At 43.0% G+C, this 70,096-nt stretch overlaps 7 protein-coding genes across 11 annotated transcripts in view; 5 read left to right on the top strand and 2 right to left on the bottom strand.

Moving 5' to 3' along the window:
• The first annotated feature begins 11,366 nt into the window (after positions 1-11,366).
• Positions 11,367-13,019, top strand: LOC146634860 (E3 ubiquitin-protein ligase TRIM21-like). Of its 5 annotated transcripts, XM_085342636.1 has the most exons (3): positions 11,367-11,611; positions 11,783-11,792; positions 11,970-13,019. In XM_085342636.1, exons 1-3 carry the CDS (start codon positions 11,367-11,369, stop codon positions 13,017-13,019), a joined length of 1,305 nt encoding a protein of 434 aa, XP_085198762.1. The 5 variants fall into 5 exon arrangements, with proteins under 5 accessions (XP_085198762.1, XP_085198754.1, XP_085198746.1 ...); XM_085342628.1 differs by lacking the exon at positions 11,783-11,792 and having other exon boundaries at positions 11,367-11,648; positions 11,979-13,019; XM_085342620.1 differs by lacking the exon at positions 11,783-11,792 and having other exon boundaries at positions 11,367-11,625; positions 11,818-13,019.
• A 6,678-nt stretch (positions 13,020-19,697) lies between these two features.
• Positions 19,698-23,356, bottom strand: LOC146634861 (CST complex subunit CTC1-like). Its single transcript, XM_085349980.1, has 8 exons — positions 23,230-23,356; positions 21,777-21,912; positions 21,431-21,499; positions 21,199-21,361; positions 20,941-20,996; positions 20,678-20,834; positions 19,858-19,978; positions 19,698-19,794 (listed from the first exon to the last, which is right to left on the bottom strand). Exons 1-8 carry the CDS (start codon positions 23,354-23,356, stop codon positions 19,703-19,705), a joined length of 921 nt encoding a protein of 306 aa, XP_085206106.1. The 3' UTR covers positions 19,698-19,702.
• Positions 23,357-23,365: 9 nt separating this feature from the next.
• Positions 23,366-28,803, top strand: LOC146634862 (uncharacterized). Its single transcript, XM_085349982.1, has 6 exons — positions 23,366-23,396; positions 24,930-24,971; positions 25,051-25,317; positions 25,398-25,469; positions 26,469-26,657; positions 28,790-28,803. Exons 1-6 carry the CDS (start codon positions 23,366-23,368, stop codon positions 28,801-28,803), a joined length of 615 nt encoding a protein of 204 aa, XP_085206108.1.
• A 6,705-nt stretch (positions 28,804-35,508) lies between these two features.
• On the top strand, positions 35,509-37,179 carry LOC146634863 (E3 ubiquitin-protein ligase TRIM21-like). The gene has a single exon (XM_085342447.1). It carries the CDS (start codon positions 35,509-35,511, stop codon positions 37,177-37,179), a length of 1,671 nt encoding a protein of 556 aa, XP_085198573.1.
• An 11,313-nt stretch (positions 37,180-48,492) lies between these two features.
• LOC146634864 (E3 ubiquitin-protein ligase TRIM21-like) lies at positions 48,493-50,829 on the top strand. The gene has a single exon (XM_085342524.1). It carries the CDS (start codon positions 48,493-48,495, stop codon positions 50,149-50,151), a length of 1,659 nt encoding a protein of 552 aa, XP_085198650.1. The 3' UTR covers positions 50,152-50,829.
• Positions 50,559-59,588, top strand: LOC146634865 (uncharacterized). The gene is made up of 8 exons (XM_085349983.1): positions 50,559-50,598; positions 51,993-52,031; positions 56,410-56,451; positions 56,531-56,797; positions 56,878-57,117; positions 57,196-57,369; positions 57,495-57,617; positions 59,545-59,588. Exons 1-8 carry the CDS (start codon positions 50,559-50,561, stop codon positions 59,586-59,588), a joined length of 969 nt encoding a protein of 322 aa, XP_085206109.1.
• A 10,150-nt stretch (positions 59,589-69,738) lies between these two features.
• The window catches only part of LOC146634866 (uncharacterized), a 1,149-nt gene continuing 791 nt past the window's right edge, over positions 69,739-70,096 (bottom strand). Inside the window, exon 2 of the mRNA XM_085343438.1 lies at positions 69,739-70,096. This exon is cut by the window's right edge and continues 157 nt beyond it. Coding sequence (XP_085199564.1) covers positions 69,739-70,096 — 358 coding nt within the window.

Raw genomic sequence — 70,096 nt, forward strand, 5'->3', positions numbered from 1 at the left:
AAAATTAACTTTCTTTATTTCTGTTCCCTTTATGTGTCTCCTTTCATCTTGCCTCCTTGTCTCCTCCCTCCTTCCACCATGTCTTCCCCACTCTCACATTCTTGCTTCTCCAGTCTCATTGTTCCTTCCTCCTCTATGTATGTCTCCTTCATCGCTTCTTTACTCTTTTTACCCTTCTCTTCTTTCACTTTATCTCCTGCCTCCTCCTATGTTGCCTCTATCTTCTTGTCTCAAAGTTTCCTTCATCCTTCACTCCTCCTTCGTTGCCTACTCTCTCCTTGTCTCATTTATTTCACTCTTCTTTATTTTCTTCTTTTCAGTTTCCTCCTTGTCTCTCATTGGTTCCTGCCTCCCTGTCTCCTCCTCCCTTGACTGTGAGGATTCGTGAAGGTGAAACATGTTCAACACAAACTGATTCTCCACACACATCTATGGGCTCAAATTGTGGTCATAAATATTTTGTACTTGTAAATCTGACCGACTAGTTGTGAACTGAGTTTTGTAACCTTGTAAACCAAAATATCTAAAACATTTGTGTTTGTGCATCTATAGATGCAAATTGGTGTGTGTGCAAAAAAGATTTGGGTTTTTTTGTTTGTTTGTTTTTAAAAGAAAGAAAAGAAAAATAATAATAACAATAATTATTATTGTTACCAGTCTAATAATAATTAGGCTGAAGAACCAACAATTTTAGCCCATAAGAACCATAAGAATGAACTACCTCCAGGACCTGAAGCTCAGTAAAGCACCCCTCCAACAGCCAAACCTATCTGTTCTCTCATTGGATTGTGATTGACATGACGTTAACCAATCAGCTGAAAGGAAGAAAAATTCGGTCAAAATTTGTACTTTGAGGTTGTGTGATCCCCTTACAGTCTGAGCACACCCTTCACTCCCCAATATTTAAATACGGGGACCACTACCCGAGTCTGAGAGTCAAGGGCCCCAGATATGCAACGTTGCAAAGGCCTGTCAACCAAGTGAGCCCTACAACATCGAGAGCCTTCAGGAACTCAGAGTGAATCCCATCCACACTACAGGCTCTGCCACCAACCAGGTGTTTAATTGCCTCATTGATTCCAGACTCACTTCCCTTACAGAAGATCATCTGTGGGATTAGGACGGCTTGAAAAAGTCTTCATACCCCTTGAAAATTTACACATTTTTTCACCTTAAAACCACAAACTTAAATGTTTTTATTTATGTTTTTAGTAATAGGCAGAGGCTAGCCTGTTTGGCACCCTGGGCAACCACTCCATTAAAAAAAGATGATCTGATGTCTTCTCTGCTTAATAAGGTAATTAAAGAAGCACTGACACATTTTTCTGTATGTTTTTACATAATTCCACCATTTCTGGTTATAGATGCAGAAACTTCATGAAATGAAAAATCTTCCTGATCACAACCTCAGTCTTTTTCTAAATGACTTCTGCATACTATTGTGAATAAAAAATGAAATCTGAGATTTGCGAAACAGTTCTTTCTGTTGTTATTTACATTTTACGAAGGCCCCCAGATCTTGTGTAACTGGGTTTGTAAAGGCAGTTGTTCAAGCTCAGCAGCCTTGCAGTGACAGTCGGTCACGGGACTTTCATAGCGATCTGAAACTGCAGCTTCCCAGTGAGAAGCTTACAGGTAAAGTCACAGGGGTCATAATTTAATAAAAAGATTTACTCAATCTAGCCTTCCCTAGTTATTGTCTGTATCCTGTAAATGTTCTTTTATGTAGTTTTAATTATTTTATTTTATTGTTGAATAATCTCCTAGTCGAGTTGTGTTTGTATTTTCTTTACATATTTTCACTGCACTGCAGCTAATTAGTGCGCTCCACCTGTTGGTGTATTTATTGGCTTTTAATGTTTCCCTCCTATAAATGATCGTATTACTGTAAAACACTTTGGGGTACTGCTGGTTTTAAATGTGCTATATAAATAAAGTTGTATTCTCTTTGTTATTTCCTGTTCTCAGAAGGAGCATTGAGCTGTTCATAGACTGCATAAACTGCAGTATTAGCAAACTGCACATATAATTTACAGTGGGGCAAAAAAGTATTTAGTCAGCCACCGATTGTGCAAGTTCCCCCACTTAAAATGATGACAGAGGTCAGTAATTTGCACCAGAGGTACACTTCAACTGTGAGAGACAGAATGTGAAAAAAAAATCCATGAATCCACATGGTAGGATTTGTAAAGAATTTATTCGTAAATTAGGGTGGAAAATAAGTATTTGGTCACCTCAAACAAGGAAAATCTCTGGCTCTCACAGACCTGTAACGTCTTCTGTAAGAAGCTTTTCTGTCCCCCACTCGTTACCTGTATGAATGGCACCTGTTTGAACTCATCATCTGTATAAAAGACACCTGTCCACAGCCTCAAACAGTCAGACTCCAAACTCCGCCATGGCCAAGACCAAAGAGCTTTCGAAGGACACCAGGAAAAGTATTGTAGACCTGCACCAGACTGGGAAGAGTGAATCTACAATAGGCAAGCAGCTTGGTGTGAAAAAAATCAACTGTGGGAGCAATCATCAGAAAATGGAAGACATACAAGACCACTGATAATCTCCCTCGATCTGGGGCTCCACGCAAGATCTCATCCCGTGGGGTCAAAATGATCATGAGAACGGTGAGCAAAGATCCCAGAACCACACGGGGGGACCTGGTGAATGACCTGCAGAGAGCTGGGACCAAAGTAACAAAGGTCACCATCAGTAACACACTACAACGGCAGGGAATCAAATCCCGCAGTGCCAGACGTGTTCCGCTGCTGAAGCCAGTGCATGTCCAGGCCCGTCTGAAGTTTGCCAGAGAGCACATGGATGATACAGCAGAGGATTGGGAGAATGTCATGTGGTCAGATGAAACCAAAGTAGAACTTTTTGGTATAAACTCAACTCGTCGTGTTTGGAGGAAGAAGAATACTGAGTTGCGTCCCAAGAACACCATACCTACTGTGAAGCATGGGGGTGGAAACATCATGCTATGGGGCTGTTTTTCTGCCAAGGGGACAGGACGACTGATCCGTGTTAAGGACAGAATGAATGGGGCCATGTATTGTGAGATTTTGAGCCAAAACCTCCTTCCATCAGTGAGAACTTTGAAGATGAAACAAGGCTGGGTCTTCCAACATGACAATGATCCAAAACACACCGCCCGGGCAACAAAGGAGTGGCTCCGTAAGAAGCATTTGAAAGTCCTGGAGTGGCCTAGCCAGTCTCCAGACCTCAACCCCATAGAAAATCTGTGGTGGGAGTTGAAAGTCCGTGTTGCTCGGCGACAGCCCCAAAACATCACTGCTCTCAAGAAGATCTGCATGGAGGAATGGGCCAAAATACCAGCTGCTGTGTGTGCAAACCTGGTAAAGACCTATAGTAAACGTTTGACCTCTGTTATTGCCAACAAAGGTTATGTTACAAAGTATTGAGTTGTATTTTTGTTATTGACCAAATACTTATTTTCCACCCTGATTTACGAATAAGTTCTTTACAAATCCTACCATGTGAATTCATGGATTTTTCTTTCACATTCTGTCTCTCACAGTTGAAGTGTACCTCTGGTGCAAATTACTGACCTCTGTCATCATTTTAAGTGGGGGAACTTGCACAATCGGTGGCTGACTAAATACTTTTTTGCCCCACTGTATGTCCACTCAGGACTGTATGCTTGTCTTTTCACGTTCATATGTATATTTATATTTAGTCCCATGTCTCTGTATTCATCTGTTTATCTTAATAGTTTTGTTATCATATCTCTGTTTCTACACTCATTTTATGTTGTTTCTTGTATATTTGCTGCTATGATAACTCAGTTTCCCTCTGAGATCAATAAAGTTTCTGTGATTCTGATGAAGACGAGTGTATTAGAAACAGCTCGTCCTTGTGGAGAAGCAGCAGCGTGACGAGCTGATGATGTTAACAGGGAAGTGGTGAAGCTGAAGGTATCACTCTGCTGTCGGTCTCCAACATGACAACATGCGGACTTCATCTGTCGCTCTGCTCCTCGGTGAGTCAAACCCTCCCTTCTTCAATTCTTTATCACAGCTCCAACACACACTAAAGGTCAAAGGTAAAGAGCCTATTTTCAGCAGCTGGAAGCTCTCGCTGATAGTTTCTCTCACATGAAATCTGTTCAGATCTGTTGGTTTTTTTTCCTTAGTGAGAAGAAGTGATCACTACTTCTTTTGTTTATCTAAGGCTGGTTGTATCTGATATTTGTTTGTGTGTTTGGACACAAATCAAGTGGTGTATTTCCTGTAAGCACCTCATATTTAACTCGAGTGTATGAAGATACAGCAAATGACAGAAAACTGTTTCAATTGCATAAACTCTTTAAAATTTAGAAGTTTAACTCTGCGTTTCTCTGTCCTGTAATCTGGACTGACTCACAGAGCTGAAGCTTCATGTCGTGTCTGTAAGAGAGGAAAGTGACCTGTTTTCATCAAACATTAACCTTTACTCAGGAAACCACGGCTCCTAGCTGCATGTACCACATGTTCTTCTTATCTGCCTGTTGTAATCATCACTTCCTCTGTTCAGACCAGATTGACTGAGTCTAACTAAATGACTGAAGATAGTTGGTTTTCCAGAATTAACGTCGGATTTTCCTCATTTTCTGTATGCTTTGTTAATTTTCTGATGGCGATTTAGACGAGCGGGACTCAAACGACTGTAATGTTTACTAAACAGATTTTTCAGGTCGCTCACTCAGCAGCTGATATTGCCAAAGTCGCCTAACTTTAATCCAGTGATCTCGGTGGTTTGATGGTTCATTAACTCTGATTGCTTTTTAAATGTCTCTGTTTTACTTAGCCAGTAAGAGCTGATTGGGCCTAACCTACCTTTGCCAGCACTGGCTATGGGAACCTGCTAATGTTGGGTTTAATGTTGTGATTAGTAGAATCTGTAGTTTTTTACTTACTGAACAACTACTTAGAAACCTGCAGACGTATCGATACAAAAGAATTAGGGCCCGCAAAACAAGCAGGTCAACCCCACCAGTTTTAACTGGTCCTGATATAAAACTGCTAGGACAGGTTACTCTCTCCTGGGAAGTTGGCTGCAGCCATGCGGATTTCTGAATGGAAGAGATCCATGTACATGCCGATTTTTTTTTTAATCATCCAATGCATTAAAAAACAATAGTCATAAATAAAGTGTTTTGGCTTGTGATTCCTAAATAAACACACTAACACTAGCTACACATTTTTAAAGGGTGCAAATCCAAGTCTCCTATTCAGTGACTCTGGTCTCCAGAGCTGAAAATAGGTTTGAGGTTCTTTTGAGAATTCTGAAGTTGGTTTAGTCTAAAATGCCTGAGTTGAGAGCAGGTTCGTGTAATTTCAGAGTTTCTACCTAAAAAGAAATTAAAAGGAAAAATAGTCCATTTGAATTCAGCTCGAGCATTTTACACCAAATCTGCTTGATCAGGTTTGAATGATGTTTCCAGAACCACACAGGAACAGATTACAATTTCCTGCCCTCTGACCTTCAGTGACCTCTGACCTCCTGTTGCAGGTGTGTGTGTGCTGCTGCTGTCTGATGAAGTCTGATGAAGGTCTCTACTGGTGTTCTACTGATGAGTTTGGATCATCTCCTCAGAGCTTTCTGAGGGTCAAAGGTCAGAACACTGACATCACTTCCTGTTTAAAGCCAATCTGCTAAGCTGATGATAAACTGACTTAACCAGCTTCCTCATCTCTCCTGCAGGTTCTGTGACACCAATCTCTGTTGCAACAACAGAAAGAGCAACAACAACAACCACCATCACCACTCATATCTCCCATCCTCCTCCTCCTTCCTCCTCCTCCTCCTCGCGTTCAGCAGGAGGCGTGGATGATGAGCGGCGATAAACTTGCGAGAAGCAAGTTATGCTCAACTCCACCGGTGGATTCTGACAGCGTGGAAAAGTGTGAAAACATCCATGATCACCAACGGATTTCGAAGGGCTGGACTGCTGCATGATGGAGAGGAGGACACCGCCACAGCCCTTCAGAGGGTGTTCGACTCTGACACTGACAACGAGGATTTCTTTGGTTTTGAAAGTGACAACGAAGGAAAGGAGCTGAGAGTGGATGAGGAAGCCATCCTGAGCCTGTTCGTATCCGACACTGGAGAAGAGGACTTTGGTGGTTTTAGTGGCAGGAAGAAGAGAAAGATGGTGAATGACTGACTTTTCTTCTTGTTAAAGCCGTGTCGCTGCACCTGAGCCTAAAAGGTAGTTGTTATATTTCCACTGTAGTGTCAATACACTATTAGAGCTTATGCCGAGTCAGACTGCACACACAATAGTTTGTTTACAAGTTGACTTCTTCTTTATTGGGATAACACAGAAGTAACACACACACATAACTGGGCGTGGTTCCCCCTACTGGCGATGGCTTGCATAGCACACAATAATTCTTGGTTCATACATAACAGTAGTCCGAAGCTATTTTTCTGGTGTGCTGTAGGTTATTGTTATGTACTACATTTGTTACTCATTTATGAAGCACAGTACATGTTTTGTACTTGTAATTACCGCTACTTGTACGTATACCTAAAAAGTTATGCAAATATGTACCCATAACTTGTTTTTCAAAATATTAATAAAAGGGGTGTGTCTCCAAACAGCCATCTCTTTCCTGACAATTCCCTTTGTGCATTTTCTCTTACATATGATAAGTCAACATTGAAACACCTGCGGCTTTTAGTCACGTGCGGTAATGTATGTACAAAACAGGATTTTCCCCTGATTTTAGCTTGTGCGGCTAATATTCAGGTGCTCTTTGTAGTCCAGGAAATACGGTAATTTTCTTGAATTCTTAAACATTTTTACATGATATTAGTAGGCGGCTCCTTTACTAAACAGCTCCAACTGTTTGATTTGTTTGAATTTTACAGGACAGCTTTTTCCCGTGTTACTCGTTCATTATGGAGCTACTGTAGTTAACATGTAATGCTTCTCTAAAACCCTGTGACACAATCTTCTTTAACATTATTGCGCATCAACCCCACATCTTCCCTGTTTTATTGCTGATGTTGGCCTGACAGTATTGGGGTAACAATGTCTCCTCTGTTTAGGAGAGGGCAGCAGGGTCACATCCTCACTGACATCACCTGTATTTGCACTACAGTCGTTCCCTTCACTGACCTTTGCTCTCCTTCTCTTTTCCATCAGGTTGTGTAAAACTGAAACAGGCATTAAATGTTTACTACAAATGATGCTTTACACAGAAATGCATTGTTAGCTGTTTTTACACACCAGCCTGTGTGAACCTTTAGTCTGAGCATGGGGTCAAAGGTCAGGACAGAAATGCAGCACTGTAACACATATACATATGTAGAACATCAGACATTTGACTGATTTGTGTTGTGACAGCTAGTTTTTTCTTTATACAAATAAATCATCATCACACACAGAAGAAATGTACAGACCGTACATTTATTAGCTAATATCAGTGGATACAAGAAAAATGGTATAAAGACAAACACTAGCAGCCTTAGCGTTTCTGTTCTGAATCTCTAATCTCTCACAGATATTCATCAAACCCTAAGAGCTGATTGAAGAACATTTCTAACACTTGTTCCATTGGCAGATTTTTTCACTTATTTCAAGCTAAAATATTTATTAGAATTCAAATTTAGACAGAAACAAAGTGAATAATATTATTTTATTATCACGTTGATGCAGCACATGGTTCAGTTAGCTTTGTATAAACACGTGTTAGAAATGTTCTTCAATCAGCTCTTTTTACTCTCATTTCACAGCCAGTACTTTTTACTTTTACTTGAGTAAAGAAGTTGAATTAGTACTTGGAGTATTTTTAACAGTAGTACTTCTACTTCAGTACACACTGTGTGTACTTTTACCACCTGTGTCTGAGACCTCCTTCAGGGTCCACCTGAAGCTCTCAGTCTGCTGTGGAAAAAGGAAATCCAGGTGAGTTTCTCCTGATCACCTGAGGTGATCACTGTGTGAACCCACACACCACTCCTCACTCCTCCCACCCGCTGCACACAGTCACTGAGTACAGACCGGCTGATTCCTGTAAAGGGAGAGGCAGGAAGAGGCGGAGCAACAGCTGAAAAACAAGAAGCTCAACGTCATTTTGCAGAAGTGAAAGTGTGAGAGAGCAGCAGCAGAGCTGCAGTCGAGTCCTGTTTGTCTCTAAAAGAAGATTCACTGGAGTCCATCAGGTTTCTCTCAGCAACAGTGGTGAGTGCAGCTGATCACACTTCCTGCTTCTACACAAATCTTCACTCTGTTCACTTCATCAGGGTCTAGAGCGCCACCTCATTTCTCCATGGTGCCACTTAGGCTACGTCCACACTCGCCCGGATAGATTTGAAAACAGCGCTCCGCGTCCACACTAGTGTTTTCAGTCGTTTTCACAGAGTTGTGCGTCCACATTAAGACGGCTGAAAACGCTTACGTTCCAGTCCTGCGCATGCGTGAAACGCAAGACGATTCGACCGGTCTCATTTCTGTCTGCTGCTTATTCACTTTCCGGCTGTTTGAAACGTCGCAGCAGAGGTGGAGGAAAAGCACCGAGTTTGAAAATGGACTAACAATGAGGTGGAGTTGTTGCTGCGAGTAACACAAAAGTACAAAGTTGCAAAAGCGAGAGAGAAATAAAGAACTTGAAGAAAAGCTCTGTGGAGCATGTGCAGACTGATATTCATCTTTAATAGGACTGTCAAAACTGCAGCTGTATAATGCTCTCCACTATCTTTGTTTAATTGGTCACATGACTGCATCACATGACTAACATGCATCATTGTTTTAGAAAGTCTCTGTTTTCACTGTTCACTGTGACACAAACGCACCGTCTCCAAATTATTTACTTTCCGGCTGTTTGAATCGTCGCAGCAGAGGTGAGCAGCGTGATAGGAGTGGATGTAGCTGTGGGTAATGAGAAAAGATGAAAAGAACGATTGATAACTTTTTCGTTAAGGCCGGTGCTCTGACACGGAGCCATCAACCTCTCAGTGTCTAACACTGGTCTGCAGACGGCATCAGATAATGAGCCACATTAGATGGACTCTGAGCCCACTGACAGTAAAAGGGTGAAGTGTAGACATTTGGAAGAGAGCGGCCTGACCAGTTTCTCTGACTATGATACTGTAAAGCTGACAACATGATGCATTTACTGTGGTGAGTGTGCAAAGACCATGGCAGGTGTTGTGCCAAGGTAGGGATCCCCAACAGGATCTGTTTCCCTGCGTCAGGAACATCGGCTGGGCAGGGAAAGCGGACCCAACGCACTCCGCCTCCATCACGACCAACTAGACGTGGAAGGAGTGATGTTTTAGTGACAACATGAAAGATGAGTGTGACCGTTCAGTTTGTGGGTTACAACAGAAAATGATACATTTATTGTTCTCGTGTGTTATCGGACGGGATCATTTTAACAAACCGAGGACATTTTCCTGATAATTATCTGTATCCTCCTGTAACTTTACTGTTTAAAGAGCTAAAACCTCCAACATTTCAGGATCAATAAGTCCTTATAAGACGTGTTTGTGAGCTAAAAATCAAGAATGTGGGATACTGTTTGTCTGTGTCAGCCAAACAACTTCACATCTTTGTAACGACTGTTAAAAAGATGTTCATCCTGTTGATCCTGTTCATCTGGACGCTGCACTGTACAGCAGACACGACGTTGTTCAGTTTGTGTTTCAGATGAACCAGTTTGTGTCTGAGTGTGTTGCTGGGTCTCCACCAGTTACTCTGACAACTGAAGGTTCAAGATTTTTATTTTGACATTTGCAGACAGGACCAACAGTCCATGCACAGTGGAATACTTGTGCAGAGCTTTCCAAGTCAAATCACACTTTAACAATATAAAGACAGAAAAAGCAGGAGGATAGAAATGAAGTCCGGAGTAGGGTAGTCGTACTATTTTCTATATACAAAGAAAAAGAAGAAAATGTACAGAGAGTGTGTAGTTCTCTACCTCTTATCGCACTCACAGTGTTGCACATTTGTTCCACAGATCTGTTTCACAAGTCTGTTGTGAGTGTATTGCCCGATGGTCAGTGAACCGATGATACATTCAAAGTGAGGTTAAGTAGTGCTGTGTTATTTTAAGTGTTCAGTGTGTTTTTGTTTGCCGTCAGTCTGACAGTTGTGGGGAAGAAGCTGTTGAAGAATCGTGTTCTGTGTGTGATGCTGCTGTCCGCTCTGTTGTGTCTGAGATTGTATGTGCAGCTTTGTATGTGCAGGTCCATGGATGCAAGTGTTGTTCCCATAATCCTCTCTGCAGACTTTCTGACTCTGCAGAGCCTTCCTCTGTGTCTGTGTAGTGTTTCCATACCAGACAGTGATGCCTGCGGTGAGGATGCTGTCTATCAGTCCTCTGCAGGCCTGGGTGAGAGGGTGGTGGTTCATGCCAGCTTTCCTGAGCAGCCGAATGAAATAAAGCCTTTGCTGGGCTTTTTTCACAGTTGCTGTAGTGTTGAGAGTCCAGCTCAGGTCTGATGTAACCTGCAGTCCCAGGAATCTGTGGCTGTTTGCCCTCTCCACCTCCGTCCCTTTGACGATAAGAGGCTGCAGGGGAGGGAGTTCTTCCAAAAGTGCAGTATTCATTCCTTGGTCCGTGTTGAGGATGAGGTGAAGAAGCTTCTGTGATGAGTAGAAACTTAAAGAAGTCCAGACGCTTTTCTCTCCAAGCTCCTCAGACTACTTACTGTCATGGACTGGCTGTGTGGGGGCAGAAGAGGACCCAAACGCAAAACTCACGGAGACTGGAACTGAATTTAAAAATGCTGCTTTATTGCAGAAGTGCAAAGTAACAGAACCAAAACCGGGAATATAAACTGAAGACCGAGGGAACAGAAAGCCACACAGATTCGGGGAAGAGACATTGACAACGCGACACTGGACTGGGGGAGACATGCGCATAAATACACAGAGGGTTAACGAGGGAAGTGGGAACACACGGGGACACAGCTGACACAGATAACCATAACGAGACAGGGCGGGGTGAACATAACATGACGTATACAGGCGCGAGAGTCACAAAGTAAAACAGGAAGTACACGGGGGTTCAGACAGGTGGAGAGAGAGAGAGCACAGGGAGAACATAGACATAACGGGCAGGGGAAACATTGAATAAACACAAAGAGAGACGAGGGCTCATAAATACACAGAGAGGCACACAGGGGGTAAGAGTCACGAAGGGAAAACACTTAGGGAACAACACAACAGGGCAACTCAGGAAACATGGCCTAAATAAGGAACAAAATACAAAAATACAAGAAACTAAGAATACTGGGCCAACATGGCCCAGGATCATGACAACTGACGCTTGTTTCTGTCTTTGTAAAAATGAAATTTAAAGTGAATTTTGAATCAAATGTTTCTCTTCTTTCTCCCTCAGAGTGCAGACATGTCTGCTGCCAGCAATCTGCGATCTGAAGATCAGTTTCTGTGCTCCATCTGTCTGGATGTGTTCACTGATCCAGTCTCTACACCATGTGGACACAACTTCTGCAAAACCTGCATCAGTCAGCACTGGGACATGAGTCAGAGCTGTCAGTGTCCCATGTGTAAAGAGACTTTCTACACTCGACCTCAGCTGAGGGTCAACACCTTCATCTCTGAGATGGTTGCTCAGTTCAGACGTGAAGCTCAGCAGAAAGCCAGCAGCAGCAGCTCAGAGCAACAAGCTGCCAAACCAGGAGAAGTTCCCTGTGACGTCTGCACTGGAACCAGACTGAAGGCCCTGAAGTCCTGCCTGGTGTGTCAGACCTCCTACTGTCAGACTCACCTGGAGCCTCATCTGACACTGAAACGTCTGAAAAGACATCAGCTGGTTGATGCTGTGGAGAACCTGGAAGGCATGATGTGCACGAAGCACGATAACCTTCTGCAGCTGTTCTGTAAGACCGACCAGACATGTGTCTGCATGCTCTGCCCTGTTTTAGAGCACAAGAACCACGAGTTTGTTCCTCTGAGAGAAGAATATGAAGGAAAGAAGGCAGAGCTGGAGAAGACAGAGGCTGAGATTCAGCAGATGATCCAGAAGAGACGACTGAAGATTCAGGAGATCACAGAGTCGGTGAAGATGAGTAAAGATGCTGCAGACAGACAGAAAGCAGAAGGTGTTCAGGTCCTCACGGCTCTGATGGAGTCTGTTGAGAGACGCCTGAAGGAGCTCATGAAGGAGATCGAAGACAAACAGGAAGCTACAGAGAAACAGGCTGAAGGTCTCATCAAAGATCTGGAACAGGAAATCTCTGAGCTGATGGAGAGAAGCTCTGAGGTGGAGCAGCTCTCACGCTCTGAAGACCACCTCCACCTCCTCCAAAGCTTCTCCTCCCTGAAAGCTGCTCCACCCAGCAAGGACTGGACAGAGGTCAGAGTTCATCCACCATCATATGAGGGGACTGTGGGGAGAGCTGTGGCTCAGCTGGAGGAGACAGTCTGGAAACCCATGAAGAAGAAGCTGTTAGAGGCTGCAGAGCTGCAGAGGGTGCAGCAGCATGAGGTGGATGTGACTCTGGATCCTGATACAGCTCATCCTAATCTCATCCTGTCTGATGATGGAAAACAAGTGTACTGTGGTGATGTGAGGAAGAAACTTCCAGACAACCCAGAGAGATTTTCTCTGTGTGTTTGTGTTTTAGGAGAGCAGAGTTTCTCTTCAGGCAGATTTTACTTTGAGGTTCAGGTTAAAGGAAAGACTAAATGGGATTTAGGAGTGGCCACAGAGTCGATCAACAGAAAGGGAGACATCCCACTGAGACCTCAGGATGGTTTCTGGACTGTGTGGCTGAGAAATGGAAATGAGTACAAAGCTGGTGCTTCCTCTCCAGTCCCCCTCTGTCTTCATCCTGGTCCTGAGAAGGTGGGGGTGTTTGTGGATTATGAGGAGGGTCTGGTCTCCTTTTATGATGTAGGTGCTGCAGCTCTGATCTACTCCTTTACTGGCTGCTCCTTCACTCACAGACTCCACCCATACTTCAGTCCCTGTATGAATGATGGAGGTAAAAACTCTGCACCTCTGATCATCTGTCCTGTCAATCAAACTGATCAATGACTGATTTAATTGGATGAATGATTGATTTTTCTTGAAGGGAACAAATGAACATATTGAGTGTAAATCCTCTACAGTCTCCATGTTTCTATAGAATCTGATCATCAGGACTCTGATTCACACTTTGATTCTCATGGAGTTTGATTTGAACAGAAGAAAAGTTGAATCAGGAAATGTTCCCACTGATGGAGACTCGAGCTGAAGAGCAAATATCAGAGAACAAATGTCCAAAAGCTTCATTTCCAATAAAGTTTGTTCAATGCTTTGAGTGAATCCAGACTCATGTGTGGCTGTTATACGGAGCATCAGAGTCCAGCTGAGTTATGTTGGATACAAACTGCTTATTTTGGCTCTGTGAGGAGTTTTGTTCACTGAAAACTGATGAGACGGATAATATTCAAAGAACTCTGTAGAGATTCATGCATCCATGTTCTCCACCTGCAGGTGTGGAGGAGAAAGGTGGAGCACAGACTGCTGCATCCTTCCAGTCACATCATTTTGATGATTATATTTGCATGTTGTGATGATTTGGGTTAAAGACAAACAGAGTTGAACGGCTGCAGTCACAGCATGAAGACGATGCTGAAGCTGAGCTGTCAGTGAACATGTTTCACTGTGATTTGATTTGAAGAATAGAAAGTGTGTGTGGCTGCTGACAGCTGCAGTCTCTGCTAGTCTGCATAACACACACACAACTTTCCCCCTGAGGCAGCGATGCAGCAACAACACAAAGAACAGCTGCAGACACACACACACTGTTAAAGAACACTTTACTGTTTAAGGCAGAATTCCTCAGTAACAATGATTTGAGGTCTCTACAAGTGTCTACTGTGGTTTTAGCTCAACATGTGTCCTTCATGTCACAAACAAGATGGCTGCTAGGGTGCAGACACACAGCTTGGCAGGTCCTGTGCGTTTGCCAAAAAACCCACCTAAAAAACCATCTAAAAACCCCTGGATCTTGACATCAACTTGTCTTTTTGTTTTTATACATTTTTATCTTCTGTGGAGTTCGACATGTCCAAGAAAGCTGGATAATTATACCACTTTCCCAGCCAAATGGAGCCAACATCTTTTGTTCACAAGATTCTTGGATTTTGGTCATGCTAGACCACCCCCAGGTAAACATGAACAATCAAATATACCACAACTGTCGCTGGAGATTCTGAAACTTGTTCTGATGCTACTTTTGGCTGGTGATATAGAACTAAATCCTGGACCAAATTCAAACATCAGTGATTTGGACTGGCTACAACTAATTAGCCTAGTTAGCCTAGGCCTGCCTCGGCCTCCATCTCAGCTGCCTGGGCCTCCATTTCAGCTGCCTGGGCCTCCATTTCAGCTGCCTGGGCCTCCACCTCAGCTGCCTGGGCCTCCATTTCAGCTGCCCGGGCCTCCATTGCAGCTAGCTGGGCTTTCACCTCAGTTGCTCGGGCCTCCACCTCGGCTGCCTGGGCCTCCACCTCAGCTAGCTGGGCTTCCACCTCGGCTGCCTGGGCCTCCACCTTGGCTGCCTGGGCTTCCACCTCAGCTGCTCGGACCTCGACCTAGGCTGTCTGGGCCTCCACCTCGGCTGTCAGGGCCTCCACCTCGGCTGCCTGGGCCCCCAACGGAGCTGCCTGGGCCCCCACCTGCTGTACCCAAACTACAGTCTCCGGTAAAGGGTTTCTCATCATTAAATGCTCATAGTATTGTCAACAAAAGGACAAGAAATCCTGCTATTAAAATTTACAGAGGAACAAAGATCTGCAAGACATTTAATCAGGCTAAAGTAATCTGGGACATTAAAAATAAACCAAAGGGGCTTCTATGTGGACACATTAACATTCGCAGTATGTTACCAAAGCATGAGCAACTGGAACATATTCTAAGCAATTCCAATATTTCTATTTTGGGTATCTCTGAATCTTGGCTCACAAGTTCTTCTCCGGAGTCTGCGGTTGTCTTTCCAGAGTACACAGTATTCAGAAGGGATAGAATTGGAACAAGAGGAGGAGGAATACTTGTGTATGTAAAAAAACACCTGGATTGCTCTTTACTTAGTTCACCAATAGATGTCGAAATAGAACATATTTCTGTTAAAATCACTCTTTCCCCAGAAATGTCATTTACGTTGATCTGTTTATATCGCCCTCCTTCAGCAAAGAATATTTTTTATGAACAACTACAGATATTACTTAAATATCATGCTATAAATAATAAGTCTAATGAAATAATTGTAATGGGAGATTTTAATGTCAACTGGGACTGTGAAAAGGGCAGAAAAACACTCAAGGACATAATGGAGACTTTGAACTTTACTCAACACATTGAACAACCCACAAGAATAACAAGACACTCTAAAACTAAAATAGATCTGGTTTTCAGTAATAAGCCCGAGCGAATTATTAAATCTTATAATTTTATCACTGGTATTTCAGACCACAATTTTATATTATTTTCTAGAAAACTTATAAAATCACGGGTTAAGAATGACTTTCAAAGTTCATCTAATAGGAGATCCTTTTATGAATTCATACCAAGAAGTCAGCGACAAAATGTAGCAGAAGCATTAGCATCAGTTAACTGGGAGCCTTTATTGTGTAGTGATGATCCACAATTCTGCAGCAGTCACTTCACTGACATTGTCAAGGATGTTATATCAACATACTCCATTAGAGGTCGACAAAAAATAAAGACAACATCTAATTTGCCCTGGTTAAACAAAGAGTGCAAGAATTTAATGAAAACAAGAGATCAATTACTAAAGCAGTTCCTGAAAACAGGTCTACCTCTGGATAGACAGAGATTTACTTCAATGCGGAATAAAGTAACAAGAAGTTTGAGACAGGCCAAAGCAACATTTTTTATAAATATAATTGAAAGAGCCAAAGGTAATGGTAAAATTATCTGGCAACACTTAAATAAATTACTTGGCCGTCATTCAAACAAAAGTAAAAACACAATTGAACTTTATGTAAATAACTCTATTGTTAGAGAGCCTCTATCTATTGCCAGTAACTTAAACACTTTCTTTATTTCATCTGTTAAGGAGATCAGTCAGAGCTTTGACTCAGTCGTATGCTCTGATAATGTGAATGATGTTGGTCAAAATTTGTTCACCATCACTCATATTTCAGACACTGAAGTTGCTAAACCAATTACAGGTTTAAAACAATCAAAAGCACTTGATGTATATGGTATTAACACAAACTTCCTAAAGGAACATATGGATTTGCTTGTACGTCCAACAACTCATGTTTTGAATATGTCTTTCAAACACTCCATTGTTCCAACAGATTGGAAAATTGCTGTAGTTACACCAATTTTCAAAGCAGGTGTGAAGACTGACATGGCTAATTATCGCCCCATAAGCATACTTCCGGTCGTATCTAAAATAGCTGAGAAGTGGGTGGTTAAACTCCTCACTGCTCACCTAGAAAACACCCAACCCTCATTACATCCATTGCAGTTTGGCTTTCGGGCACATCACTCCACAGATACTGCCCTGTGTATGTTAGTGGAGAACTTGAAGAGCTTGCTGGACAAGAGTCCCTGTGTTGGAGCTGTATTTTTAGATCTGAGGAAGGCTTTTGACTCTGTAAACCATCAGATATTGTTGTCCAGATTGACTCGGTTTAATATCTCCAGTCAGGCTCTTCAGTGGTTTGCCTCATATCTCTCACACAGGAAACAGTGTGTGGTGTTGGATGGGGTTAAATCTCCATATTTAGACTGTGATACAGGGGTTCCTCAAGGATCTGTTCTTGGGCCCTTATTGTTCTCTCTTTTTATCAATAACTTACCCGAAGTCTGTCCAAATATATTTACTCAAATGTATGCAGATGATGCAGTTATATATACGCAAGCAAATAGTGTCCAGCAGGTGGCAAAAGATCTTACAGCTGCTTTAGCATTAATGCATAGCTGGCTGGAGGACTCATGCCTAATGTTGAACACCTCAAAAACTGTCGGTATGTATTTTTCAAAACGCCCCTTAAACTTGAAGCAGTCAAACATATTCCTGGATGGAGTAGAGCTTGAATTAGCTCCAGAATTTAAATATCTTGGGGTCATTCTAGACCCAACATTATCCTTCAAGAGTCACATAAATAAAGTGTCACAGGTTCTTAAATTTAATAATCGAAATTTTAATCATATACGTAATAATTTAAATATGAATGTTGCAAAAACTTATTTTTACTCAATGATCATCTCTCATATGGACTATTGTTTGACGTCCTGGTCACTTGCTTGTCCAACAACACTTATAACTATTGAAAACATTTATAAAAGAAGTTTAAAACTACTTGACAAAAAACCGACTTCCCACCACCACTGTCATGTGTTAAAAAAACATAAATTACTGAACTTCAATAATTTAGTGAAACTTAAAAGAGTGTGTTTAATATATAAAGTCTTACACTCCCTTGCTCCACCACCACTAAAGCAGTTCATTAGGCATAAAGAAAGCTCAGACAGGACCACTCGAGCTACAATCCGAGGAGACTTGTTTATACCCCACAGACGGACAGGATTTGGGCAGAACGTCCTCTCTGTCAAGGGAGGCCATCTGTGGAACAGTCTTCCTCAACCCATAAGAGAATGCTCGACATTCAACTTGTTTAAGGCAAAGGTTAAAAACTGGTTATGGACAAATCAAGTGTGTGATCATGTATGAGTTGTATAGTTTTAATGTTTTATTTGGGAACAGAATGGTGTGTATGTGTAAGTTTGGTGATGGAGTTTTTATTATGAATGAATGATGAATTATTATGTCTATTTTTATGCTTAAGGACAACAGATGGAAATTAGCCCTTGGCTATAATCTGGTATGTTTACATTCATGTAATTTTTTCTTTACATTTATGTTCATTAACATGCACTGTCCTAAATAAATAGAAAAAAAAAAAACCCATACTGAAACATGTTTTTCTTTCTGCCGTACAAACTATTTGATCACAACATCTTTGCTTTTTTCCTCCAATCATTTATTCTGATTATTTTATTTAGTTTAACTAAGAAAAGCTTAAAATTTAACTCTTAACCTGATTTAAACGTTTAATTTCTCATTAACTCAGACTTTTAATTTATTTCCTTGTTTAATGTATTATTTCTTTATCCTTGTTTAAGTTTTGCCGATCCTTTCTGTGTAACCTGTTTAATCTGACCTTTGACCCTTTAATTTTAACTTAACAGTACTCTTGTTTTGACCTTTGACCTCTTTATTCCTTATAACCAAAGAAACCCTTTTATCTGATATTTTCACCTTATTGATTGATTATATATATCTATTATATTTTCTCACCTTACCTTATTTTGACCTTTGACCCATGTCCTTGTTAGCCTTGATCTTCCTTCATCAAACGTGAAATTTCTTTCACCTTTGAACTTAAAGCTTAAATCAAACCTTTGTTAAAAAGCTTCTTACCAACTTGTAATTCCAACTCTCTGCATTAAACACGTATCTTATCATATAAACACTGGATCACTGAGAGAACTTTAGGCAGAACCAAATGAAGCAGCTGACCTCGTCAAACTCACAGCGACAGTAACTGACAGTGAATTATTTTAATCTTCTTCATTGTATTTGTTAGAAACATTTATTTTCCTTTAATTGGACTTTGGTTAAGTTAAATCCGATGTATTAACCGACCTTTGAGGTGAAGTGCAGCTGCGAAGAACGCTACGGCAGGCAATGAGGTGCGTTTAATGTCGCTCTGTTAATTTGAGCGTCCATAAATTGAATGTCTTATTTTTTCTTACTTCATTATTGCTAATTTATTGGAGAATTTGGCCATTTAATTAAGATAGATTTTATGTTGTTGGTGGTAAAGATCTGGATGGATGTTTTATTTTATTCTGTGTTTCTATTTTTCAGTTTTACTTTTCAAGACTTGGTGAATTGCCTTTTTCTACTTTTTGTTTAGTTTTGTTAAAATTAGCAGCAGTGAGAAGTGTTGTTGTCGGTCTTGAATATATTTGATGTAGCCCATACTGTTAAGGTAAGTGTCATGTTTTTAGTTGTTAGTCTGATGAAGAATCTTTTATTTTTCTCCAAAAGTTGATTGTGTTTATCTGGACATAGTGTTTTTCAGGTCCAGCTGAATGCAGGTTTCCCCAGTCTTATACGTGTCAGGAGCATCAGCACAGCTGAAATGCATTTTTCCTAAGCACCGCGTCTCTGTGGCTTTTAAACCCCAAAACACGCTAAAACAAAAATGGGTCCACCCCAAGGATGGGGTCCCCCGGTGTAGTTTCCACTGTGACAGACTGTGGGCTTCCTCAGAGTGAGGCTGAGAACGGCAGGCCCAGCTGGAGTCTGACCTGTGTCACACAGTGGAGGTCAAACCTTCTGTGCCACAAACACCAGATTAACCAGTTTCACTCATCATCCTTCTACTGTCAGATTTTACTGGTGCAGGTTTGATGAATCACCATCTGAGAACGTCTCTGATGTGGGCGCCACTCACAGGGATCACTTCCTGTAGAAGGGTCACATGACCTGTTATAGGCCCCTTTGTGATGATGACAGCGACGCCCCTTTCGTGTGAGGTTAAACCCAGAGAGCTTCGTGTGACCTCTGACCCTGATCACCAGCGTAAGCGTCAGTGAAGGTGAGATACCATGTGACAGGAGGAGGAACAATAAAGTTTTATTTGTACGAACACGTAGAACAGATGAAGTCAGAACGAAGCAGGTGGAGCTCAGTCAGGGTGGAGGTGCAGACAGGTGAGCTGAAGGGGAGGAGCCAGTCTGGTCAGGAACTCTCTGTCTCCTCGAGTGAACCTCCTCACCTCTGAAACACACACGACTCTGAAGGTTGCAGTCATGGTGGTCAGGGTGGTGAGGGTGGGGTTACCTTCTGGTCTCTGGTTGGTGTGTTTCCTGCAGGTGAGGCTGAGCGGCCGAATCATGACATCGCTGCTGCACAGACACAACAGGAAGTGGAGGAGGAAGTCGTCAGCGTCCCCGTCACACACCTGAGACAGACACAGAGGTTATGTCTCTGCAGACTCACGGCTCGGCCCTGTGGAAACGTCCTGCAGGACGCCTGTTTCTCTCTGTGGTGGCCCCCCCACAGCGTCCCCACCGTGCTTCACTGTGTGGACGCTGTTCTTTGGGTTGTAGCTGCATCTTCTTCTCGTTTCACCTCCTCTGACCACAGGACGTTTCAGTCTGCAGGTCTTCGTCCTCAGCAGTGTGGCTGAAGGTGTCTGCAGACGTGGAGCTCTGTGAGCTCACAGTGCGTCCCTGTGCAGCCTGTAGAGTCTTTGAAGTCTTTGCTCTGACAGGCTTGTTCTGTGCTGGGCGGCTCTTTGACTTTCTCCAGGTTTCCCTTCCTGACACTCTGATAACCTCAGATATCCACAACGTGAATCCTCACAAACATCTTTTTCTCTCTTTTCACTCAAACCTTCTGACGTTTTCACACCGACTGTAAATATGAAGAAAACCCTCAGTTTGACGCCACGCCCCCAAACCAGTTCGGCAGTAAAGTGTGAGCAGACGGAGCTGTTACCAGGATGTAAACAGGATGTGCCCTTTCACAGTTAAAGCCTCAGGAATAAAAACATGACCCGATCTTAAATTTTTAAAGATAAAATAAAGTTTAAAGACGACGATGAGCACGTGACTCACCTGTGACAGGTAAATATATACACCTGACAGGTGCTACTGACCTGGCTCTGCCCACGAGGGAAGACTCTGATGTGACCTCTGACCCTGAGTGCTCTCTGAAGCCCCTCCCACTGAGCATCAGCCAATCCCAGCAGAGCAGGAACCAGAGCAGCTGAGAACCAGACGTCAGCCTCACCTGTCCCGTCATCGATCACCAGCCTGATCGAAGAGCAGAGCCACATGGTTTGATCATGTGACTGTCACCTGACTCATCCAGGTGATTAACACGTATCAGCAGGTGAGCTCAACAGGAAGCTGCTCTTACTTTGCTTTGGACTGAAACACTGACGAGGTCGAGTGACACTGAGAGCTGCTGCAGCCCTGAGAGAGAGAGAGCAACAGGTAAACACACACACCTGAAATCGTGAGCAGTTTCCTCCAAAACGACACTTTACTTACTGCACCAACACTAACACGCCACCAACACGCTAACAACACATGAAGCACTCTGAGTACTTTCACTGCACCTGAGAAACTGACACTAAACACATCCTGTACACACTGTGTGTATTTTATGCAGTACCTGTGTGTACACGCTGCCACACAGCGAGCAGCTCCACTGCAGTTGCAGGAACAGGAAACACACCACGTGACCTTTGACCTGTCCCACAGCGCACCTCTGCTTGCTGCTCAGAGCCCACTCACCCAGGTGCGTGATGGGAGCAGGAGGAGGAGGCTGGGCCGAGCTGATAGAAACCAAACAAACAAACAACAGCACGACAAACACGTGAACCAGACTTTACCTGTAAACTTACCTGGTGTCTCCCAGGGAGACCACAGTTATGGAGCTGACAGGTAAGTACGTGCAGTACACACTTCCTGTCCTGAAACACACACACAGGTAAACCGCACAGGTACGTAACCATCGGCGTGACTTTGTATTGAACATTGGGGGGGTCAAGATCTCTGTCTAAATAAATAAATCTGGGTACATTTCCAGATGATTAAACAACTATTTTGCTGGTAACACCTGAAACGAGTAAAGAAAACCAGCAGCCTATTGATGCAAGATAATCCATAACTTTATTGGGGCTGACATTGTTGGAAATGAGTCCAAATAAAGAGTCCAAACTTTTATAAGCCTGTCTATGTGTGTCTCACCTGGACAGCCTCCTCTGGAAACCAGACAACAGCAGAGTGTTACCCGGCAACAGGCCAGGTGGGTAGGGGGTGTGGCTTAAGTCCAGGTACACCTGCAGACTCCTCCCAGCTTGGTCACAAAGAGTGAGACGCACACCTGCACACACACATTCAGCTAACAGTCAGACCAGGGGTCCGTTCTTCGTACCTCGCTAAGTAAGTTAGCTGGATTTGATTGTTGACGATTTCACGTGATCCTGGATCGTTCGGTTCTCCGAAGCTCATCCGGGACTTGCTGTCATAGCAACAGATCCATAAGCGTAAACCTGCTCGGGAGCAGGTTTACTTTATGTAAACAAGATCGCGGCCACTCAGGTATGTCCGCTTCATGTATACGAAAGCAACTGGGCAATATACTCACTCAAATGAGCAATCCTATTTATCCATATTGTATATTCTGTATCTATATATGTGTATATGTGTATATGTGGTGTATTTATGCTTATATCCTTACTCTCATTCCCCTTAATGTATCTGTAACATGCAACTTCCTTCGGTGCTTTGCTACTGGAAACTGAATTTCCTGGAGGAACCCACCCGAGGGATTAATAAAGTTTCATCTAATCTAATCTAATCTACTTGGGTTTTCTTCCTGCAGCCCTCATGTTTACTCAAGGTTTAGTTCTGTCTTCATGCTGATTTTCTTGTTCAGTCGTGTCTCATGTTGCAGTTTGTCAATCCTGTCCCTGTGCTCTGTGTTCCCTCTGTTCAGTATCAAGTCTGTGCCTCATGTGTTTCCTGTTTTATTTTGATAGTCCCTGTCCTGTGTGCAGTGTGCTTGGTTTTGCTTCCCTTCTGTCATTAGGCCTGATTTGTCCCAGATGTGTTACCACCTTTTCCCCATCTTCTCGTAGTCCTGCTTGTGTATTTAAGCCCTGTGTTTCTCTGTTAGTTGTTGTGTTGTACCCTCACTGTACTGTGTTTTGTTTTCTATGTGCTTCTGGTAATGTTCTGGTTCACTCTTTCCTGGTTTGATTTTCTACTTTCCCGGGTTTCTAGTTTGGGCTCAAGTTTTGAGTTTCTAGTTTTGTTTTCTTCTATTTCTATTTGAATGTTCTCCAGCAATAAAGCTGCCACTTTAGTTAATCATTCTGTCTCTGGGTCCTGCGTTTGGGTCCTACATCCTGCCTGCCACCTCAACACCTTTAATTTTACAGCTTCTTAGTTATTATAAAGTGCTGCAACTCATAATGTTTTCTAAGATAGTAAAACCAGATTTAAACCGACTACTTCTACAAAGATGGAGCTAAAGTGATGATATACATTTATAGTTTGGACTTGGACACATACAGTCTGTTTTTGCTTATAACTACATGTGAGTTCAATTAACATTTTGTAGGAAAAGGGAATTTGTTTTTTAAAAGGATTATAGATTCGGAGCTGAATTACCCAACGGAACATCTCATTCACTGACGTTTGCTGGAGAAGCTGCTCTGCCTCTTTGTGATGGAGCAGCAGCGTGACGTACTGAAGACTGTTAACGGGGAAGTGCTGAAGCTGAAGGCGTCTCTCTGCTGCTCAGACTGACGTTCAGTCGTCATCCAGACAACATGAAGACTGCACCGGTCTCTCTGCTCCTCGGTGAGTCAAACACTAAAATCATCAATTTATTTATCACAGCTCCAACAAACAATATGGCAGGAAAACAACCTTTCAGAAGTTACAAGCTTGCAGCTACTGACTTTAAAGTTCATGTAAAAATTCTGAAAAGTTTCGTCAAGGCGAGAGGAACAGTTCATTCTCCTTCTTATGTCTTTCTGGTTTCATTGGATTGGTGGCTGTGAAGTTGGGCAGGAACCAAGAAGTGATGTTAATGTTGAATAATGGAGCTCACAGTTTTAACTGAAATGTATGAAGAGTGATAGAAAATGGTTTCAAACATGCATGATGAAAGTTTTTCGGTTTAAATCGATCTCATCATCACTGCAAACCTCTCAGAGGTTCAGACTCTCAGCAGTTTAACCTGGAGTCCTGCAGGAAAGTCACCATATAGTCTGGACTAAGTCAGCGATTAAACTTTCTGCCCAGCTAAGTGTCAGTAACATGAAGACAAAAAGAACAAAAGAGACTTGACCTCTTTTCATCAAACATCTCTTCAGTCAGGAAACCACAGCCTCTGACTGCATGAAGCACAGGGTCCTCTGACTGCGTCCCCTCTTTTATCTAGTCTTCACTTCCTCTATTCACAGCCAATTTTCCATTAAGAGGACTGAGTGTATTCAAACAACCACAGACGGTTTTGACTGTTAAAGTTCCCATTCCCATTGACATGATGACCTTTAAACAGCAGCAGTGTGGGAGTGAAACAGGCCGCAAATCTGAAAATAAAAACTGTGCTTTTGAAGGGTGGCTTCTTAGTCCCACACTTTCTTCTCTGCACATGAATGAAAGCTCATCCATGCACAGTTCTCTATTGTTTACAATGCTGTGCACTGTGATGTTTACCGTTGATTGCCATCTGATCAAAAAATGTATAGAAAACAGGAAAAGACAGGCTAACCTGCGTTGCTGTCTCGGTGGTATTTTATAACTTCCTGTTCCTGTTACAGTGCACGGTGGTGTTTGTGTAGTTTAATCTGCGTGGCTCACAGATCTGGCAAAAATACAGACCTTCCATAATTAAGTAGAAGTACAAATACTACTGTTCAAAAATACTCCAGTAAAAGATGAAGTACTGATTCAACTTATTAACTCAAGTTAAAGTAAAAAAAAAAAAGTACAGACTATGAAATGTACTCAAAGTAAGAAAGTACAAAGTAGTAGCAGTAAAACCCTGGCTGATTGTGACCCACACCCATTACCACACCTTGGCTCATGTGATTAGGTAGAGGATCATCAGGGGGTCCATGGTCCCTCTCAGTGGGAAACTCCCACAGAGCTTAAATGTGGGTCTCTTCACCGTTTGATCCTAGAACTGAAGAAGCTTCTCAGATGAGAGGTGAAACGTCTTCAAGCAACTTAAAGAAGTCCAGACGCTTTTCTTTCCAAGCTCCTTAGATTGTGGCAGATACTTCAGGAGATTAAAAAGTTTCCTGAGAGAAAAAAAAACAACAACAAAAAAAAAACTGTGCAGCCTCAGTCTTTCTTTAAATGACCTCTGACCTCCTGTTGCAGGTGTGTGTGTGCTGCTGCTGTCTGCACTGACTGCTTGTGCAGGTGAGTAGATGAAGTGCACCATGGTCCAGGACAAACACTGAGTGTAAACACTGATAGAAACTGTCCGTCTGTCCTCCAGTCTCTCTGAGCGTCAGTCCAAACCTTCAGCAGTTCTTCACAGCAGCCTCAGTGTCTCTGACATGTGAAGGTCAGCTGGGCTCTGATGGATGGACGGTGAAGAGGGACACAGGAAGTGGGACTGAGTCATGTGGAGCAGGGGGGCGGGGCTTCGGGAGGTTCAATGGTTCATCCTGTTTGTTTGATGAGTTCAAGCCAGTCAGTGGAGTTTACTGGTGTGAAGGTGAAGCTGGAGAGAAGAGTGAAGAAGTCAACATCACTGTATCAGGTAATGAAGTCATTCATTTCATCAGACTAACAGCAGACTGTTATACCACCTCTACATCACTCTGTGGGTCTTTTCCTCAGATAAAGAAGTGATTTTGGAGATCCCTGCACTGCACCACTTCCCCTGCCGGTGGCGGACTCCCTCAGGTGTCGGTGCGTTGGTGGTTCTTTGTATCTGGGGGTGGGCGTCCGGGTACACACCGGCTCACTCCTTGGCGGCCGCTTATTGGGGCTCGCTCGGGCCACTTCGGAGGTGGGGTGCCCCCGGCCTCTCGGCCTGGGGCTCGGTCACTCAGGCACAGCTGGCTGCCGGCGGAGCTCACGGGCGCGTCACTGCAACTCCCCCTGGCTTCTGCTCCGCGGCTGCTGAGTGAGCCCTCATCTGGGACTCTCCTTAGCTCTTACTGGGACAGTGGCGCAGCTGCCCCTCTGTGGGTCTTCCTTGGTCTCTTGTGTTCTGGGGGCCTCTGGATGTCTGGAGTTTTGATCTCCTCCATACCTGCTTGATACCATAAAGGACAGGGCTGTGGCTCCCCACACTCCCTAGCAGATCATTACATGGAGAAACCTTTGGAATGCAAGCATGCTGATCCACACAGGTATGCACACAGGTGTACACACATGGGTATTCACAGACGCGGACTACAGCTTTCTTGGCTGCTGCCTCAAAGCACATTGTGCGCTGTCTATCTTGCGTGTTGCACAATATCGTTTATTATTTAGTAACTATTGATATCTACTGCTAGCTAGTTTATTGTGATGGTGCTTTTTCTTTTTCTTATTATGTTGCTCTTTGTTGTTTGCTGTCTCCTCTGTTTTTTTTTCTCCATACAGGTGACCCAGGAGTTTTTTTTTTTTTGTTTGTTTTTTTTTTTTTCTCTCTTCCCCCCCTTCTCACCGTCTCTTCTCCCCTTTGGTTTTCTTTCTTTCTCTCCCTCTCTTTCTTTCATTCTTTCCCCCTGTCCTATCCCACAGTCATGTCTGTCCCGTTTGCAACTGAAAATCAGTCAGTGTTCTACTGATGAGTTTGGATCATCTCCTCAGAGCTTTCTGAGGGTCAGAGGTCAGAACACTGACATCACTTCCTGTTTAAAGCAAACCTGCTGAGCTTATAATAAATTCAATGACCCAGTTTTATCATCTCTCCTGCAGATGTCTATGACACCACCACCATTTCACCAAGTGCCACCAAACCACCACCACCAACAACAATTACCAATCTCAATTCCCCTCCTTCTACATCGTCCTCCTCCATCATCTCACCTGTAGCTGCTCTGGGTTCTCTGGGTCTTCTAGATCTTATTCTGGTTGCAGCTTTGCTGTTTTGGAACAAAAAAATAGGTATAAAGTGTGTCAAACCCCCCAGAGCTCATTAGATTAAACATTTTACATGGAAAAATAAATTTTCCTTAATAATTATGTGATTATATACTATAATTCAATTATAAACTGTCCCCATTCACATTGTTTAGCAGAGAACTTATCTTACATGAAAAATATAGAGACACTTTTATTGATAAAGTATAAGACCCGATCCTTGGGGTGGAACAATTTTTGGCGCAGCGTGTTTTGGGGTTTAAATTCCACAGAGACCCAGTGTTTAGAAAAAATGCATCTCAACTGCTCCGATACTCCTGTCACAACAGTATCACTACAGGTTTTGACAAAAGTCCAGCTGGAATTAGTGATGGGATTTCCGGCTCTTTTTAGAGAACCGGCTCTTCCGGCTCCCAAGCGGCTCTTCAGGTTGTTTTGTTGCTTTAATTAAAAACGGTCCGGGGCTCCAGGGTCCGGGGGGAAGCAGGCATTAATCCCATACATGCTCTCAGTGGGTTCCAAACACACACACACACTCTCTCGGGTCCAGGGCAGATCTATATACACACAGAGAGAGACGTCCAGGTTAGGGATAGTCTCAAACTCACAGATACAGGTTCAGGTCCGCCGTCATAAATAGTGCTCCAAATCAGCTGGGATCGGCTGCAGGTGTGACGGTGAGCACAGGTGCGTGGGCCAGGGGCGGGGCCCGTAATGAGCACCGCCCCAGCAGAGGAGAGAGAGCGCAAAGGAAACAAAACAAACAAAACATGTTGCCAAAACCAGAGTGAGCCAGCGAGGCACGAGGACCACGACACAAAGCACGTGCAAACTCCAAAACACATTTCTAGCTTTAACTGAACTTCCAAACAGAGCTACTAGATCACTTAAATTACACAATTGAAAGCATGAAAGCATGTGTGTATTGTTTGTGTATTTATACACAAGCACTCATATATATTAAAAAATATGTTCATTTACCTGTTACTACCACACACCAAATCCGGTTGTTGGTACTTGCTGGATTGTGTAGCCTCTAGGTAACAAAAGCTCAACACTGCCCCCTAGCATCCTGGAGCACTTCTGTTCTCTTCTGTACATGCCTCGGAGTTTGTATGTGCTTTGTCTGTAGGGGCCACCGTAAATATACTTTTATTTATTCACTCCACATAAAATGTAATAAATAAATCATATAATACAAAAACCAACTAGTCACATTTCAACTTTTAACTAGTTAAATTTTTAGCTTTTTCCTTTTAAACAAATTTAAAGTGAACCAACACAAAACACTGCAAACCACAACACAATTAAATATAAATTATAATATGAAAACAAAAAGAAGATGCATATTCTCTGTCATATGGACCTGCATGAATAAACTTTCTGAATCCTTTATCATCTGCAACTGAAAATAGTTGTGGATGATTACTATACCTTTCTAATGTGACCTTGTTGTCCCTGGCTCTCTCTCTCTCCGTCCCGCTCTGTTCCTGTGCTACTGAGTGTCACTACCGCCCCTCCCCCCTCTGCTCAGTGAAGCGGAAAAAAGTGAGAGAGAGAGAGGGTGAGAGAAAAAAAACCCACGGCTCGCGATAAGGAGCCGGCTCGTGTCGTTCACGTCAAAGAGTCGGCTCTGAGAGTTTCCTTCGCGACCCACACATCACTAGCTGGGATAACCACATTTACTCAGGGCCTTCTTGATGTGATGTTCCTCCTGGCCGCTGTGTCTGTGGGGATGGTGTTCGCTCTGTGTTGTAGCGTCCTGATGACGCCCAGTTTGTGCTCCATGCTGGCAGACGTCTTCGGTTTAGAATCTTTTATTATTTGTCTCTTGTTTAAATCCTCGTCTTTCTCATTCCTGCAGAAAGGACGCTGTCATCAAGTCTGAGTCAAGTCACCTATCAGGATATGAACTTCAGACAATCAGCCAATAAAATTACAGATACACACTCACATGTTGTTTTCTCCAGTCCGAGGACACTGCAGGTACACATTCAGCTGTTATCCAACAAGTTATTGCTTCACAAAATATGATTATGACCCTTTGTCCACTGTGGGTCCTTGTGATAATTTCTTTGCTCCTCTATTCGTCTTGTCTTTCCATCTCCTGGATTCTCTTTTAACCATCTACTCATTCTCGTTCTCTTGTGCATCAGGGCTGAGTTATTGATGGAGTTTCCCAGATCAAATTTAAAGGAGGATGGGAAGAAGAGGATTTTCTCTCTGCCAGTCCCGTCAGCTCCCTGCTAAGATTTAGAGCTTGTCCTGTTTTTCAGTATGAAGGCCCTGCTCATCTGTTTTTCTTGCCATTGCTTAAAAAGTGTACATTCTGCATCCAAATGTCCAGCTGCCTTCAACTTTGATGTTTGTCTTGGCCAAAAATAAGCCTTCAGTTTATTCCTTTGTTTAAATAAAAATCTCTTGCTGATAAACTGAACCCTGGCTGTGGCGTCAGAGTAGCGCTATATAAGTGCTACATAAGAACCAGTCCTTCTACCATTTACTAAAAGCAGGCTTTTGCCAGGGCTGCAAAGGGATTTGTAAAGAATGAGTTTTTAGTGTACTATGCTTCAGGCAGTTGTTGCATGGAAGTGGCTGTTACTGAAAGTCCAGCACAGACCTGTAGTGACAGCCAGTGACTGGCATTTTGAAATGATAATAATAGCATAATGATTTAAAATTCCAGGTTCCTAATGAAGGTCTTGCAGATAAACAGTAACACATTCTATAATTTGTTATTAATAAATAATAAACAGGTGGAGCCGGTAGCTCAGCATGTTTGATTTGGCAGTTTTGCACTAGATGAGCTTCCTGAGGCAACTCAAACGGGATCTGTGTTTGCAGGTGGAACTGAACAACAACCTCTCCATTGGAGCCAATAATAAAAACATGAATAACAATAAGCTTTATTTGGGGCTCTGATCTGAGGATGTAACATCATTTGTAATGTGGGTCTCAACAAGCTCAAGGAACGCTTTAAAAGTAGCCATTAATATGGTAAAATCACAGGTAGCCAGTGTAGCGCTGTTTTTTAAATATGCTGAAAGTGTGGCAGCAGAGTTTTGAACGAGCTGGACTCTTGACTGAGTAAAGTCTGCACTACGTGAGGAGACTGGAGGAGATGAAAGCATGGAAAACTGTGAGATCAACAGATTCATCTTTTTCTGGTGAAATGTCTGGAAGTTTCTTTGGTTTGTGTACAAGAAAGTGAAACAATTTTCTTGAATTCTTACACATTTTTACATGATATTAGTCGGCGGCTCCTTTACTAAACAGCTCCAACTGTTTGATTTGTTTGAATTTTACAGGACAGCTTTTTCCCGTGTTACTCATTCATTATGGAGCTACTGTAGTTAACATGTAATGCTTCTCTAAAACCCTGTGACACAATCTTCTTTAACATTAGTGCGCATCAACCCCACATCTTCCCTGTTTTATTGCTGATGTTGGCCTGACAGTATTGGGGTAACAATGTCTCCTCTGTTTAGGAGAGGGCAGCAGGGTCACATCCTCACTGACATCACCTGTATTTGCACTACAGTCGTTCCCTTCACTGACCTTTGCTCTCCTTCTCTTTTCCATCAGGTTGTGTAAAACTGAAACAGGCATTAAATGTTTACTACAAATGATGCTTTACACAGAAATGCATTGTTAGCTGTTTTTACACACCAGCCTGTGTGAACCTTTAGTCTGAGCATGGGGTCAAAGGTCAGGACAGAAATGCAGCACTGTAACACATATACATATGTAAAACATCAGACATTTGACTGATTTGTGTTGTGACAGCTAGTTTTTTCTTTATACAAATAAATCATCATCACACACAGAAGAAATGTACAGACCGTACATTTATTAGCTAATATCAGTGGATACAAGAAAAATGGTATGAAGACAAACACTAGCAGCCTTAGCGTTTCTGTTCTGAATCTCTAATCTCTCACAGACATTCATCAAACCCTGTCCTCTATCAGCTTTCAACATAAGAAAAGTATTAGGCCACATTGAAAAACAGTCTGTTTGCAGATGAAGTACTTTAAAAACTATACTTAAAAACATTTCATACACAAATCTGTCATTTATCCAGATTTTCTTGACTGAGTTTACAATTTACTAGAACTGCCAAAAACACATGAATACAAAGAAATGATGAAGGATCCACTTCAAGGAAAGTCTCTGTTAGCTGCTGTTTGCAGCTAGCAGAGGCTAACAGAGGCTAATACCAACGCTAACCAACAGTTTAGCATATCGTCGACAGCTCACCTCAGCATGGCTGTCCTCGGTCAGCAGTGAGCTTTATTAACTTGCACAAAGTTTTACACCCTGTTTGAGAGTAAATAAAAGTGGACATTTCTCAGCTCCAGCATTGACAGCTGAGGTAAACGGTGGACCGACAGCTTATCCACAAAATGGGAAAAACTCCGGTCCAGAATCCGGTCCAGTCCTCGTGGCAGTAAAAACTGTAATCATGCATACATGCTTTTGTCACACCTGACCATTTCGTACAATATAATTGAAGTTTTGGATTTAAAAATTTAGCAGACGTGAACGAGCAACATTCCTGATGAGGCTGGTCAACGCTGTTCAACTAGAAGCCTACGTGGATGATATCCCAGCCTACACATCCCCCTGAACTGAACTGCCTCAGTGAAATACTTGCTCACTCACACCAAACTTCATTAAATGTGAATGTGTTACTTTGCTGGTTCCCAGTTGCAGCTTAAGTGCATCCAATATTAGATTTCCCAGCTTTTCAAACACACCATGAGCTGTGCCATTTTCTGGGCACAGCAGGTTAATACCATATAAAGATTTCCTGATGTTGTATCTCCAATAACAGGTCACGGCATTTCGCTCTCGAGGCAGCCAGTGCCCTCCCTGCAGTCCCAAAAGGTTGATTCGGTTCATCTTGACGCACACCTGTGTGCACTTGTATTCAAAAGGTTTTTCCGTGTAACGATCTGATAGTGGGTGTGGGGAGCCATAGCGGGCATGGACAAGATTCAGTATGAGGTACCAAGGTATTCGGGTGAGACCACTTGCTTCTTGGGATCCTTTGGCATCAGGGCTGTCCGGCCTTCAATTGAGCTTTTCAGGTCTATCTTTTTCTTTGTGTGTGTGTGTGTGTGTGTGTGTGTGTGTGTGTGTGTGTGTGTGTGTGTGTGTGTGTGTGTGTGTCCTGTCTGGCACTGTAGCAATCAGAATTATGTCTGAAGGCCAAGACAAATGCCCAACAGATTTACTTTCCCAAGTGGGCCTTTTGCAATACTGGTCCACTTGATTGTCATAGTTTATTTGATCTTTATTAGTTATTTTTATAAGTTATTGTAATCAGGCCGGACTGGACTCGGGGACGGGAAAGAAAAACAAGAAGAAAAGTTCAGAAGAAAGTTAACAGAAGGAGAGAGAAAGAAAAAGGAGAAAAGAGAGAGAGAGAAAAGACGATGAAAATCTGCTTCATCACCTTTTTTTTCTCTTTTTCCTTTCCCTGGATCACCTGTTGAGAAAGAAAAAAGAAAACAAGCAGAGGAAGACTAGAGCAATCGCATAAACAACATCACGATGATCTATGTGACTATAACAGTAAATACTAAATATTAAACATTATTGTAAGATCAACAGAACACAGTGTGCTTTGAGGTAGGAGCCAAAAAGGCTGTAGTTTGTGTGTGTGATCACCCGTGTGTACACCTGTGAGCATGGACGCGCTTGTTTTTAAAAGGTTCCTTCATGTAATGATCTGCTAGAGGGTGTGGGGGGGCCACAGCCCCGTCCTCCAGGGCATGAAGCAGGTGTGGAGGAGATCAAAACTCCAGACATCCAGAGGCCCCCAGAACACAAGAGACCAAGGAAGACTAACAGAGGGGCAGCTGCGCCACTGTCCCAGAAAGAGCTGAGGAGAGTCCCAGATGAGGGCTCACTCAGCAGCCGCGGAGCAGAAGCCAGGGGGGGGTGCAGTGACGCGCCCGTGAGCTCCGCCGGCAGCCAGCTGTGCCTGAGTGACCGAGCCCCAGGCCCAGAGGTCGATTGCACCCCACCTCCGAAGTGGCCCGAGCGAGCCCCAGGCTCCAGGCCCCGATAAGCAGCCACCAAGGAGTGAGCCGGTGTGTACCTGGACGCCCATCCCCGGACACAAAGAACCACCAACGCACCGATGTCTGAGGGCGTCCGCCACCGGATATGAACTTTTTTTAAGACAGTGAATCTTGAAACCAGAGAAAAAATAGAGAGTTTTAACTTGTTTATACAAAGCTAACTGAACCATGTGCTGCATCAACATGATAATAAAATAATATTATTCACTTTGTTTCTGTCTAAATTTGAATTCTAATAAATATTTTAGCTTGAAATAAGTGAAAAAATCTGCCAATGGAACAAGTGTTAGAAATGTTCTTCAATCAGCTCTTTTTACTCTCATTTCACAGCCAGTACTTTTTACTTTTACTTGAGTAAAGAAGTTGAAACAGTACTTGGAGTATTTTTAACAGTAGTACTTCTACTTCAGTACACACTGTGTGTACTTTTACCACCTGTGTCTGAGACCTCCTTCAGGGTCCACCTGAAGCTCTCAGTCTGCTGTGGAAAAAGGAAATCCAGGTGAGTTTCTCCTGATCACCTGAGGCCGTCATTACTGTGTGAACCCACACACCACTCCTCACTCCTCCCACCCGCTGCACACAGTCACTGAGTACAGACCGGCTGATTCCTGTAAAGGGAGAGGCAGGAAGAGGCGGAGCAACAGCTGAAAAACAAGAAGCTCAACGTCATTTTGCAGAAGTGAAAGTGTGAGAGAGCAGCAGCAGAGCTGCAGTCGAGTCCTGTTTGTCTCTAAAAGAAGATTCACTGGAGTCCATCAGGTTCCTCTCAGCAACAGTGGTGAGTGCAGCTGATCACACTTCCTGCTTCTACACAAATCTTCACTCTGTTCACTTCATCAGGGTCTAGAGCGCCACCTCATTTCTCCATGGTGCCACTTAGGCTACGTCCACACTCGCCCGGATAGATTTGAAAACAGCGCTCCGCGTCCACACTAGTGTTTTCAGTCGTTTTCACAGAGTTGTGCGTCCACATTAAGACGGCTGAAAACTCTTACGTTCCAGTCCTGCGCATGCGTGAAACGCAAGACGATTCGACCGGTCTCATTTCTGTCTGCCGCTTATTCACTTTCCAGCTGTTTGAAACGTCGCGGCAAAAGGTGGAGGAAAAGCACCGAGTTTTAAAATGGACTAACAATGAGGTGGAGTTGTTGCTGCGAGTAACACAAAAGTACAAAGTTGCAAAAGCGAGAGAGAATTAAAGAATTTGAAGAAAAGCTCTGTGGAGCATGTGCAGACTGATATTCATCTTTAATAGGACTGTCAAAACTGCTGCTGTATAATGCTCTCCACTATCTTTGTTTAATTGGTCACATGCCTGCATCACATGACTAACATGCATCATTGTTTTAGAAAGTCTCTGTGTTCACTGTTCACTGTGACACAAACGCACCGTCTCCAAATTATTTACTTTCCGGCTGTTTGAATCGTCGCAGCAGAGGTGAGCAGCGTGATAGGAGTGGATGTAGCTGTGGGTAATGAGAAAAGATGAAAAGAACGATTGATAACTTTTTCGTTAAGGCCGGTGCTCTGACACGGAGCCATCAACCTCTCAGTGTCTAACACTGGTCTGCAGACGGCATCAGATAATGAGCCACATTAGATGGACTCTGAGCCCACTGACAGTAAAAGGGTGAAGTGTAGACATTTGGAAGAGAGCGGCCTGACCAGTTTCTCTGACTATGATACTGTAAAGCTGACAACATGATGCATTTACTGTGGTGAGTGTGCAAAGACCATGGCAGGTGTTGTGCCAAGGTAGGGATCCCCAACAGGATCTGTTTCCCTGCGTCAGGAACATCGGCTGGGCAGGGAAAGCGGACCCAACGCACTCCGCCTCCATCACGACCAACTAGACGTGGAAGGAGTGATGTTTTAGTGACAACATGAAAGATGAGTGTGACCGTTCAGTTTGTGGGTTACAACAGAAAATGATACATTTATTGTTCTCGTGTGTTATCGGACGGGATCATTTTAACAAACCGAGGACATTTTCCTGATAATTATCTGTATCCTCCTGTAACTTTACTGTTTAAAGAGCTAAAACCTCCAACATTTCAGGATCAATAAGTCCTTATAAGACGTGTTTGTGAGCTAAAAATCAAGAATGTGGGATACTGTTTGTCTGTGTCAGCCAAACAACTTCACATCTTTGTAACGACTGTTAAAAAGATGTTCATCGTGTTGATCCTGTTCATCTGGACGCTGCACTGTACAGCAGACACGACGTTGTTCAGTTTGTGTTTCAGATGAACCAGTTTGTGTCTGAGTGTGTTGCTGGGTCTCCACCAGTTACTCTGACAACTGAAGGTTCAAGATTTTTATTTTGACATTTGCACACAGGACCAACAGTCCATGCACAGTGGAATACTTGTGCAGAGCTTTCCAAGTCAAATCACACTTTAACAATATAAAGACAGAAAAAGCAGAAGGATAGAAATGAAGTCCGGAGTAGGGTAGTCGTACTATTTTCTATATACAAAGAAAAAGAAGAAAATGTACAGAGAGTGTGTAGTTCTCTACCTCTTATCGCACTCACAGTGTTGCACATTTGTTCCACAGATCTGTTTCACAAGTCTGTTGTGAGCGTATTGCCCGATGGTCAGTGAACCGATGATACATTCAAAATGAGGTTAAGTAGTGCTGTGTTATTTTAAAGAAGTCCAGACGCTTTTCTCTCCAAGCTCCTCAGACTACTGACGCTTGTTTCTCTCTTTGTAAAATGAAATTTAAAGTGAATTTTGAATCAAATGTTTCTCTTCTTTCTCCCTCAGAGTGCAGACATGTCTGCTGCCAGCAATCTGCGATCTGAAGATCAGTTTCTGTGCTCCATCTGTCTGGATGTGTTCACTGATCCAGTCACTACATCATGTGGACACAACTTCTGCAAAACCTGCATCAGTCAGCACTGGGACATGAATGTCAGCTGTCAGTGTCCCATGTGTAAAGAGACTTTCTACACTCGACCTCAGCTGAGGATCAACACCTTCATCTCTGAGATGGTGGCTCAGTTCAGACGTGAAGCTCAGCAGAAAGCCAGCAGCAGCAGCTCCGAGCAAAAAGCTGCCAAACCAGGAGAAGTTCCCTGTGACGTCTGCACTGGAACCAGACTGAAGGCCCTGAAGTCCTGCCTGGTGTGTCAGACCTCCTACTGTCAGACTCACCTGGAGCCTCATCTGACAGTGAAAGGTCTGAAAAGACATCAGCTGATTGATGCTGTGGAGAACCTGGAAGGCAGGATGTGCACGAAGCACGATAACCTTCTGCAGCTGTTCTGTAAGACCGACCAGACATGTGTCTGCACGCTCTGCTCTGTTTTAGACCACAAGAACCACGAGTTTGTTCCTCTGAGAGAAGAATATGAAGGAAAGAAGGCAGAGCTGGAGAAGACAGAGGCTGAGATTCAGCAGATGATCCAGAAGAGACGACTGAAGATTCAGGAGATCACAGAGTCGGTGAAGATGAGTAAAGATGCTGCAGACAGACAGAAAGCAGAAGGTGTTCAGGTCCTCACGGCTCTGATGGAGTCTGTTGAGAGACGCCTGAAGGAGCTCATGAAGGAGATCGAAGACAAACAGGAAGCTACAGAGAAACAGGCTGAAGGTCTCATCAAAGATCTGGAACAGGAAATCTCTGAGCTGATGGAGAGAAGCTCTGAGGTGGAGCAGCTCTCACGCTCTGAAGACCACCTCCACCTCCTCCAAAGCTTCTCCTCCCTGAAAGCTGCTCCACCCAGCAAGGACTGGACAGAGGTCAGAGTTCATCCACCATCATATGAGGGGACTGTGGGGAGAGCTGTGGCTCAGCTGGAGGAGACAATCAGGAAACCCATGAAGAAGAAGCTGTTTGAGGCTGAGCTGAAGAGGGTGCAGCAGCATGAGGTGGATGTGACTCTGGATCCTGATACAGCTCATCCTAATCTCATCCTATCTGATGATGGAAAACAAGTTTATCATAGTGATGTGGAGAAGAAACTTCCAGACAACCCAGAGAGATTTTCTTACTGTGTTATGGTTTTAGGAGAGCAGAGTTTCTCTTCAGGCAGATTTTACTTTGAGGTTCAGGTTAAAGGAAAGACTGAGTGGGATTTAGGAGTGGCCACAGAGTCGATCAACAGGAAGGGAGGAATCACACTGAGTCCTCAGGATGGTTTCTGGACTGTGTGGCTGAGAAATGGAAATGAGTACAGTGCTTGTGCTTCCTCTCCAGTCCCCCTCTGTCTTCATCCTGGTCCTGAGAAGGTGGGGGTGTTTGTGGATTATGAGGAGGGTCTGGTCTCCTTTTATGATGTAGGTGCTGCAGCTCTGATCTACTCCTTTACTGGCTGCTCCTTCACTCACAAACTCCACCCATACTTCGAACCCTGTTTGAATGATGGAGGTAAAAACTCTGCACCTCTGATCATCTGTCCTGTCAATCAAACTGATCAACGACTGATTTTATTGGATGAATGATTGATTTTTCTTGAAGGGAATAAATGAACATATTGAGTGTAAATCCTCTACAGTCTCCATGTTTCTATAGAATCTGATCATCAGGACTCTGATTCACACTTTGATTCTCATGGAGTTTGATTTGAACAGAAGAAAAGTTGAATCAGGAAATGTTCCCACTGATGGAGACTCGAGCTGAAGAGCAAATATCAGAGAACAAATGTCCAAAAGCTTCATTTCCAATAAAGTTTGTTCAATGCTTTGAGTGAATCCAGACTCATGTGTGGCTGTTATACGGAGCATCAGAGTCCAGCTGAGTTATGTTGGATACAAACTGCTTATTTTGGCTCTGTGAGGAGTTTTGTTCACTGAAAACTGATGAGACGGATAATATTCAAAGAACTCTGTAGAGATTCATGCATCCATGTTCTCCACCTGCAGGTGTGGAGGAGAAAGGTGGAGCACAGACTGCTGCATCCTTCCAGTCACATCATTTTGATGATTATATTTGCATGTTGTGATGATTTGGGTTAAAGACAAACAGTTGAACGGCTGCAGTCACAGCATGAAGACGATGCTGAAGCTGAGCTGTCAGTGAACATGTTTCACTGTGATTTGATTTGAAGAATAGAAAGTGTGTGTGGCTGCTGACAGCTGCAGTCTCTGCTAGTCTGCATATTCCTTATAACCAAAAAAAACCCTTTTATCTGATATTTTCACCTTATTGATTGATTATATATATCTATTATATTTTCTCACCTTATTTTGACCTTTGACCTATGTCCTTGTTAGCCTTGATCTTCCTTCATCAAACGTGAAATTTCTTTCACCTTTGAACTTAAAGCTTAAATCAAACCTTTGTTAAAAAGCTTCTTACCAACTTGTAATTCCAACTCTCTGCATTAAACACGTATCTTATCATATAAACACTGGATCACTGAGAGAACTTTAGGCAGAACCAAATGAAGCAGCTGACCTCGTCAAACTCACAGCGACAGTAACTGACAGTGAATTATTTTAATCTTCTTCATTGTATTTGTTAGAAACATTTATTTTCCTTTAATTGGACTTTGGTTAAGTTCAATCCGATGTATTAAGCGACCTTTGAGGTGAAGTGCAGCTGCGAAGAACGCTACGGCAGGCAATGAGGTGCGTTTAATGTCGCTCTGTTAATTTGAGCGTCCATAAATTGAATGTCTTATTTTTTCTTACTTTATTATTGCTAATTTATTGGAGAATTAGTGAGAAGTGTTGTTGTCGGTCTTGAATATATTTGATGTAGCCCATACTGTTAAGGTAAGTGTCATGTTTTTAGTTGTTAGTCTGATGAAGAATCTTTTACTTTTCTCCAAAAGTTGATTGTGTTTATCTGGACATAGTGTTTTTCAGGTCCAGCTGAATGCAGGTTTCCCCAGTCTTATACGTGTCAGGAGCATCAGCACAGCTGAAATGCATTTTTCCTAAGCACCGCGTCTCTGTGGCTTTTAAACCCCAAAACACGCTAAAACAAAAATGGGTCCACCCCAAGGATGGGGTCCCCCGGTGTAGTAACCTCGTTTCTTCGAACATCGACGTTCATTCAGGAAACCACAGCTGCTAGTTGCACTCACCACACGTTTGTCTTATCTGCCTATTATGTAGCCTTCACTTCCTTTAATAAGAGCAAGTTTTCCACTATAAACACAGAGTCTAACAAAAGACTGGAGACTGTTTTGGTCATTTCCCTCAGAGTTTGTATGTTTTGTTGTTTTTCTGGTGATGAGCTTCAAACAGCAGCAGATTGAGACTCAAATAGAACCTAATAAAATCAGTGAAGCTATTCATTGCTCATGTCATCCATCAGGGAGTTACTTTAATATCATTACATTGTTTGCTTTTAGTAAATGTGGAAATTGAATATGAATTCATTTTATGTTTTTCTTTTCTTTTTTATTTCTTAATACCTAACTGCTGCACCTGTACTGCCCGTATCTCTGCAGATATACTGTATAGCCACTCAAAACTGATGTTCAGATAAAGTGTGGGAGCCGCCTGTTTTCTCTCTCCATTATAATTCCTGACAATTTTATTAGTTTGGGCGACCTTTACATGTAGGTTGTTGGGATCACAGCAGAGTTAGAACAGAGGGGACATGGTGTTTGTTAAATGTCCGAATGGCCCAGGTGGAAGAAGCTGTTAGTGAATCTGGAGATGTGGGACCTGAGGTACCAACATACAACACTGTAAAAAATGACAGATGCCACCAAAGTAAATAGCAACATTTTACTTTGTTGTTTGCATCAGTTTTAAAAATGTATAATTTCTATTTGCATTTCAAGTTATGAAAGGTATTGATTAAACATGTTTATGTTTTTTTTTTTCTTTAACTGTTTTCCACTCGGACTATACAAGAGGTTGAAGATACTATTACATACGGAGAGAACTCCACACCGGGTGTAGGCTTGCATGACTAAGAAACTATTTGAGGAAATTTTGTGGAGTTTGAGGTTGGACTCGGCTGCACATGTATTGAGGAGTACTTGTGGTGAGGGCTAGTTCTTTAAGGTTCAGCAGCTAACAAGACGGTGTATCGGTCAGGATACAGGAAGGAGGACAACAGGCTTCCACTTTGCTGGATTGTCACCACCAGCTGTTTTATTGCCACCTAGATGCTCAGTGTTGCCAGCAGTCTGTAGTAACAAACAAGTTGCCATCAGTATATAAATATATACAGCAACAGCTTCACTAAGATAAACATAACGGATTAAATGAAATAAACCAACACATCCATCTGAATATACACATAACAGAACATATATAATTTGAACTATGCCAATCTTACATCTCTTGCTCCAAACACAGAAAGGACACAATTAAACACAGTGAGAATGTCATACATAGCCGAAACATCCACTCTAACTGTAAACAAAGGACTTTGACACCAACGTGTGGCCGAATAAAATTACTACATAATGGCGGCGGCCGGCGGCACATGCTTCGAGTTACGAGATGAAAAAAAAGCGGTGCTACAATGCGGTAGAATGTAACTAAAGCCGCGGCCAACATCAGAATCGGAAAATAAACATATTTAAGGAAACTTACTTCCAGTCATCAACTTAACACTCGGAGCATCACCGTGAAGGATGGCAACCAGGAACACAGCTTACGAGGTAAACAGAACTAACACTGAAAAAATCTCCCCTTCTCGAGTAGCATCGCGATACCCCCAACTTCTGCCTACGTCATTTCCTACGACTCCACCCCACACAATATTGCAGAACATAGACATAAAATCCCAGAGCCTTTCATACAACATGTGTGCTTAAGCCGATCGATGGCTGCAGACTCTGTGGGAACTGAAATCAGCCCGTCATCGATGCAGAAGTGTCTCTCGACAAAGTGTCTTGTGTCTGCTCCAAAGTTTGTCTCGCCTTCCCAGGTGGCTCGTCATAGGTAATAGATGGTTACTACTGGTGACGGGCTATTACCAAAAATATGCACCCGGGCGTGGTCTTCCTGCACTTTGTCACATGAGTAGAAGTAATCAACAACTTTTTATTCATTTCTATTCTTATGAGCACGAGAGAGGGGGGGGGGGGGGGCAGGTACTAAAGATGAATAGCACAGCATTTAGTTGAATAGACGTTAAAAGAGAAGGTGTTTCAACAGCTGTTGTCTACACCCTTGACACAGGAGAACAGAAGACTTCACCACCAGGACCTCCCCACCAACTGGGTGTCACCAACTTTCTCACAACACCTCACTGTGACCTACACAGATAACCAGTGTGCAGCTTTGAAATATAACATCCAGAGTCTATGTGACAAATGGCTAAACAAGTGCCATCATAGCAGGGTGAAGGGTGAACATGGTAACATAGAAGATGCTCTCCCAGGCCTATTACTGCCTTCTGGTCATAATGTCCACTCTCTTTCAGTGACCTCTCACCTTTAATATCCTATGACCTTCATTGACCTCTGACTTTCAGTGACCTCTGACCTCCTGTTGCAGGTGTGTGTGTGCTGCTGCTGTCTGCACTGACTGTTTGTGCAGGTGAGTAGATGAAGTGCACCATGGTCCAGGGCCCTATTTCAGGAAGCCGGTTTAGTGCAAACTCTGAGTAAGTATACCCTGAGTGAACGAAAACTCTGGGTTTTCGGTTTCACAAAGCGAGTTTAGATTAATCCTGAGTGAGTTACTATGACGACACACTCCGTGAAGCTAACGTGCCCCCTAGCAGGTTTACTTCAACTAACCCTGACGTTCTCCGCCTCTTTGTCGGAAACCTGACTGTAGGAAGTGTCAGACATGGCGTGCCCCTTCCTTGAAGAGCCAGTAGATGTTGAAGCCCAAATTCTCCGCAGAGCTCTCTGCCGGGAGAGAGTGATTAGAGCGCGTTTGGACATTTTATCATTTCCTGATGATTTCCTGTGTGAACGTCACCGTTTTTCAGCACAATCTATAATTTATTTGAATAACATCCTCAGGCCTAATATTGCTCATGTGACACATCGCGGACATTCCACAAAATTCCACAAAATTGCAGGTATCAGGATGAACAAAACTTAATTCATGATGTGGTGATACTTGAACTACTACTTAAATTTTACATTTATTCTCACGGTTCCCAGGCGTGATTGGCTGTACAGATGGCACTCACATTCCAATCATTGCTCCTTCAGTAAATGAAGGAGACTATGTGAACAGGAAGTCTTTCCACAGCATTAATGTGCAGGTACATAGTTCCCTGTAGCATTTCAAACTAACAAATTATTTCATTATAGTAATGGATGCTAATTTGTGTTCTCTGCACTGTGAAGATCATATGTGATGCTGCCAACATTATCACAAATGTGGAAGCCAAGTGGCCAGGCTCTGTGAGTGGTGGTGGTGGAGGACCCCCTCCGCTTTTTTTCTAGTGGCCATAACGGGTCACATTTGAGCATACAGAGTAAGCAAATATGTACTTGTAATGTGCTCAGATAATTTCAATAAGTGCTTACAGAAAGAAAATTAATGTAGCCTCTAACTGCAATTGATTTACATGGGACAAACAGACCAAGCACTATGGCTCATAATACAATTACACCTTACCTGTTTGGACTATATTTTTATATTTCATTTTTACTTGCTGCCAGGAACGTTTGGGGCCTGTTGGGTTGCACCTGCGCTCACATCACGTCACAAAATAAAATGTGTAAAATAAAAAATAACATATGATAAAATAACGTGTTAAATGGGTGGAAATCCCTAGATCAATGTTTAAATTAACACTCACGCATTGACTCTGTCGGCTATGTTTTGCCATGCATGCTCCCTTTCTTTTGCAGCTGAGGCTGTGTTACTTTTTTCCGCGGAATTTGCATGTTATCGGCATATGCTGCCATCAGAATTTCGGCCTCAAGCGCTGTGAAATACATTGACCGCGCCTTCTTTCCCTCCGTCTCCATGATGACTCGCTTAATCTGTGCTCCACTAATCAGGGCTTTATGTATCCTCGTGCGCGCGTTTAACTTGGGGTTAAAGCAACTCCGCGTTGATTGAACTACTTGTTATCAGCCTTTCTGAAACCGAATATTCCGAGTTGGACAGTTCGGGGTTACTCAACCCTGAGTATCGTTTTTCACTCTGAGTTTTCTAAACCGGCTTCCTGAAATAGGGCCCTGGACACTAAACACGGACACACAGGTGAGCTGCTTCCTGGAAGAAGGCGGGACTTCACCTGAAGCACGAAAGGTGGGAGGGAGATTGAGAAAACTGTTGATAGAAGCAGTTCTAAGAATTGCTGTAGAAATAAGTCACTTATTTAAAGGTTTATTACCCACATGATCAGATCAGGCAGAGTGCATCTATTTTACTGTTTATAATAAAACAAGGAAATATACTACAAGATAATGAGAGGTGTTTGTGTTCATCTGTTACTCGTCTACATTTCAGTGTAAAAACAGGACAACAAATCTGTGTTGGAGTCAAATTGTTAAATGTTGTCATTGTGTTACTTAAGTTTGTAAGTCTTGGTTCAAGCAGCCTGATCAAAGACGTTCCTTTGTCTCTGACCACCTCTCCAGCCAGTTTGTTGGTGGGGAGGCTGCAGTGTTTTCTTATAGGCACATCTATGTGAGGGCTCTGTTTGCTGCTTAGTAAGCTTCCTGCTTTATCATCCTTTTGTGGGCAGGAGGTCACACAAACGCACCCCAAACACACACACACACATAGTGTACTGTAACTGTTTTCAGTAAAAGGTCGTCTGTGGGTGGATTCAGTGCTTTCCTGACACACCGAGCGGTCCTCCCTTGCTAGCAAGTAAAAGCTGTTCGTCTTGTTTCCGTTAACAGGAACAAGTTTGTAAACCAGCGGGGCCTGTGGAAGCACAGACACAGCACTCTGGCTGAGGAAAGGTTGAAGATGGAGGTGAGAACGTGGACTAACTCTGAATGCAGAGCTGCTTTGGAGCTGTGGAGACTTACTGAGGAGTAAAGTGGACATGAAGGAGTCACAGAGGGAGGAGGAGGTGAACAGTGATGTTTGTTAGACAGGATCAGACTGAAGAGGGAACATAAGAAGAGTTTCATGCTGGATTTGAACAGCACAGGAAGATAAGCTCCGCCCAGCAGCTGAGTCCTCTCTGCTCACACTGGTGTTGGACTGCAACATCAGGGAGTCTGCTTCCACATCTGGTTTCCACAGCTGGAGGAAGCTGTCCCACGAGCACGCCTACGCCCCTCTGTCATTACTGAAGTAGTGATGGTGTTTAGTCAGTGTGAGACTGTTTCACTGGTCCAAGCAGAGATTTACATAAATGAGCTTTTATGAGTTCTTATATTATCTGATCAGGCCGTTTGCTCCTGTTAAAGATAAATGTGCATCGAACGTTGTGGGTATTCATGAGTTGTGGGGATGAACAAAAGTATTTTACCAGCACAATATAATCTGCAGTATGATCATTGCTTTAACAATGTAACCGATAGTTTTAAGATGGCCTTAAGAGGCTTATGCATACTGTTAGCATTAACATTATACATTAACCTTGTATTCCAGATGCAGTTATAACTATTTTATACATATTGCATATCTGTGCTTATTTTGAGTTGATGTTCAGTTCATTAAGGGTCTTAAGCTTCACTGGTGAGAGTGTCCAGGTGATCCATGCTGAGGGAAACTAGAACATAGAAGGAATTGCAATACATGCTTACAAAACACTTATAGCAGGTCATTCTTATTATTGTTTATAAGTTCATATTCTTGTATTAAGCCTTTAGTAGAGGTTCTTGATTAAAACATTTATTTAGTAGATGACATATACATAGTTTCAGTTCGGTTATTACATATATGAGAGTGGCTTCTGTCTCTCTGTCTGGTGAGAGGTCAGGAGCTGGTCGGTGAGGTGAAATAGGGTGCAATTGTGGTTAGCACACAGACACACACACACACACACACACACACACACACACACAGTTAGAGAGAATCATTTATAGGTGGAAGTTTAATCATGTTTTGCTCGGGGTTGCAAAAGAGCAGTTTGTCGCAGAACTGCTGCTGATGTGTCAAGATGATAAGCGAGCATCCTTCAGTGACAGGAAGTACCTGCCGTGAAGACGAAGACAATGTTCTTTTTAAACTGTGTTAAAAGTCATTGTGGTTTTGATCTGACCTATGTATGAAATTGATTTGACGTTGAGGGGGCGTCATTAAATTCAAACCCTGATGGTATAAAATATCTGTTTATGTTTTGAGTAGTCGGAGATCAGCCCTGTCTGCGAACGGAACTGGTCTTCCCACGCGTGTATTTCATTAAAATCAATTGTTTGACCAAGCTCTTGGCCCATGGTTGTTTGTACTCTCCTTCCTCAATATTTGAACCTTAACAGAGTCTAACAGTTTAAACCTGTGTGTGACTGTGTCCTTGAACGGCCCTGACAGACGGCTGTAGTCCATAATATTAATGTTTCCTGCTGACTAAAATAAGCAGCTGAGCTCTGTGAGGGCAGAGCTGCTGCTAACAGGTGAGTCTGTTACCTGGACTGGACTGAGTGAGCTGCTGTGTCACAGCTTTATCAGTGACACACTCAGCATGTGTGTGTGTGATATGTCATAGTGCTTGAAACACACATGAAAATATATTAAAGGTTGAATCTTTTTTCTTTTGGTTTGTGGAACAAAAATCAGCAACGAAGAAACGCGAGCGTAAAACTTGGTGTAGAAGTGCAACAAATGTAAGCCGGCTCATTTGACACTGTGAAGCTTGAAAAGGATTTGCGCACCTACATCATTATTTACGGTTTAAATTGTGCTGCCTTCAGGTGCACCTGGTAAATTCAGGAATCTCTACTCCAAACCACAGCAGGTTGTTTTAGAGGCTTTTCTGGGTTAATGTTGGTTTGTTGGCAGAAACATGTCTGTGATCGCTGTGTTGTTCTTTTTGATGCAGGATTTCATGTAACTCGGTGCTAAAGTCATAACAATGAAGTTTAACAGTTCTAGTGCTCATGCGTCAGCTAGCATGCATCAGCTAGCATGCGTCAGCTAGCATGCGACAGCTAGCATGCAGCCTGTTTCAGTTGCTCCTGCTTTTACTCTTTACTCTAATTTTTTCTTACTTCTTTCTTTGTCCTTTACTGAGTGTGTTCATCTGTTTAAAAGCTTTCTTTTCAAACATGTGGATCGAGAGAGTTTTTGTTCTGCTGTTGCTTTCACTGAGGAATGGGAGCGCAGCACAGCAGCTACACACCAGAGATCAGCTGAGCCGCCTGATGCTGCTGTTGCAGATTAACTGGAGTCTCAGATTAACTGGAGACGGTCAAACAGATGTGTGACAGACTTTAAGGAGCTGCTGCCAACAAACCAGCAAATAAACACTGAATATTTCATGTGTGACATTTGTGAGGTGGCCTTAAACACAGTCCGTCAGTCTTTTTGCTCTTGAACAGTGAAATATTAAAAACTGTCTCGAGTTTATTTGGTGATGTTCTCGTGCACGAGGCGAAAACAGCAAACAAACGTCACAGTAAATCTTTCCAGCTGATGTTAGGCATCCTCCACCTGCTGAATCCACTTCAGCCTCTTCCTGCTCATGTTCCTGTTTAGAGGCACAGTCGGCCTGTAAATGGAGAAAACTGAACACAGGAATATTTGGATTTCCTTCTTTTTCTCTGCTCATGTTCAACTTGTCTGATTCAAGCTGGGAATATTTATTAGAAACAAAGTGAATAATATTATTTTATTATCACGTTGATGCAGCACATGGTTCAGTTAGCTTTGTATAAACACGTGTTAGAAATGTTCTTCAATCAGCTCTTTTTACTCTCATTTCACAGCCAGTACTTTTTACTTTTACTTCAGTAAAGAAGTTGAATTAGTACTTGGAGTATTTTTAACAGTAGTACTTCTACTTCAGTACACACTGTATGTACTTTTACCACCTGTGTCTGAGACCTCCTTCAGGGTCCACCTGAAGCTCTCAGTCTGCTGTGGAAAAAGGAAATCCAGGTGAGTTTCTCCTGATCACCTGAGGCCGTCATTACTGTGTGAACCCACACACCACTCCTCACTCCTCCCACCCGCTGCACACAGTCACTGAGTACAGACCGGCTGATTCCTGTAAAGGGAGAGGCAGGAAGAGGCGGAGCAACACCTGAAAAACAAGAAGCTCAACGTCATTTTGCAGAAGTGACAGTGTGAGAGAGCAGCAGCAGAGCTGCAGTCGAGTCCTGTTTGTCTCTAAAAGAAGATTCACTGGAGTCCATCAGGTTCCTCTCAGCAACAGTGGTGAGTGCAGCTGATCACACTTCCTGCTTCTACACAAATCTTCACTCTGTTCACTTCATCAGGACTCATCACAGTCACACTGGATCCATAGAAATCTGCTCATGTAACCACAGATCCACTGTAGGAGCATCGAGCTGCTGCTTCAGTCTCACTGTGGCTCTGCTCAGGACTGTGGACTCAGGCTGTGCTCTGGACTTCAGACTGACTCCACACTTCCTGGTTATTCATCACTTCCTGTTCCTCTTAGATTGATTCTGGATCTGATTGATCATAAGGATTACAGACGTGAAAACACCTATTTATTCTTTATTGATATAAAGCCTTTGACACTGTAAACCAGCAGATTTTGGTCAGTACTTCAAAAAGTCATTCACACATTTTACAAAGATTATCTGACTTAGTGTATCCTGTAAGAGTCACAGATGATCCTCAATCATTCAGAAAACAGTCGATGCTGCACTTTATAACTTTGTGTGGAAACATGAATCTCATTATTTAGACAGATGTGTTTGAATCATCCTGATAATCAGGCTTTAAACATGTCAGAGTTCCACACATCAGCTGTGATATTCAAGCTGACCTGGATCAAACATGTCATCAGACACAAACATAGATGATGCTGTTTAATCCCAAAGCTTATTTAAACAAACTGGAGGACAGAATTCCTCCTTAAATGGGATTTTGATCAAATGCACTGATCTCATTTTCACACACAGGCTTTATCATGGTGGCTTCTTCTCTACTAACATCAACCTTTGATTTGGACAAACAAATATATGAAACACAAAAATAAATCAATGTTTTCTGAGGATCCAGAATAACATGAATGATGTATCCCAGCGAGTGACTGGGAAAGTTCATCTTCTTCCACATCCTGAGTTTGTGAGGAGCTGTGATGTTCCAGTATCTGTGAGAGAAAACAGGACAGTTTTTACTGACGCACAAATGGACCAAATATACAGACACCTCTGAATAAACATGTTCTCATCAATGCCATTAAAATACTGGATCAACAGTTAATAACACATTTCTGAGGTTTGTGATTCATCGTCCTCCTCACTGTCAGCTCTACTGGAACAGTCACTGGTTAATATTAATGGGTCGTTGATCTGGACGTACAATAAGAAGTATTCAGTCACCAACAAGGTCGAAGTTTACTTCACAGTGATTGATGGAAAATATCCAACAAACTGATTTATTCAAGTATACAAATGATCTGGATGAATCTTGGACCTTCTGTAAAACAGTCAGAGAAACAATTTCACATCTTTGTAACGACTGTATTTATCTTCATCCCCAAACGTTGATCCTGTCCATCTGGACGCTGCACTGTACAGCAGACACTACGATGTTAGGTTTGTGTTTGGATGAACCAGTTTGTGTCTGAGTGTGTTGCTGGGTCTCCACCAGTTACTCTGAGAACTGAAGAAGCTTCTCTGATGAAACGTCTTCAAGAAACTCAAAGAAGTCCAGACGCTTTTCTCTCCAAGCTCCTCAGACTACTGACGCTTGTTTCTCTCTTTGTAAAAATGAAATTTAAAGTGAATTTTGAATCAAATGTTTCTTTTCTTTCTCCCTCAGAGTGCAGACATGTCTGCTGCCAGCAATCTGCGATCTGAAGATCAGTTTCTGTGCTCCATCTGTCTGGATGTGTTCACTGATCCAGTCTCTACACCATGTGGACACAACTTCTGCAAAACCTGCATCAGTCAGCACTGGGACATGAATCAGAGCTGTCAGTGTCCCATGTGTAAAGAGACTTTCTACACTCGACCTCAGCTGAAGATCAACACTTTGTTCTCTGAGATGGTTGCTCAGTTCAGACGTGAAGCTCAGCAGAAAGCCAGCAGCAGCAGCTCAGAGCAACAAGCTGCCAAACCAGGAGAAGTTCCCTGTGACGTCTGCACTGGAACCAGACTGAAGGCCCTGAAGTCCTGCCTGGTGTGTCAGACCTCCTACTGTCAGACTCACCTGGAGCCTCATCTGACAGTGAAAGGCCTGAAAAGACATCAGCTGGTTGATGCTGTGGAGAACCTGGAAGGCAGGATGTGCACGAAGCACGATAACCTTCTGCAGCTGTTCTGTAAGACCGACCAGACATGTGTCTGCATGCTCTGCTCTGTTTTAGACCACAAGAACCACAAGTTTGTTCCTCTGAGAGAAGAATATGAAGGAAAGAAGGCAGAGCTGGAGAAGACAGAGGCTGAGATTCAGCAGATGATCCAGAAGAGACGACTGAAGATTCAGGAGATCACAGAGTCGGTGAAGATGAGTAAAGATGCTGCAGACAGACAGAAAGCAGAAGGTGTTCAGGTCCTCACGGCTCTGATGGAGTCTGTTGAGAGACGCCTGAAGGAGCTCATGAAGGAGATCGAAGACAAACAGGAAGCTACAGAGAAACAGGCTGAAGGTCTCATCAAAGATCTGGAACAGGAAATCTCTGAGCTGATGGAGAGAAGCTCTGAGGTGGAGCAGCTCTCACGCTCTGAAGACCACCTCCACCTCCTCCAAAGCTTCTCCTCCCTGAAAGCTGCTCCACCCAGCAAGGACTGGACAGAGGTCAGAGTTCATCCACCATCATATGAGGGGACTGTGGGGAGAGCTGTGGCTCAGCTGGAGGAGACAATCAGGAAACTCATGAAGAAGAAGCTGTTTGAGGCTGAGCTGCAGAGGGTGCAGCAGCATGAGGTGGATGTGACTCTGGATCCTGATACAGCTCATCCTAAACTCATCCTGTCTGATGATGGAAAACAAGTTTATCATAGTGATGTGAGGAAGAAACTTCCAGACAACCCAGAGAGATTTTCTCAGTGTGCTTGTGTTTTAGGAGAGCAGAGTTTCTCTTCAGGCAGATTTTACTTTGAGGTTCAGGTTAAAGGAAAGACTGACTGGGATTTAGGAGTGGCCACAGAGTCGATCAACAGGAAGGGAATAATCACACTGAGACCTCAGGATGGTTTCTGGACTGTGTGGCTGAGAAATGGAAATGAGTACAAAGCTGCTGCTGGTCCTTCAGTCCGTCTCTGTCTCCATCCTGGTCCTGAGAAGGTGGGGGTGTTTGTGGATTATGAGGAGGGTCTGGTCTCCTTTTATGATGTAGGTGCTGCAGCTCTGATCTACTCCTTTACTGGCTGCTCCTTCACTCACAAACTCCACCCATTCTTCAGCCCCTGTAACAATGATGGAGGTAAAAACTCTGCACCTCTGATCATCTGTCCTGTCAATCAAACTGATCAACGACTGATTTAATTGGATGAATGATTGATTTTTCTTGAAGGGAACAAATGAACATATTGAGTGTAAATCCTCTACAGTCTCCATGTTTCTATAGAATCTGATCATCAGGACTCTGATTCACACTTTGATTCTCATGGAGTTTGATTTGAACAGAAGAAAAGTTGAATCAGGAAATGTTCCCACTGATGGAGACTCGAGCTGAAGAGCAAATATCAGAGAACAAATGTCCAAAAGCTTCATTTCCAATAAAGTTTGTTCAATGCTTTGAGTGAATCCAGACTCATGTGTGGCTGTTATACGGAGCATCAGAGTCCAGCTGAGTTATGTTGGATACAAACTGCTTATTTTGGCTCTGTGAGGAGTTTTGTTCACTGAAAACTGATGAGACGGATAATATTCAAAGAACTCTGTAGAGATTCATGCATCCATGTTCTCCACCTGCAGGTGTGGAGGAGAAAGGTGGAGCACAGACTGCTGCATCCTTCCAGTCACATCATTTTGATGATTATATTTGCATGTTGTGATGATTTGGGTTAAAGACAAACAGAGTTGAACGGCTGCAGTCACAGCATGAAGACGATGCTGAAGCTGAGCTGTCAGTGAACATGTTTCACTGTGATTTGATTTGAAGAATAGAAAGTGTGTGTGGCTGCTGACAGCTGCAGTCTCTGCTAGTCTGCATAACACACACACAACTTTCCCCCTGAGGCAGCGATGCAGCAACAACACAAAGAACAGCTGCAGACACACACACACTGTTAAAGAACACTTTACTGTTTAAGGCAGAATTCCTCAGTAACAATGATTTGAGTCTACTGTGTCTACTGTGGTTTCCAACATACAATCTACTGAAACATGTTTTTCTTTCTGCCGTACAAACTATTTGATCACAACATCTTTGCTTTTTTCCTCCAATCGTTTATTCTGATTATTTTATTTAGTTTAACTAAGAAAAGCTTCAAATTTAACTCTTAACCTGATTTAAACGTTTAATTTCTCATTAACTCAGACTTTTAATTTATTTCCTTGTTTAATGTATTATTTCTTTATCCTTGTTTAAGTTTTGCCGATCCTTTCTGTGTAACCTGTTTAATCTGACCTTTGACCTTTTAATTTTAACTTAACAGTACTCTTGTTTTGACCTTTGACCTCTTTATTCCTTATAACCAAATAAACCCTTTTATCTGATATTTTCACCTTATTGATTGATTATATATATCTATTATATTTTCTCACCTTACCTTATTTTGACCTTTGACCTATGTCCTTGTTAGCCTTGATCTTCCTTCATCAAACGTGAAATTTCTTTCACCTTTGAACTTAAAGCTTAAATCAAACCTTTGTTAAAAAGCTTCTTACCAACTTGTAATTCCAACTCTCTGCATTAAACACGTATCTTATCATATAAACACTGGATCACTGAGAGAACTTTAGGCAGAACCAAATGAAGCAGCTGACCTCGTCAAACTCACAGCGACAGTAACTGACAGTGAATTATTTTAATCTTCTTCATTGTATTTGTTAGAAACATTTATTTTCCTTTAATTGGACTTTGGTTAAGTTCAATCCGATGTATTAAGCGACCTTTGAGGTGAAGTGCAGCTGCGAAGAACGCTACGGCAGGCAATGAGGTGCGTTTAATGTCGCTCTGTTAATTTGAGCGTCCATAAATTGAATGTCTTATTTTTTCTTACTTTATTATTGCTAATTTATTGGAGAATTTGGCCATTTAATTAAGGTAGATTTTATGTTGTTGGTGTTAAAGATCTGGATGGATGTTTTATTCTGTGTTTCTATTTTTCAGTTTTACTTTTCAAGACTTGGTGAATTGCCTTTTTCTACTTTTTGTTTAGTTTTGTTAAAATTAGCAGCAGTGAGAAGTGTTGTTGTCGGTCTTGAATATATTTGATGTAGCCCATACTGTTAAGGTAAGTGTCATGTTTTTAGTTGTTAGTCTGATGAAGAATCTTTTACTTTTCTCCAAAAGTTGATTGTGTTTATCTGGACATAGTGTGTTTCAGGTCCAGCTGAATGCAGGTTTCCCCAGTCTTATACGTGTCAGGAGCATCAGCACAGCTGAAATGCATTTTTCCTAAGCACCGCGTCTCTGTGGCTTTTAAACCCCAAAACACGCTAAAACAAAAATGGGTCCACCCCAAGGATGGGGTCCCCCGGTGTAGTAACCTCGTTTCTTCGAACATCGACGTTCATTCAGGAAACCACAGCTGCTAGTTGCACTCACCACACGTTTGTCTTATCTGCCTATTATGTAGCCTTCACTTCCTTTAATAAGAGCAAATTTTCCACTATAAACACAGAGTCTAACAAAAGACTGGAGACTGTTTTGGTCATTTCCCTCAGAGTTTGTATGTTTTGTTGTTTTTCTGGTGATGAGCTTCAAACAGCAGCAGATTGAGACTCAAATAGAACCTAATAAAATCAGTGAAGCTATTCATTGCTCATGTCATCCATCAGGGAGTTACTTTAATATCATTACATTGTTTGCTTTTAGTAAATGTGGAAATTGAATATGAATTCATTTTATGTTTTTCTTTTCTTTTTTATTTCTTAATACCTAACTGCTGCACCTGTACTGCCCGTATCTCTGCAGATATACTGTATAGCCACTCAAAACTGATGTTCAGATAGAGGGTGGAAGCCGCCTGTTTTCTCTCTCCATTATAATCCCTGACAATTTTATTAGTTTGGGCGACCTTTACATGTAGGTTGTTGGGATCACAGCAGAGTTAGAACAGAGGGGACATGGTGTTTGTTAAATGTCCGAATGGCCCAGGTGGAAGAAGCTGTTAGTGAATCTGGAGATGTGGGACCTGAGGTACCAACATACAACACTGTAAAAAATGACAGATGCCACCAAAGAGTCACAGAAGGTCTTCAAAGCGCTCCCTGGACTCCAAATGACCTCAGCCGCCTCAGCAACTGCGTTTTCTAAGGACAGCGCTAGCAAACGCTCTCCGCTTGCGAGTGAAAAAGAAAAAACACCCCTTCCCTTCCTTATTCATGTTGAAGTGTACCATGTCCACCAATCAAAAAATGATATGGCAACATGAGGCGTTTGGTTGTTTAGGAAGAGGGAGAAGTTTTAGGAGTGACACCAATGAGAGAGAGAGAGCGAAAGAAAGAGAGAGAGCGAGTTTTCACATGTGAGAGATTAGTGACGTTTAGTGTGTTTGGAGGCTGTAGTTAGTGTGTTATGCAGTTATTGGGTTTTTGTGAGTTATACTAGTGAATGTCACAGGTGCTCCTGCTGTCAGACCTTGTGGTGTTCTCCTCTGTTTTATAGTGGACAGGACCTATTCTTTGGGAGTTGCATGAATACTTTGTGTGCCTTCTTATTTGATGCAACACACCTGATTGTTCTGTAAATAGTTTGAAGTGATTGTGCAAAAAATCTGAGGCCTTGGCTGCATTTTGGGGTAAATAGCAACATTTTACTTTGTTGTTTGCATCATTTTTAAAAATGTATAATTTCTATTTGCATTTCAAGTTATGAAAGGTATTGATTAAACATGTTTATGTTTTTTTTTCTTTAACTGTTTTCCACTCGGAGTATACAAGAGGTTGAAGATACTATTACATACGGAGAGAACTCCACACCGGGTGTAGGCTTGCATGACTAAGAAACTATTTGAGGCAATTTTGTGGAGTTTGAGGTTGGACTCGGCTGCACATGTGTGCTTAAGCCGATCGATGGCTGCAGCCTCTGTGGGAACTGAAATCAGCCCGTCATCGATGCAGAAGTGTCTCTCGACAAAGTGTCTTGTGTCTGCTCCAAAGTTTGTCTCGCCTTCCCAGGTGGCTTGTCATAGGTAATAGATGGTTACTACTGGTGACGGGCTATTACCAAAAATATGCACCCGGGCGTGGTCTTCCTGCACTTTGTCACATGAGTAGAAGTAATCAACAACTTTCTATTCATTTTTATTCTTATGAGCACGAGAGAGAGAGAGAGAGGGGGGGGGGGGGGGGGGGGGGGGGCAGGTACACAGTCACTAAAGATAAATAGCACAGCATTTAGTTGAATAGACGTTAAAAGAGAAGGTGTTTCAACAGCTGTTGTCTGCACTCTTGACACAGGAGAACAGAAGACTTCACCACCAGGACCTCCCCACCAACTGGGTGTCACCAACTTTCTCACAACACCTAACTGTAGTGATGGCCAAATGAAGCTTTCCGAAGCACTGAAGGTTGTATTGAAAAACGGTTCATTACTCGAAGCTTTTCAACACAGTCCTCTCCGGTGACATCTGGTGGTGAAAATTTAGAAGAGCAGCTTGAATCTGCAAAATAAAACGGACTGCTCAATCATCGCTGCTCACTCAAGAGTGGAGTTCTCTCTGATATTGGGCCACCGTTCCGTTGCTTTGAACATGTAATTGGTTTTGTTTTCTCGATTGGGGGGCTGAAAAAAATGTAATGTGTATTTGCGTAATACATTTTGATCAATAAACTTTCCCTATTTAAACATGCACTATGGTGTGGCCTTTCTTTGCTCATAACTCCTTGATGTTGGTAAATACAATAAGTGAGCAATATATATAATATACATATGATAATGCACAGCACATTATGGAGTATGCCCCTGCTGTGGAGTCCTGCCTCCATCTACTTGTCGTTTAATCACTGGACAGCTGGACAGGTTCATACAAAATATTAGATGAGGCCAATTGTCCTATACATATTTTTGACCTAGGGGTGGGATTGATTGTGAACTGGAAAGGGAAAATGCTTAGGGGGCTGAGTACGGCTGCATCGTCACTGATTTGTAGAATCATTTTGATTCGATACAGGATCCGATTCAATTTGATTGGAATCTGGAAAGTTTTGCCTCAGTCAGAAATATTACAATTCTGATCATTTAACAGTATATATCCATAATTTCGTATCTATTAAAAGAAAGCTGACACATGTGAGACTTAATTAGAGATGTAAACAGAGAGTTATGAAACCTGCAGCTGCAGAAGCCAGCGGGAAAAAAAAGAAGCGACGCACCAAAATCTGACTCTGACGCGTCGGGTCCGCGCTCTGCGTTCACGTTATGTATGCAGAATCCGTAAACCTGCTCCCAGTTACTGTTTTAGCTGCATGGTGTTTGACGACATGTTGTGAGGTTTAACCTGAGATGCTGGCGTTTCAGGCATAATAACGTTAATTTACAAATCGACACGGGATTTTAATGAATCAATATCACTTTATTCAATTTAGCATGGATTGTAATCAGAAAGGCGATAATCAAAACCCACCCCTAATCAAGAACTTGCAAAGTAAAAACACGATCTATGTCAGGTAGCCCTTTTGTTATTTACATTTTAAAAGAGGATTAGTGTTACTGTGCGCTGGCTGAGTCTGTTTCTTTTCTTAGAAATAGTTTCTCCTGCCTTGGAGAAAATCCACTTGCATGGAACAGAAGAGGCTGTGGAGTGCAGGAACTACACTGCAAGCTGGTAGATATGCAGGTATTCCTGGGTCCTGCAGACTATCACCTAAAAACAATAAACAAAATGATTTTCTAAACTGTAGCAATGTAATGTACGTATTGTGTCAAATACATTGTTGTAGTCTTCATCAGCTTTAATTCACATGGAAGTGTTCCTAAAGTCATATGCTGTAATGATATTTACATTATGAAAACATGATTTTGGACATTTCAGGTTTTTCACTTCGGCAGATAAAATGAATTGAGCAAAATCAACTCAAAATATTCCCACACGCCAGAACGTCCTCTCTTCCTCGCTGGCTCCATATCTGTCAGTGGAATGATCACCTCGTCGCTATCTGTCACCATCAACACACTCCACGAATCCCGTGGATGATTCACTTCCTTATATCCGTTTGAATCAGGTACCGAAGCAGTTACGTGCGTAATGAAGCTTCGGACGTCACTGGTCACGTGACTTTTGCCAAACGAAGCAAGCCTCGACACAGTGCTTCTGAACCAGTGTGTTGTTTTTTTCGACACACGCTCCGGAGCGTCAGCTTCAAGCGGGCCATCACTACCTAACTGTGACCTACACAGATAACCAGTGTGCAGCTTTGAAATATAACATCCAGAGTCTATGTGACAAATGGCTAAACAAGCGCCATCATAGCAGGGTGAAGGGTGAACATGGTAACATAGAAGATGCTCTCCCAGGCCTATTACTGCCTTCTGGTCATAATTTCCACTCTCTTTCAGTGACCTCTCACCTTTAACATCCTATGACCTTCATTGACCTCTGACTTTCAGTGACCTCTGACCTCCTGTTGCAGGTGTGTGTGTGCTGCTGCTGTCTGCACTGACTGTTTGTGCAGGTGAGTAGATGAAGTGCACCATGGTCCAGGACAAACACTGAGTGTAAACACTGATAGAAACTGTCCGTCTGTCCTCCAGTCTCTCTGAGCGTCAGTCCAAACCTTCAGCAGTTCTTCACAGCAGCCTCAGTGTCTCTGACATGTGACAGTCAGCTGGGCTCTGATGGATGGACGGTGAAGAGGGACACAGGAAGTGGGACTGAGTCATGTGGAGCAGGTGGGCGGGGCTTCGGGAGGTTCAATGGTTCATCCTGTTTGTTTGATGAGTTCGAGCCAGTCAGTGGAGTTTACTGGTGTGAAGGTGAAGCTGGAGAGAAGAGTGAAGAAGTCAACATCACTGTATCAGGTAATGAAGTCATTCATTTCATCAGACTAACAGCAGACTGTTATACCACCTCTAACTCACTCTGTGGGTCTTTTCTTCAGATAAACATGTGATCCTGGAGATCCCTGCACTTCCTGTGAGGACAGGAAGTGATGTCACTCTACGCTGTAAAAACAAAATTGGTGGCACAGTCGCAGCTTATTTCTACTTTAATGGACGTCCTGTTGGACCTAAATCAGAGAAACTCATCACCATTAAAGTGCAGCAGTCTGATGAAGGTCTCTACTGGTGTTCTACTGATGAGTTTGGATCATCTCCTCAGAGCTTTCTGAGGGTCAGAGGTCAGAACACTGACATCACTTCCTGTCTGCTGAGCTGATGATAAATTTACTGAATCAGCGTCATTATCTCTCCTGCAGGTCCTCTTCCTCCCACAACAACAACAACAACATACACTGATGTCTCCCATCCACCTTCTCCTTCTCTTCCTCCTCCTCCTCTCCAGCCCTTCATCATCCCAGTCGTAGCTGCTCTGGTTTCTCTGGTTCTTGCGTCTCTGGTTCTGGTCCGGCTCCTTTGGAAGAAACACACAGGTATAGAGTCTGTTTGACCCAACTGAGCACTTGTAAGTGAAGCAGTATACATGTATGTATGTGTTGTATGGGATCAGTGATTCTTGGTCTTATCACTCTTATGCTGCCTTCATGGCTCTGCCTAGTCCACAATGAGGCTCCTTCAAATGATGTCACCTACTCTGAGGTCACCAGTAGAGAGTCATCCAATAAGATGCCAGTCATCCAACCAGAAATGGTTTACTCCACCCTGAGGACAAACACTACAGGTACGGAAATGAGGGATAAAAGCAGGAAAACTAGAGATACACTTAGGTTAATACATCTTTTGTGATGTTGTATAAATAAAGCCAGAATGCAATGATTTGTGTATCTTATAAAACCATATTTTAATAAATAGAACACAGTAAAGGGATTGAATGCACAAATGGAGAAAAAGCAGGTGGTCCCAAAGACAAACAGGTGGAGGAACACTTCCTGAAACTGTGTCTGTGAGCATTGTTCACCTGCCTTCCACAAATGCAGGTTGAAGCTCTATAATGCAAAGAAGAACCACATGTGAGCATGCTCCAGAATCAGCCTCTTCTTTGTGGTTTTCTTATCTCAGCTCATTTCTTATCTCATGATAAAATACAGGTTTGTGAGATTTGCACATCATTCAGTCTGTGTTTGCACAGGGTCCCTGTGGTTTTTAGAATTGGAGTAAACTGTGGTCGTGGAAACATTGACTTATATTTTCCTCAAATGCATCAAAACAAAGAGGAACTGTGACTCAACGGCTTCAAGCTTTATGAAACATAAACTTTCTTTAGTTTCCTGTCTGACAGTAAAACATGTTACTGGTTTCACGTCTGAACCTTACTGTGGTCTCACTGCTCGAGTCGCAGTTTGTAAAAATGGGTCAGTGTCAGAGAAAACCATGGCAGCAATCCTGCAGCTCAGTCAGAACGCTGAAATGGAAGGAAGTGATTGTTGCATGATGTGGAAGATTAGTGTGTATGACACCATGCAGCACGAACTGGCTGATTGAACTCCAGTGTGAAAATGATTTGGGGAGATTTTGTCACAGCATGCAGCAGCACCAGGAGTGAGGAGTGGACCCAAAATCCTGACACGAATGAACATAGAAGATAAACAAAAGGGGAGCCGTCTAACAAGGCTGATAAAAACATCTGAAAATAAAAGGCAGAGGTGACGCTAAATGGCCTGTATTTATATAGCGCTTTACTAGTCCCTAAGGACCCCAAAGCGCTTTACACATCCAGTCATCCACACATTCACACACTGGTGATGGCAGCTACATTGTAGCCACAGCCACCCTGGGGTGCACTGACAGAGGCGAGGCTGCCGGACACTGGCGCCACCGGGCCCTCTGACCACCACCAGTAGGCAATGGGTGAAGTGTCTCGCCCAAGGACACAACGACCGAGACTGTCCAAGCCGGGGCTCAAACCGGCAACCTTCTGATTACAAGGCGAACTCCCAACTCTTGAGCCACGATTGCCCCAATAACATAAGCGTGGAACATGAAAGCACAAGCCACCGATGTTTCACTGGCATGTAAGTTTGGGGTTATACACATAAAAACAAGGTTAGGCCATGAAGACTCTGTGAAAGAGACGATGAAGAGAGAGAAGAATTTGTTCAAGAATTACACCTCGTAGTAGAAAGGAGCTGAGGAAGACTCACTTTGATTGACGAGGATGTTTCAGTTCACTGTGTTGGGGCAGCAGTCAGATGTAAAAGCACGTACATGGTGAAGTCACCTGAGTTTGTAGTTCCCAGAGTCGAGTGTTTATTTTCACCCACATCAGAACAGGTGCTGCTCGTGTGGTTAGCTGATGAGAGAAGCTGAAATCTTTGTGTGACAGAGCTTCCTTGTTGTGACCATGAAGTGTTTTATCTGTTTACCTTTAGTTTAACAGCTGTTTGAATGATGTGGAGTCCAAAGAGTGCATGTCAGCAGATACTGAACCTGAAGCTTTGCTGAATCATATTGTTTCACATTGTTCTTCAGTGTTATCAATAAAAAAAAATAATAGTTTGAATTGAGTTCAGCAGACAAGGTTTGATGGGAACTCCAAGTTCACAGTGAGATGAAAATGAATCCCAGATGTTCGGTCACACAGTGGCTTGTTTCTGTCTTTGATTCCTTCAGCGCAGTGACCAACGTGCATGACTGTCCCATTTTTACAGAAGGTGGAGGAACCACAGACGCCACAGAAGAAATTAAAAAGTGAAAGAAACGACGAGTTTCTCTGTGTAAACAGGAAGCTGAGGACAGACCTGCAGAGCTCCTGTGGACACGTTTCACTGTGTCGGGCTCACCGTGGGAACATTTACAGACAGTCATCAGCTTCCTCCTTTCTTCATTCACTCCCATTTAATCCAATCAATGGAGTCATGATGGCAGCAAGTGAGGAAGGCGTCCTGTTTCCAGTTCCTCCAGAGAAACCAGGAGGAGGAACTGAAGAGATCAAACTGCTGCTGGTTTGAGTCTCTGCAGCTTGAACTCTGACAAAGGTCGTCTACGATGGAGCTGCTTCCTTCATTTCAATCTGATCAATACTCTGAACTCCTGCTGTAATTTCAGCAGGTGTGATTTAACACAGATTTAATGAACAGACAGATCTGCATCGATCAGGAACTTTCCTGTTTATATCAGGAAGAGAGGGGGCACACTTAATTATCTCTTTGGGTACAGCCAGTGATTTTCAGGAGGGGCCCAGCAGTAATAAATGCATCAACTAGTTTTTCAGCATTTTACTCTAAGATGGGAAGTTCTGTTTTTGGAGACAGCAGAATCTGAATGCTTCGTTATCTTTGATTTATTTAATATTCTTATTGGTATCTGAATATTGTGCTGGAGTGGACAGGGGTTAAGGGAAAAAAGGCCCACTCCAACAAAACAAAGCACACTTAAATCATACACAACGCCTGAAAGACAAAACAGACAAAACGCAAACAAATATACATTTTTACAGAGTGTGTTTGTGAGTGTCTGTGTATGAGTGTTTGTCATGAAACGTACTTGAAAGGTGAAATTCTGTAATGACTGTAAAAATGTAATAATTATGATGCGATTAAAAAGGAGAAACAAAGGCTGCACAGCACATCCAGGTCCTGCCAGCTGTGGCTCTGCAGCTCATGTCCCCAAAGGACAGAGACGACTGTACTGCTTAAGTGAAACGAGGCAGTGTGAGTGATTAATATGAAACTGATATGACAAAATACTGCAGAGGATGACACATATGACAGATTACAGTCGTAACCAAGAGCTTCAGTTTTATCAATGTTTAGTTTGAGAAAGTTTAAGGACAACAATGATTTAACTTCCATGAGGCAGTCGCAGCAGGAGATGGGTGGAATTATGTTTGTAAGAAATACACAGCTGAGTGTCGTCTGCATAAAAATGAAGGCTAATATTATATTTCCAATATATGTGGCAGATTTGAAGTGTGTAAATTATGAATAAAAACCTGCAGACGTATCGATATAAAAGAATTAGGGCCTGCAAAACAAGCAGGTCAACCCCAGCAGTTTTAACTGGTCCTGATATAAAACTGCTAGGACAGGTTACTCTCTCCTGGGAAGTTGGCTGCAGCCATGCGGATTTCTGAATGGAAGAGATCCATGTACACGCCGATTTTTTAATCATCCAATGCATTAAAAAAAAATAGTCATAAATAAAGTGTTTTGGCTTGTGATTCCTAAATAAACACACTAACACTAGCTACACATTTTTAAAGGGTGCAAATCCAAGTCTCCTATTCAGTGACTCTGGTCTCCAGAGCTGAAAATAGGTTTGAGGTTCTTTTGAGAATTCTGAAGTTGGTTTAGTCTAAAATGCCTGAGTTGAGAGCAGGTTCATGTAATTTCAGATTTCTACCTAAAAAGAAATTAAAAGGAAAAATAGTCCATTTGAATTCAGCTCGAGCATTTTACACCAAATCTGCTTGATCAGGTTTGAATGATGTTTCCAGAACCACACAGGAACAGATTACAATTCCCTGCCCTCTGACCTTCAGTGACCTCTGACCTCCTGTTGCAGGTGTGTGTGTGCTGCTGCTGTCTGATGAAGTCTGATGAAGGTCTCTACTGGTGTTCTACTGATGAGTTTGGATCATCTCCTCAGAGCTTTCTGAGGGTCAGAGGTCAGAACACTGACATCACTTCCTGTTTAAAGCCAATCTGCTAAGCTGATGATAAACTGACTGAACCAGCTTCCTCATCTCTCCTGCAGGTTCTGTGACACCAATCTCTGTTGCAACAACAGAAAGAGCAACAACAACAACCACCATCACCACTCATATCTCCCATCCTCCTCCTCCTCCTCCTCCTCGCGTTCAGCAGGAGGCGTGGATGATGAGCGGCGATAAACTTGCGAGAAGCAAGTTATGCTCAACTCCACCGGTGGATTCTGACAGCGTGGAAAAGTGTGAAAACATCCATGATCACCAACGGATTTCGAAGGGCTGGACTGCTGCATGATGGAGAGGAGGCCCTTCAGAGGGTGTTCGACTCTGACACTGACAACGAGGATTTCTTTGGTTTTGAAAGTGACAACGAAGGAAAGAAGCTGAGAGTGGATGACGAAGCCATCCTGAGCCTGTTCGTATCCGACACTGGAGAAGAGGACTTTGGTGGTTTTAGTGCGCAGGAAGAAGAGAAAGATGGTGAATGACTGACTTTTCTTCTTGTTAAAGCCGTGTCACTGCACCTGAGCTTAAAAGGTAGTTGTTATATTTCCACTGTAGTGTCAATACACTATTAGAGCTTATGCCGAGTCAGACTGCACACACAATAGTTTGTTTACAAGTTGACTTCTTCTTTATTGGGATAACACAGAAGTAACACACACACATAACTGGGCGTGGTTCCCCCTACTGGCGATGGCTTGCATAGCACACAATAATTCTTGGTTCATACATAACAGTAGTCCGAAGCTATTTTTCTGGTGTGCTGTAGGTTATTGTTATATACTACATTTGGTACCCATTTATGAAGCACAGTACATGTTTCGTACTTGTAATTACCGCTACTTGTACATATACCTAAAAAGTTTTGCAAATATGTACCCATAACTTGTTTTTCAAAATATTAATAAAAGGGGTGTGTCTCCAAACAGCCATCTCTTTCCTGACAATTCGCTTTGTGCATATTCTCTTACATATGATAAGTCAACATTGAAACACCTGCGGCTTTTAGTCACGTGCGGTAATGTATGTACAAAACAGGATTTTCCCCTGATTTTAGCTTGTGCGGCTAATATTCAGGTGCGCTTTGTAGTCCAGGAAATACGGTAATTTTCTTGAATTCTTACACATTTTTACATGATATTAGTAGGCGGCTCCTTTACTAAACAGCTCCAACTGTTTGATTTGTTTGAATTTTACAGGACAGCTTTTCCCGTGTTACTCATTCATTATGGAGCTACTGTAGTTAACATGTAATGCTTCTCTAAAACCCTGTGACACAATCTTCTTTAACATTAGTGCGCATCAACCCCACATCTTCCCTGTTTTATTGCTGATGTTGGCCTGACAGTATTGGGGTAACAATGTCTCCTCTGTTTAGGAGAGGGCAGCAGGGTCACATCCTCACTGACATCACCTGTATTTGCACTACAGTCATTCCCTTCACTGACCTTTGCTCTCCTTCTCTTTTCCATCAGGTTGTGTAAAACTGAAACAGGCATTAAATGTTTACTACAAATGATGCTTTACACAGAAATGCATTGTTAGCTGTTTTTACACACCAGCCTGTGTGAACCTTTAGTCTGAGCATGGGGTCAAAGGTCAGGACAGAAATGCAGCACTGTAACACATATACATATGTAAAACATCAGACATTTGACTGATTTGTGTTGTGACAGCTAGTTTTTTCTTTATACAAATAAATCATCATCACACACAGAAGAAATGTACAGACCGTACATTTATTAGCTAATATCAGTGGATACAAGAAAAATGGTATAAAGACAAAGATTAGCAGCCTTAGCGTTTCTGTTCTGAATCTCTAATCTCTCACAGACATTCATCAAACCCTGTCCTCTATCAGCTTTCAACATAAGAAAAGTATTAGGCCTCATTGAAAAACAGTCTGTTTGCAGATGAAGTACTTTAAAAACTATACTTAAAAACATTTCATACACAAATCTGTCATTTATCCAGATTTTCTTGACTGAGTTTACAATTTACTAGAACTGCCAAAAACACATGAATACAAACAAATGATGAAGGATCCACTTCAAGGAAAGTGGAAAAGCCTTTGTTAGCTGCTGTTTGCAGCTGGCACAGTCTAACAGAGGCTAATACCAACGCTAACCAACAGTTTAGCATATCGTCGACAGCTCACCTCAGCATGGCTGTCCTCGGTCTGCAGTGAGCTTTATTAACTTGCACAAAGTTTTACACCCTGTTTGAGAGTAAATAAAAGTGGACATTTCTCAGCTCCAGCATTGACAGCTGAGGTAAACGGTGGACCGACAGCTTATCCACAAAATGGGGAAAACTCCGGTCCAGAATCTGGTCCAGTCCTCGTGGCAGTAAAAACTGTAATCATGCATACATGCTTTTGTCACACCTGACCATTTCGTACAATATAATTGAAGTTTTGGATTTAAAAATTTAGCAGACGTGAACGAGCAACATTCCTGATGAGGCTGGTCAACGCTGTTCAACTAGAAGCCTACGTGGATGATATCCCAGCCTACACATCCCCCTGAACTGAATTGCCTCAGTGAAATACTTGCTCACTCACACCAAACTTCATTAAATGTGAATGTGTTACCTTGCTGGTTCCCAGTTGCAGCTTAAGTGCATCCAATATTAGATTTCCCATCTTGACGCACACCTGTGTGCACTTATATTCAAAAGGTTTTTCCGTGTAACGATCTGATAGTGGGTGTGGGGAGTCATAGCGGGCATGGACAAGATTCAGTATGAGGTACCGAGGTATTCGGGTGAGACCACTTGCTTCTTGGGATCCTTTGGCATCAGGGCTGTCCGGCCTTCAATTGAGCTTTTCAGGTCTATCTTTTTATTTTTGTGTGTTTGTGTGTGTGTGTGTGTGTGTGTGTGTGTGTGTGTGTGTGTGTTACTTCTGTGTTATCCCAATAAAGAAGAAGTCAACTTGTAAACAAACTATTGTGTGTGCAGTCTGACTCGGCATAAGCTCTAATAGTGTATTGACACTACAGTGGAAATATAACAACTACCTTTTAGGCTCAGGTGCAGTGACACGGCTTTAACAAGAAGAAAAGTTAGTCATTCACCATCTTTCTCTTCTTCCTGCGCACTAAAACCACCAAAGTCCTCTTCTCCAGTGTCGGATACGAACGGGCTCAGGATGGCTTCGTCATCCACTCTCAGCTTCTTTCCTTCGTTGTCACTTACAAAACCAAAGAAATCCTCGCCGTGGCGGTGTCCTCCTCTCCATCATGCAGCAGTCCAGCCCTTCGAAATCCGTTGGTGATCGTGGATGTTTTCACACTTTTCCACGCTGTCAGATTCCACCGGTGGAGTTGAGCATAACTTGCTTCTCGCAAGTTTATCGCCGCTCGTCATCCACGACTCCCGCTGAATGCGTACATTTGAAGTTTGTTTTTCACGCTACTTGTACGGCACTATGTTGCCTGGCGGATGGACACGTGACCAACATACCACTCTTGAACCCCGATACTGTGTGTCTGATCGCATGCCCTTCCGCCAGGCAACGTAGTGCCGTACAACAGCGGAACAAACAAAACAAATCGTCTTACGATATGACAAAAATCACGGACAATCCATAGAAAAGCCGCACCTGACTAAAAGCCGCAGGGTTCAAAGCTTGTGCAAAAAGTAGCGGCTTATAGCCCGACAATTACGGTAGTTTGTGGGTGTGATCACCCGTGTGTACACCTGTGAGCATGGACGCGCTTGTTTTTAAAAGGTCCCTTCATGTAATGATCTGCTAGAGGGTGTGGGGGGGCCACAGCCCCGTCCTCCAGGGCATGAAGCAGGTATGGAGGAGATCAAAACTCCAGACATCCAGAGGCCCCCAGAACACAAGAGACCAAGGAAGACCAACAGAGGGGCAGCCGCGCCACTGTCCCAGTAAGAGCTGAGGAGAGTCCCAGATGAGGGCTCACTCAGCAGCCGCGGAGCAGAAGCCAGGGGGGGTTGCAGTGACGCGCCCGTGAGCTCCGCTGGCAGCCAGCTGTACCTGAGTGACCGAGCCCCAGGCCAAAAGGCCGTGGGCACCCCACCTCCGAAGTGGCCCGAGTGAGCCCATGGCTCCAGGCCCCGATAAGCAGCCACCAAGGAGTGAGCCGGTGTGTACCTGGACGCCCACCCCCAGACACAAAGAACCACCAACGCACCGATGTCTGAGGGGGTCCGCCACCGACTATGAACTTTTTTCAAGACAGTGAATCTTGAAACCAGAGAAAAAATAGAGAATTTTAACTTGTTCCATTGGCAGATTTTTTTCACTTATTTCAAGCTAAAATATTTATTAGAATTCAAATTTAGACAGAAACAAAGTGAATAATATTATTTTATTATCACGTTGATGCAGCACATGGTTCAGTTAGCTTTGTATAAACACGTGTTAGAAATGTTCTTCAATCAGCTCTTTTTACTCTCATTTCACAGCCAGTACTTTTTACTTTTACTTGAGTAAAGAAGTTGAAACAGTACTTGGAGTATTTTTAACGGTAGTAGTTCTACTTCAGTACACACTGTGTGTACTTTTACCACCTGTGTCTGAGACCTCCTTCAGGGTCCACCTGAAGCTCTCAGTCTGCTGTGGAAAAAGGAAATCCAGGTGAGTTTCTCCTGATCACCTGAGGCCGTCATTACTGTTTGAACTTTACCCACACACCACTCCTCACTCCTCCCACCCGCTGCACACAGTCACTGAGTACAGACCGGCTGATTCCTGTAAAGGGAGAGGCAAGAAGAGGCGGAGCAACAGCTGAAAAACAAGAAGCTCAACGTCATTTTGCAGAAGTGAAAGTGTGAGAGAGCAGCAGCAGAGCTGCAGTCGAGTCCTGTTTGTCTCTAAAAGAAGATTCACTGGAGTCCATCAGGTTTCTCTCAGCAACAGTGGTGAGTGCAGCTGATCACACTTCCTGCTTCTACACAAATCTTCACTCTGTTCACTTCATCAGGGTCTAGAGCGCCACCTCATTTCTCCATGGTGCCACTTAGGCTACGTCCACACTCGCCCGGATAGATTTGAAAACAGCGCTCCGCGTCCACACTAGTGTTTTCAGTCGTTTTCACAGAGTTGTGCGTCCACATTAAGACGGCTGAAAACGCTTACGTTCCAGTCCTGCGCATGCGTAAAAAGCAAGACGATTCGACCGGTCTCATTTCTGTCTGCCGCTTATTCACTTTCCAGCTGTTTGAAACGTCGCAGCAGAGGTGGAGGAAAAGCACCGAGTTTTAAAATGGACTAACAATGAGGTGGAGTTGTTGCTGCGAGTAACACAAAAGTACAAAGTTGCAAAAGCGAGAGAGAATTAAAGAATTTGAAGAAAAGCTCTGTGGAGAGAGAGCGGCCGGTGTTCCAGATCTACTGGCGTTCAGATCAACTGGCGTTGGTCGAACAGATGTGTGGCAGACTTGCGTTTCAGGAGCTGCTACCGACAAACCAGCAAAAAAACGCCAAATGTGTCACCTGTGACACTTGTGAGGTTATCTCAAACACACTCCGTCAGTCTTGATGCTGTTGAACAACAAAATGTTTAAAAATGTGGCGAGTTCACCTGGTGATATCCTCATGCGCGACGCGATCGCGAAAACAGCAAACAAGTAACACCACGCCGTTGTTGTTCACAGGACACAAAGAGTAAACGATCGGGAGACTCTTGTCGTCGTTATCGTTCCCCTCGCACGGTTTATTTCTCCGAATTCAGCGTTTTTGCTTCACAACTACAGCGTGCTGTTTACTTTGTGCACTAACATGGAGTCGAGTCAACCAGCGCCACCTCTGGCCAAGTGCCACAGCCTACAGCCAGATCAACCTGTGACACACATCTGCAGCACGTTTGAATTCGTGTCATGCACATTTGTACCTTTCAATTGTCTCTGTTTGTGCGTCATGCAAACAAACCTTTGAAATGAATGAAATGATATCATATATTTATTATCAGCTGTTATGGTTCAAAAATATTGGAGATGGACACCAGAGGAAAAACCCACAATAACAACACTGGTCCGGTCGGGTTGAGTCAAACGATGATTTAATGATCACACACGTGGGAGATGGACACTGTATGCAGACAGTCTCAGATCTCATCTCAAAAAACACATCTCCATAGTTTTATGAAATCAGGGTATTAGAACGCCCCCTCATGCGTAGTGACAGGTGTAATACAATCAATGTTGACAATTTTATTTAACACAAAGAATAACATTGTCTCCTTCCCGAGGGCAGACGCTAACTGCCCCCCTTCTCCTGGAACCGTCTGTACCCTGCTGAGACACAACATGGCAACTACAAGGACTCTTTCATTTATTAAGACCATCAGTGTGTATTGCTCTAAATCAAGTATATAATATTAAATGAATATTGCTGGATCAGCTACTTCTACTTAAAACATATTAAAACATGACTAAGCACAAAATCACCAAGAATGACATCTTATAAGTGCTGTGTAAGCGCGTGCGGCCTTCCAAGCTCAAAGCCTTTGCCCTCCATAGATCAGCCAGACTCGCACTGGCTGTAGCTTTTAACCTTTAATTACCTTGAGCACAACTCTAGAATGAGCAACAAACTGCAATGTGTATGGAATGATCATGATTACATCTGCAATGGAAAATCATGTTATTATTCTGGTACCTGTAAGAAAGATCAAATTAAAGTTATCACCATCACTGTAATGCAAAGAATAATATAAGATCAAAAACTTCAATTTATGCTTAATGCAAAGCTGGTTATATACTTCTAAGGAACTAATAATGACATATTAAAATATTAAATGATAATGAGAAAAACATCCCCTCCTTATTCTACAATTCCCTCTGTTGACCTCTGGAGAATCCAGAGGTCACAAACAGTTGTGTCCCCCCTTGGCCTACACATTCAGCTCCACATGCATCATCGGCATCATGGACATTGGAGTAATGACTCCAGGGTCCACTGCCCTCACAGACATACTTTTGAACATTCTTCTGGCACAAGGGATGATACAACAACAAATAACCATAATACCCACCACAATAGACAAAGAAAACATGACCGAAGCGATGACCCCCTTCCACCGTCCGAACACTGAGGTCAGCCAGCCTTCTAACGGATTACCAACACCGGAGTGATCATGCATAGTTTCAGAAAGGCTCTTCAGGCCCTCCAGAGCCTTGGTTACCGACCCATCTGGAGCAGTATTGTTTGGAATAAAGGTGCAACACTGGTCGGCAAACATAGCACACACGCCCCCCTTTTCCGCTAACAACATGTCAAGGGCCATTCTATTCTGCACTCCCATTAACGAGGTCGGACCCACCTGCTCCGCTAGCCCCTCCAATCCGTCTCTGGTCAGGTTAGAGAGCCTCAGTACATTGTAATGAACATAATTAATCCTATCTACATTCTTGTTTGGAGTCACTGGAAAGAAAGCAGAACGATTAGTTTTTTCTAGGAAATTAACTTTAATTAACCCTTTTGGATCAACCCCCGCTATTTCCACCCCCAAAATTAAATACATAGATTGTTTGCGATCCCAATTCCCCAATGATAAAGTTAACGCGTTTCCAGAGGGGCTAAAATCCCTCTGTAGTTTAAGCCCGTTTTCTGATCCTGATTCTAACGGTTCCCAATTTTGCCCAGTGTAACCCCTTACCTGGTCCCAATTACGGCACCAGCTGTCATAAGGACGATTTCCCCTCTCACAGTGCGTACTCACTGAATAATCCCAACAGACCCACACATTGTATCCCCTCCAAACCCTGCCGACGTCCCTGCAATTAACAACATCACACAGATCAAACGTAAAGGAAGTTGTGGAGCCAATAACATAATCTAATTCTAAACCACCATATGTGCTGAGACACTCATCCTTTTTACCAGAGACCTCGCGCTTCGCTCTTGCCCGCAACCTTAAATCACTATGGACCACGCGTGATGTACTTGGTGTATCAAACAACGCCGGACTGGCATGGCCTCCGTGCTCAGACTGGTTTCCAGGGTCGGTCTGCAACAAACAAATCAAAAAACAAATAGCCATGATTAGCAACATAGTTAACATCAAACTCATAATAATTTTGAACATTGTGATGGCTTTTGAAACTCTTCTTTCATCACCAGTGTCTAATTGTTGTGATGGCATGGTGGTATATGAATGTTATGGTGTAGTAAAAAGTTCAAAGCCCTTTGTCAGAGCCTCTCTCTTGTTTTAGGTGTTCAGTGTGGTACCGCTCCTTTTCGTTGGCGCGGCGATCTCCTCCTTGGCTGCTCTTCTTTCTTTGACCTTCCGGGTAGACTACCGGTCGGTTCGTTGCACAGGTGTGAGGGATTATTGTGCCGCTCAATTTCACCTGCGTCGAGTTGAGATTGATCCTTCCCCACCAAGCCCTCGTGCGCAGCTGCGCACTGCGTCCAGTGATACCAGGTGTCGCCTTTCCCCTTCAGTTGGACCGCTGTCGCCGTCCGAGCCGATACCTCATATGGACCAGTCCAGCGGGGCTCCTTCCACTTTCGTTTGATGACTCTCAGCCACACTGTTTTCGCGTCCGGGACCTCTCCTTCTCCTGTGGGCCCT

This window comes from Diplotaxodon limnothrissa, linkage group LG3 (assembly GCF_057381915.1).
Source record: "Diplotaxodon limnothrissa isolate DT_005_m linkage group LG3, D_limnothrissa_male_GT1.1, whole genome shotgun sequence".
Lineage (NCBI taxonomy): Eukaryota > Metazoa > Chordata > Actinopteri > Cichliformes > Cichlidae > Diplotaxodon > Diplotaxodon limnothrissa.

What these genes read in the sequence shown, in the direction of transcription:
- LOC146634860 (XM_085342607.1), top strand. Translation starts at nt 11,367, where the DNA reads ATGTCTGCTGCCAGCAATCTGCGATCTGAAGATCAGTTTCTGTGCTCC.
- LOC146634861 (XM_085349980.1), bottom strand. Translation starts at nt 23,356, where the DNA reads ATGACGACTGAACGTCAGTCTGAGCAGCAGAGAGACGCCTTCAGCTTC. An exon ending in GTGTTTCAGTCCAAAGCAAA is followed by an intron (nt 20,835 to 20,940) that starts GTAAGAGCAGCT and finishes CTCTTCGATCAG; the next exon opens with GCTGGTGATCGATGACGGGA. An exon ending in CACCAACCAGAGACCAGAAG is followed by an intron (nt 19,795 to 19,857) that starts GTAACCCCACCC and finishes TGTGTGTTTCAG; the next exon opens with AGGTGAGGAGGTTCACTCGA.
- LOC146634862 (XM_085349982.1), top strand. Translation starts at nt 23,366, where the DNA reads ATGAAGACTGCACCGGTCTCTCTGCTCCTCG. An exon ending in ACCGGTCTCTCTGCTCCTCG is followed by an intron (nt 23,397 to 24,929) that starts GTGAGTCAAACA and finishes CTCCTGTTGCAG; the next exon opens with GTGTGTGTGTGCTGCTGCTG. An exon ending in AGTCAACATCACTGTATCAG is followed by an intron (nt 25,318 to 25,397) that starts GTAATGAAGTCA and finishes TCTTTTCCTCAG; the next exon opens with ATAAAGAAGTGATTTTGGAG.
- LOC146634863 (XM_085342447.1), top strand. Translation starts at nt 35,509, where the DNA reads ATGTCTGCTGCCAGCAATCTGCGATCTGAAGATCAGTTTCTGTGCTCC.
- LOC146634864 (XM_085342524.1), top strand. Translation starts at nt 48,493, where the DNA reads ATGTCTGCTGCCAGCAATCTGCGATCTGAAGATCAGTTTCTGTGCTCC.
- LOC146634865 (XM_085349983.1), top strand. Translation starts at nt 50,559, where the DNA reads ATGCATCCATGTTCTCCACCTGCAGGTGTGGAGGAGAAAG. An exon ending in GAGCTTTCTGAGGGTCAGAG is followed by an intron (nt 57,118 to 57,195) that starts GTCAGAACACTG and finishes TCTCTCCTGCAG; the next exon opens with GTCCTCTTCCTCCCACAACA. An exon ending in CCTGAGGACAAACACTACAG is followed by an intron (nt 57,618 to 59,544) that starts GTACGGAAATGA and finishes CCATTTTTACAG; the next exon opens with AAGGTGGAGGAACCACAGAC.